Here is a 72089-nt window from a genome sequence, read left to right on the forward strand (position 1 = left end):
GTTGTGTACGTTGTAGTTATTTATAAGACATCCTACAAAATTTTTAAAACTTCAAAATAATTTACAATATACAAAGTAATATTCAAAAAATTTATAAAGTCTACTTTAGATGTTTGTCCTTACTCTTATATTTCTAATAAATAATAAAACTTATATTTGTAATTTGCGCACTACAATTAAAATGTAAAAATTAAATTATATAAATTTTTATCACAATAATTTATGAAATAAAAATTAAGCAAACAAAAATATAAATAAAATAAAATAAGGCACGTGCTAATCTCACCTAGTATAAATAAATAAATCTATATTATTATAATTAATATTAATATAAAATCAATTAATTATTCTTATCATAAGAACCATTCTTCTTTGATATGCACACCTAAAACACAATAATTTTAGATCTACTTTCTTATCCTTTTTGTAGTTTCCGGGTCTCAATAATTCACATTAGTTTATATATATAAATATATATATATATATATATATAAATTATAAACAAATGTACATGTGAATATCACTCTGAATAGATTTGTTAATAATTCACATTTAAACAAATGTAAATGTGAATATCACTTTGAATAGATTTCTCAATAATTCACATTTATATAATATATATATATATATATTATAAACAAATGTACATGTGATATATATATTATAAACAAATGTACATGTGAATATCACTTTGAATAGATTTGTCAATAATTCACATTTGTTTATATTTAATTTTGTTTTGCTCAAAATGTTTATACGTACGTTAGGAGTGATAATAGATATTTGTTTATATTATAAACAAATGTTTATATTTAATTAATAGACAAGTTTTGTGATTGGGTGGGACTGATAATAGATAGATAGATATTTGTTTGGAGTGTTTTTATTAAAAATGCCTATTTGGGTGATATTGTAATTAGTTGAAGATTATTTTTTATTTAAGAATCGTTAGTGGATGTTTAAAATATGATTATGATCAAGCACAATTATTTATGGGGATAATGGTACAATTATTTGTTTTGATAATTTGTTTTTTATTCAGTTGAGCTGGAATTGTTTGAAGTTTGGGTAGTAATAATTGTTGGGTTTTCATTTTTATTTATTTATTTATTTCTACTTCTTATTAATTTATGGTAGGTGCCCTATAATTCTGTACAAAACCTAAAATACCCTTTCTTTTTCTTTTCTCTTTTCCTTTTTAATATATAGATTAATTAGTAGTAGTAGTAGTGTTATTATAAATAGAATGCTTGTAGAACTCATCAGACACATATAATAGTTTACACAATAAGTTAGTGAGATTATATATACGAATATGGCACAGATGAAGATGAGTAGCATAATAAGCTTTATTGTTGTTGTTGCTATTGTGTTTAATCTTTCATCTACTACTTTTGCAATTTCAGGTGGAAGAGCTTTGAATAACTTCATTCAACTTCACTCATCTGATCAATCACAATCTGAAATCTATAGTCAAGATGGAAAGATAGTGACTATTATCAAACCTGCTTCTCTACAAGAAGTGTTGTTCGAAAGTTTGTCACAGAAAAATCAATGCTGGGGTAAATTTTGCGCACCTTGGAGTCCTTGCCAACCTGGATGTCTCTGTGTTGGACCAGTTGGTACTGGAGCTTGCGTTGGCCTTTCAAAATAAAACTACGTAATTTAATTATCTATTGATTGACATTTATATATATATTTATAAATATATATGAAGTATTATCAATAAAGTCGATCGTATAAGTAAGTGTAATGAATAATAATAATAATGATAATGTTATAAGTGTGCATGACATGATATGTATGCATGTCTACATTATGTTTAATTTAACTCTAAATTTGATTTGTTTCTTGTGTAATTTAACTTTAAAGTTCAGATTAATACTAATAAATTTATTAATTTATATTCATTAAAATAAACTATATTTAGTGATAACTTTTTAGTCACAATATAAATTTTTGTGACTAAATGTGACTTTTAGTCACAATAAAAAGTTACTTATGACTAAAACATGTGTTCATTGGATTATATTCAGTGTTTTTAGGCCTATCTAATTCCAATCCAATTAATATTAGATATTAAATTTTACCATCCGACGATCCAATCCAATTAATTTCAGTCATCCTATCGATCCAATATCCATTGAATGTTGAATTGGATCATCACTTTTATCCATTAGATGTATTTCAAATATATTTATTGGTTTAATTTGGGCTTCTCTCATATTTTAGAACTAGTATTTTTTTGATTTGATCAGATCCATCTAATATTTTAGGTTCAGTATGTAATAGATTAGATTGGATTTATCCAATCCATGAAAAAAATAGTAAAATTTTAATGTTAATTTTCATATGTATATATATGTTACGTATAACAATATATAAAATCTAATTACTCATCCAAACTAAATGAACATACTAATTAGTTCAATTGGATGTTAGATGTATTGGATTTTTAGATACCCCATCCAACATCCGATCTAATCAAATTAGATATTTATAAATAACATCCAATCTGGTCTGATCATAATTGCATATCCATTGTTTGGCAGTTAGTTGTAATTAGATCAGCCGGTTATCATTGTATTGGATCAATTTATGCACACCACTAATAATATTTAGATACAAGCTGTCACTAATTTAGGTTTAGTCACAGCAAGTGTTGTGACTAAAAATACATTTAGTCACAACAAATTGTGATTTTAGTGACTAATATCTTTAGCAACAGACTTTTTAGTCACAACATACACTACAAGAAATGTCACTTTTACCAGCACAGTTTGCTTTTGCGCTGGTAAAAGTAATTTTTACCAGCGCATTTCGCAAACTGCGCTGGCAAAGAGATTAAAGTTTTACTAGCGTACATTTACAATGGCTAAAATCTAACAGTACGTCCACTTTCAAAATTAGGGTAATGAACTATGAGCTGATTCAACTAGAAAAGATCACCAACCAAATATACTCACTAGATGATTGGTAGTTGCAGAAGCAAATAGATTTATTGATAGTAAAAAAAATGATGGATTTATAGAAAGGAAGTGGAAGAAGATAAAAGAGTATACCTAATATCTAAATGAGGAGAGATTTAGGGTTGAAGACCAGAAAGTATAACTCTACTTTATGTTAAGCAACAGTAATCTCACCACTAATACACAATTACCTCACTAATGCACACTTACCTTTGTAAAAGGGTGTGGTCCCCTGCCTATAATAAAATTTTGTAAGGGCTTATCCCAATATATATGGAATACCCTCAGCCTCACTATTCTTGAGCTGAGTTTTGCAATTTTTCTTTATTTTGAAAAGTCCCTTTCTCATCTTGGTATCAAAGCAAACCTGCTCATGCTTTAATGTTGTCCGGTACCAGACAAACATGACAAGGCACTCAGGACAATGCTGATATTTGTTAGCACCCTGGAATAGATGCTCAGTAGCAGAAAACACAAAGGGTACAAAACCCTTATCAAACCAGCTCCTCTCTAAGTAAAAATTGATGCTCACAATTTGGTCTTCAGCCTTGACAATGAGGTATCGCTCACACTCTCTTTGGTAATACTCTATCACAACCATTTGCATTCAACCTAGATCACAACAATTATACACTCTGGAAGACAATATTAGATGGCTATGATAATGGACTGAAATAAGCTCCACAAGAGTGTGTACCTGTGGAGTTCCATCAGGTCATAGACTACCAGAATTGGGGTTCGTGCGCGTATGAGTAATGGATTATTTGTGACCAACTTCTTATGGGGCTCTATGGATCTATGATAAAATCCATATCAACAAAGGTTATGGGATGCAATTTAGCTAGAGGTTGATGACTTGTCTTGGAGAGTTTGTTTGGAGCTCACTCAAAAGCTAGAATTGATGAGCTCAGAGAATCTTCAAATTATTCAAAAAGGGAGCACATCAATGGAAAATTACCTTCAATTGAAGAGATCTTGGGTAGACATGCTTATCTTGAACATCGCTTGGTAGCTAATGTTGTACGAGGTCTAGTTCTGGAATATCGACCCGTAACATGTATTCTTGAAGCTAGGGAATCAATCAACGAGGAGGAGCTTTAAGTGTTTTTATTTAGTTTTATTTTATGCTTTCGTTTGCTTGTATTTTTAGGTTTAGTGAATGAGGAAGAAAATGAATGAGTTGAGAAAAATGGTTACAAAATAGAGAAAGAAATGTATTTTCATTGTTGGCATGCCAAAATTTGAGTCTTTGGGAAGTTTTGTGAAGTTTTGGCAAAGGTCGAATCGTTAAAACCAAAGAATTAAGAAAGTTGGATTAGGGCCATGACATAGAAATTCAATGCCAAGGCGCTCTCGCTGAAAAATTTGGCCAAAAAGTTTGTGTTTTGGATGCTATACAGAGGCCATGGCATTGGCGATGCAATTCTGTGGCTTTGCATTCCTTTTGGCCAAAAGTTTTAGGCGCTCCATGGCATGGGTTTTGCGATGTCATGGCATGGTTAATTTTGTTTGCCAATAAATTTTAGGTGCACCATGTACCTACTCCAAATTGCACCAAGGAGCCTCTAATCAAAGAAATGGGCCACTGCATGCGCATACCATGTCGCCACCCACATAGGGTTTTGATTTTTTTTATTTCTATCCTGTGAAGGATTTAGCAACAAAGAAAATGGTGATTCAGGAAAAGCTTAAAGATATTCTGTATCAGCTTGTGAAGTCTTCTTTTCACTCTACACAGTCCACTCCATCAACCTTTTCTGTCTTAACAAAATTTTCACAGTCAAGTCAAGATTCTCCAAGTTCCAATCAAGTTTTGAGTCATTTTTCTGCTATAGCCATCCTACCACTTAAGTATTGGGTTAATTCATTCCAAACGACAGTCTATTTCATTAATAGACTACCAACGCTTGTCATAAAAATGCCCTTTGAAATTGTTCATTCCAAAAATCCAAATTTCAAGTTTCTCAAGGTCTTTAGGGTAGCTTGCTTTCCCTATCTTAGGCCATATCAGAACCATTCAGTACAAGAAATGTCACTTTTACCAGCACAGTTCGCTACTCCGCTAGTAAAAGTAACTTTTCCCAGCGCATTTCGCAAACTGCGCAGGTAAAGAGGTCAAAGTTTTACCAGCGTACATTTGCAATGACTAAAATCTAACTTTTACCAGCGCATTTACGCGCTGGGAAAAGTCCTTTTTGCCAGCGCTTTTTATTTTATGCTGGTAAAAGTTTTAATACAACCATTGATTTGCCAACCCCATTTTGCCAACACATCACAAGTTAATTCTATTTTACCAGCGCAATACTAACTTTTGCCAGCACAAAAATGTGCTGGCAAAAGTGACATTTCTTGTAGTGATTGGTTCCAATTTCACTCCACAAAGTGTGTAAAACCTAGGGTATATTGAATCTCACAAAGGCTATAAGTGTCTAAGCTCCAAAGGTAGGCTATATATAACAAATAATGTAGTGTTCAATGAGGAAGAATTGCCCTGCAGAACTGGCTTCTTAAATACTCACCAAAAAGAGTCAACTATATTGAAGTTCAAACTCCACACTCCGGGACATATCTTCTTATTTTCCAACCAAAAAATGACTGACCAACCAACACAAACACTACCTCCCATAGTCAAAAAGTCTTTTCAGCCCGAAACTCACTCTTAATATGATGCAAATCATGCAACAAATGAACTTGTAACATTACCATACATTGTTACAGGCATAGATTATAGGTTGATCTCACACCAAATCTCTTTGTTAGTCTTGATTTCACTGACCATGATACCTCTAATCTGATACAATCAGAGTCAAAAGATTTATCTACATCATCACCAGTTGCATCTGCAAGCCAAAACAAAGAACAGTCAACAGCTCAGGTTGGTCATCCTATGATAACCAAGTCCAAAGCTGGAGTTTTCAAGCCAAATGTATATATTGGTCAAGCACAAAGGAATCTCAATGATGAAGAACCTACATCTGTTCTTGAAGTACTTCAACACAGAGGCAAGAAAAAAAGCAACGACTGAGGAATTTTATGCTCTTTCGAGAAACAAGACATGGGTTCTTATCCCACCTTCACCAGACTACAATGTAGTTGGAAGCAAGTGGCATTTAAGGATCATTTTAGAGGTGTAAAGCAAGGCTTGTTGCTAAGGGATCCATCTAAGACAATGCCTGGAAAATATTTGAGGGAGGCATAGACCCAGTGGTGGCTGAAGAGTGGATGAGTTGCATAGAAAATATTTTGCAAATGCTAAGGGTCGATGGGAATGACCGAGTGAAGTGTGCATCATACATGTTGAGGAAAGATGCTCGTATCTGGACGGAGGTGGTGGATCAAACAAAGGATGTAAATACCATGAACTGAGATGATTTCAAAAGGGTCTTTAATGAGAAATATTATAACTCAGCAGTGTTAGCAGTAAAGGTTGATGAATTTACTAGATTAGCCCAAGGGAGCCTTACTGTTACAGAGTATGCACAAAAATTTGATAGACTGGCAAAATTTGCTCCAGATTTGGTACCTACTGATAGAGTGCGAGCACATCGATTTGTGGAAGGCCTGAAACCAATGATTGCTCGGGATGTAGAGATTGTGTCAAGGGGTCAATTCAGTTATGCTCAAGTTGTCGAAATGGCTACGGCTAAGCGAAGTGAAAACAAAATTTGGAAGGAAAATGCTACTAGGAGGGAATCAAAGAAAGGTGCAGCCAATTCTAATGACGACAAGAAAAGGGGACAAGATCAGCCCGGACAGTCAAGTCAAGACAAGAGGTACAAAACTGATAACGACCACTGATTTAATGGAAACAATGGACACAATGTTCCAGAATGTCCTAAATGTACCAAACGTCATCTTGGAGAGTGTCGGGCAAATGCATGTTACAAATGCGGAAAGGAAGGTCACATTAAACGTAATTGTCCATTGTGGGGACAAACTGAGAACAAAGAAGATCCAAAGGAAGACGATAAATATGTTCCAACGAGGGTCTTCGCTATAAAAGAAGCTATACAGAGTGATGACAAGTGCTGAGGTATAAGACATTGAGTCTTTGCATTCTAGAAAAAAAAAAGTCGAGTAGAATTTCGGGACGAAATTTCTTTTAGGAGGGGATAACTGTAATATCCGCTTTCTTGGGTAATTAATTTTTTTTATACTTTTAGTTTATTTTGTTTGTCGATGGGGATAATTTATTATTTTGAATATTTATGAGTTTAGTGGAGTATGTAATTTATTTATTTTTTTTAGTGACAATAAAATTTATTATTATTTTATTTTGAGGGTATGTATAATGCTAGATAAATAATTAAATTATTGGAGATAATTTAATATTTAATCATTTGTGAATTATTATAGGCATATTAATAATAATATAGGTAAATATATTATAGCATATTCCTTAGTTTACTATTGTTATTAATATTTATTATTATTATTATCTACGTAGGTATGTATATATATTATTTTTTTTTTGTTTTTAAATTTTTAAATTGTTAATCTAGGGATATATTAGGGTTAGGACTTTATATAAGATGTTTATATGATTGTTTAGGGTTTAGAGGGTATAGAAACGGGGTGAGAGGCAGAGAGAGAGTACGGTGTATACGATATACCGAAATTTTTTTCGTTTTTCAAGTGGAGTGCAACCTGGGTGAAAGTGGGGGTTTGAGATCACTTATGTACGACCTAAGGAAGCTTTTTAACGTGGTATAAGGGTCGGAGGTCCCTGTTTTGAGTTTCGCCATTGTTGAAGCTTCGAACATACTGTTCTTGAAACGAGCCTAGATTTGAACGTGTTTAAGTTGTTTCGGAGATCAAAGGAGATTGTGTTTAAGTTTATGGGACCCCAAAGATCGAAGCTTTAAGGCCTGAAACGAAATTTTCCATTTTCACTTTATTAACAACGGTACACCGGAGTTGGAGAAGACGACTCTGATCTGACGCATGGGGGTTGTTATCTTGGGTAGTTCTTGATCGTTTTGAGGTCCTAAGCACTCTGGGAAGCTTTCCCAATCGAAAGGACACGTCAAGAGCAATCGGGGACAAAGTCACATCTTGCTGGCGCCGGAACCGACGTGAACGCCGGCGGTCGCGTTCTGGGCATATCTAAGGTCTTTTTTATTTTTTAGATTTAGATTCTACATATTATTCTAGGGTGTTTGGTGAAGTTTCATAATTTTCTTGCAATTATTTTATTTATTATGAATTATTTGGTTTATTTATTAAATTAATTAAGAAAAATACTTAGGTTGCTCAAAAAAAGCTATGTTTATTTTCTATGATTGGTTATGTATTATAAACTGTTAAAAAATTGATAGATTAGATTTTTGGTCGATTTTGTATTTTTCATGAATTATTTGTGTTATTTCTAAAATTAATTATGAAAAATACCTAGACTATTCAGAAAATTGAAAGTTAATTATTTAGGGCTTAGTACATAAAATAAACTGTGTTAGAATTGATAGATTTAGTTTTTCAATCATTTTTGTATTTTTCATGAATTTATTTAGTTAATACATAAAATAATTCTGAAAAATAGTTAAGTGATGCTAAAACAGTAAAGTATATTATTGTAATGCTATTTACTATCTATGATACGAAACAAAAAGGTTTTTATAATTTATTGGTTGCTCTAGGTATTTATTATAATTATTTGTGACTAATTAACTATTTAATTGGATTTTAAATAGAATAAATAGAGAAAAAATTGTGTTTACTGTTGGGGAACCTTTAATATAATGCTAAGATATAATTATAGTGTCTGGAATTAATTTGAGACTATGTTTAGATATTTTGCTATTTTTGGTTAATGATTTAGGATTTTATTCATTTTTAACAATAAATTTATACATACTAATGGATAGTATTTCACACATATTCCTAAGCAGATTGAATATGTTTTATGATTTGTATAAATGGTTAAGAAATATGCTAGCTTTTGATTTTGATAAATAAGTACATAATTGTATATTTTGTTGATAAAAAGTATTTTAGTAAAATTTCACGTAAAAAGTATTTGTATGGGTTCAAGTTTTACGTTAAAAATATTCATATGGGTACATGCAATATGTTGGTGTGAATTATAGTGACAAATAATTGTGTTTGGTGTGTCATGCAAGTGAAATTAATTTATGTGTTACGTATTGTTACGTAAGTTTCTGTATGAGTACAAATATTCATATTTGAATGTGTTTTGAGTGTATTGTTGTGTTAATGAAAATTTAGGATCTTGTCCTCAACAAGGAAATTCATTGAGGTGCTTGGAGTAGCAAGAAGGTGTTCTTAACAACTGAGGTAAGAAGAGTGGACATCTGTGTACAGGGTGTATGTTGAAACATACGACTTTATTGTGGGTTTGATGTTCATGTGTTTATGAGATTTTGTACGATGTATTGTTGTTTATGTTAGTATTGTTAGTATGTGATAGTAATAAGACTTTTGACTGTTTGTGTGAGAATAACACTTATAGGATAGGTTTTCTGCTGCTGGCGTGAGCATAGCACTGCAGGATATATTTTTGGCTGCTTGTATGGGTTTACTTGCAGGTTATCCTATCATGGGTGAGTACAACTTGTGATAAGGGAGGGCAAGTTACATTTCATGTCTGATCAACATGAGTGGGAGTAGATTATCATATGTGAGGACAATGTGCGATAAGATACTATCTGTTATGTGTGTGAGTATAACATGCATTAAGATTACACTGTGATATGATGTTATATTGTATGTGAGAATAATATGTGGTATGACATGTTGTTATATGTATGCAAGCATGGTATGGATTGATTTGATGTTGTGATATTGTTATACTTATGACTATGTTATCTAGTTGGGGGTTGACCCAGCTGGAAGTGTGGTCGACGAGGACATCGGACCCCATAAGGGGGGGTGATTGTGACAGTCAGTAGTCCCGTGATCCGTAAGGGGAAATATCGGGTAAGTTGTGCAATATCCCACACCGCCTGGGGAAGGTCAAGTGTGATGATTCTGAGACTGTGTAGGTATGGAACTACACAGTTGAAGAAAGCTTAAATGGATTGATTGGTACTAATTATATCAACAAGGTGCATCTTGTTTTTAGGTAGCCCATCACGAAAGAACTCCACAGTTAAGCGTGCTTGACCTAGAGCAATTTTAGGATGGGTGACCTCATGGGAAGTTTTCCCAGGAAGCGTGCGAGTCTATTTTAATTTATCAACTAGTTAAAAATTTGAAGAAAAAAAAACTAGTTTCGTAAAACAACTAAGATAAAAACTCACACACAAAAACCAGTTAAATAAAAAAAATCAATAAAAAACTGGTTCCTTGGATTAACTAAATAAGAAATGAGTTGCCGAAATAACTAAATTAAAAACTAGTTTCTAAAGTAAATAATTCAAGAATTAATTTTTGAATTTATTAAATAAAAAATCAGATGAGATAAATTAAAATAGACTCGGTTCCACAACAAAATGACTAAAAATAAATAACACACAATAACGCAGAAACCGGTTATAATTTAAAAATAATAGGGAATCAGTTTAAAAATAAAACATATAGATATAAAATAAAATAGAACCGGTTCCACAACAAAACGAGTAAAAATAAATAACACACAATAACTCAAAAAGCGCAGGTGCGCCGTTGAAGATACCTTTAGTTTTGGCCTCCAATTCAAAAGTGTGGGAAAGAATACCGCCACTGTATTAACGGAATTCAAAAGTAAACAAAAATAAGGCTATGCTATGCTAATTTGATGTTGGAAATGTAAACCGAAAAAACTGTGGCTAATAGGCACTCACGCATCAAGCTTTTCCCATGACTTGGAGATGTTCACTGCTGACAATGTCAAATAAATGAAGAATAAGCACAGAATAATTCTAGCATATATTATGTTGACCCAGTGACCCCCTTGCTCCTAATTTCTTATGCATCATATCTCAATAAGGAAGTGCTAAAACATTTGTTAGGGCCAGAGAAATGAAAACAGATAAAACCAGCTCCAAACATCAAAAAAAAAAAAAAAAAAAAAAAAAAAAAAAAAAAGATTAGAACAAACTATGTGATCTTATCAACTAAAGAAAAATTAAATTCTAATTCAAAACCAAAAAAACACATAATGAAACAAGATCGATTCATCAATCGATTGAGCTTGCATGCAGAAGAAGACTAAATTCAATTAAATCTAAAACTATTTCCATTCTGTTATGTTAGTTATATAACAGCTTTTGACAGTTGTTCTGTATTTATTTTGCTTTACTGATCTTGTATATAAACAGAGCTTTTGCTCATTCTGTATTCAATGAGAAATCTATTCAATTCTCTCTTTCCCTTTCGTTCTCTTCTTTCCAACATGGTATCAGAGTGAGTTTTTTTTTAGCTTCCGCATTGCTTCTCTGCAACTTTCTCGTTCTTCAAGCTTCGTTAATGGCTGCCACATTTACTCCAGTTGTGTTTTCTCACAAAGTCTCTGTTAAACTTGACGATAACAATTTTCTTCTATGGCGTCCTCAGATTCTCTCTACAATCCGTGGCCATCGTCTTCAAGATTACATTTCTGATTCGTTCCAACCTCCTCTTAAGTACCTGAATCAAGAAGATGAAGTTCTGGTCAAATCAATCTCAAATACACTGAATGGGAGGTTCAAGATCAACTTCTCTACTCTTGGCTTCTCTCTTCCATGTCCGATGGGATACTCACACGTATCGTTGGTGCTGAAACATCCACTTAGACATGGAAAACCTTGGAGTTATATTTCGTGACTCAAACTTCTGCTAAGATTGATATTTACACTACTCAGTTGCAAAATCAAAAGAAAGGTTCCTTGTCTGTAAATGAATATCTGCTGCGTATTAAAACTATCGTTGATCAATTATTATCTGGTGGCCATCTTGTCACTGTAAAAGAGCATGTTGCTGCTATATTCAAAGGTTTGCCTCCTGCTTATGACACCTTTGTTATTAGTGTCAACTCAAGAAATTCTCCCTACTCTGTGGCTGAAATTGAAACTTTACTTTTGTCTCAAGAACATCGTATGGAGAATCAGAGTAGAGAACTTGATTCTGTGAATTTAGCTACTAATCGTGGTTCTCGTTTCAAACCACAATATTCCCCCAATCTCTCTAACAATGCAGATTCAAGATCTCAAAATCCTCCCAACACAAACACCAATCAGGGACATGGTGTTTGGAATCCGTATGCTATTTCCACAAGAAATACCACATCTGGCCAATCTTTCTCAAATCCTGCTGCAGGTCGTGGATTTACCAATTTATCTGCTGTTTCCAACTCTCAAGCTCCTTCAGGGTCTAAACTTGTATGTCAATTATGTTCGAGAACTGGTCATGTTGCTTCTCACTGCTATCAACGGTTCAATATGGATTTTCCTGGAGTTGGAGCTACAAATGTTCAGCACCATTCAGCAAACATTACCACTGCAGAGACTGTTTCAGATGATGCTTGGTACCCAGATTCTGGTGCTACCACACATTGTACTCCCAATGTCTCCAATTTCACACAAAAGCAGCCTTATCTTGGTTCAGATCAGGTTCAAATGGGTGATGGTGCTGGTCTTCCCATACAGAATATTGGTAATACTATTCTTCATACCTCTAAGACTCATAAACCTCTTGTTCTTAATCGTATGTGTAAAGACCGCTTAGAAGAGGAGCATGAGATACATCTACCGGTTGGGGAAAATTTGAGAACCCTAGTTCTTCCCATTTTTGTGTTATTTAGGGTATTTCCATGTTATTTATCGATAGGAAAACTTCTAGTTTCGAGTTTAAGTCCCCGGGAAGTGATTTAGCATGTCACTTATCGATGTTGTGATTATTATGATTTAGGAGCCTGTAATTCGCCAAGCAGATCGTTCCACTCAGGTTGACCAGCACACCTGAATTCGAATCGAGTTAAGATTAGTATAATGTTATGTATATGCTTACACATGTTTAGCGTACATGTCAGTTGCCATCAGATTAACATAACAAGATTGGCCTCACTTGGGATTCCTAAGCACTATATCCACCTCATTAGGGATTCTTAAGCACTATATCCTCAGTCTTGACAACCTGCAACGATCGACTTCTATTAGCATCAACATTTAAGCATTGAAAACTATTAAAGATACTCTTAAAACATATTTAATAAGCAACATCTGTTAGATTTTGTGCCATAAATAAAACCCATTACAATCTGATTAGTTATCCATTTAGAATTTTGAAGTGATTTATGATTACATGTATGTTACATGTTTATCGTTTAATATACATATTTGATATATGCACAAAATCAGTTAAATCCAGAACATATAGTTATTCACAATTACAGTATTGTCAATACAGTGGAATGTGATTGTGATTATATGATTCAAAAGACTTAGTCCCTGTTCATCAGTGTTTTGGATTTACACTGATGTGATAATCAGCGATAAAGTATACTTACACTTGGAGTAAGTGTTATGTTCTTTCCAGAACATTGGTAAAGTATACTAGTTTCGAATGCATAGAGTATACATTGGACTGGACCGATATTGAACTTAGACAAGATATTATAAACTTACCGTTGTATCTTTCCAAGTCAATATCAGAAGTTGATCTTAGATTAAAAGAATCTAAATCCTGATATGCTTAGGCTCAATCTCAGGCGTGCTATCCATGTTCTTTGATTTATTAGTTAAGCCTACTTTTGGGTCAGGGTGATACGTATATTTTGGGAACATGATAGCATAACTGAGTGGGAGTGCTGAACATAAATATGGAATCTATAGCTTCTATTGGTGTATAGAAGTCAAGTGATGATTCCCTTCGAGCTTAGTTAAATAGAAGTAAATGGATGAGCTCTTGTTTCAGTGACTACATACATCATTTACAGGTAACTAAGTGTTTTAAGGGGCAAAATACATTGAGGGGTGTAAACGGTAAATTTGTCCCATCTCGATGTAAATCATCTATATAGAGGATCTTTTAATCACATTAAGATTATAACAATGGTTAAATGAGATAGCATATGGATATCGTGAAACATATAATATGCTCTATATAAGTCTGAGAGTGTCATTCCAAGTTCTAAGAGTGGATTCAACAAGGAATTAATAAGTTAGGGATTTACTTGGTAAATCGGTTCAACTTATTGGAAGCTCAACAATATAGATCCATGGTCCCCATTCTAGTTGAGACTATATTGTTTGTAAGACTCTATAATTGATTCATGCTTAATCAATTATAATTCTAAAAGTTAGACTATGTCTAATTTGTGAATTCTCACAGTTTAAGGATGAAATTATAAATAAACGGTTTCTAGGTTTAATTATTAATTAAGAGACTTTGCATGTCTAATTAATAATTATTTTAAATGACAATATTATTTAATAATCTATTTTAGTTATTAAATAATTAGTTTTGGCATTTAAATGGTTAGAATTAGAAAAATGGCATTTTTGGAGAAATAGAAATAAAATTCAGGAAACCGCAAAATCCAAGTGAGGTCCATAACACACCATGGCCGGCCACTCCCTTTAATGTTTCCCAATTATTATTTCAATTTTAATTGCCATGTAATTGCTAATCAAAGCCTAGCAATAATAGGAAAGTAGTGGAACACACTAAATAAGGCACTTAATCAATTACGCAGTAAAAGAGGAAACTGCTTATTTGGAAAGTTGAGCTCTCCCTTTTCCCTATATATAGCAGCCCTTGCTCTCTTCTCTTGCATATATAATAACCCATAAATTCAAGAGAGAAAAATAGAGAGAATTTCGAAATTCCTTTGTGAGAGAGAAGTGCCCACACACATCACTCAATACCTCAATCATAGTTTGGAAGACTGTGAAGGATCACATCCAACTGAAGGACATTCGGGCTCAGATCTTGATTATACTATGCTATAGACAGGATTCAAGGGTTAGAGATCTGAGTGGAAGGAGACACTTAATTCCGCTGCCATCACTGTAAGTTAATCTTAACTTTTATGTGTTTTGTTTATTGTTTTAGAAGTTCATATTTAGGTTGTTAAATCAACATACTTGTGAGTAGATCTAAGATCCTGGTAAAATTATTTCCAACAACATCGTAACCTGCCTTTATATATATTATTATATTATAGTCCATGAGCTTAAGCATATGTATCTCTGTATTTTTATTTTCCATGAGCTTTGTTTAACTTATGTATTGAAATTGTTGAACTTGGCAGGAAAAAAGGCAACGAAATAGACAATAGAATGACCACAAAATTTTTATGGCCTACCCTAATTCAGTATATCTGAATCCTGATCCCTGCGGGTGATAAATAAAAGACTTGCTTGGTAAAAGGAAAAAAAAATAAAAACATTGATTAGGTTCGTGATCTTCTAAAATGTTAAAGAAAACATCCACTTTGCAAAGAAAAAAAAAATGAAAGAATGAACTTACCAAGCAAATCCTAATAATGCCTGCAAAATACGTATTTATGATTGAAGGCCATGTAATTCAACTTCTGTATCAAAAACAGAATCTTCTAATAAAGTTACTTACCGATACCTAGCCATCAGGATGTTTAATAGAATAAAATTTAAAAGTAATATTAATTTATTTAAAAATTAATAAAAAACTGTTATTTTTTAATAGAAAACTTAAAAAAAAAGGTCACCGAATAATTTCTCATAAACCAAGAATTCTGTTATATAGCCACATTTTATATAGAATAGATACATAGAGAGTATTATTATGGGGCATTATCTAGCACAAATTACGGTTATTAGTGGTTTATAATCTTTATATAACAAGTAAAATATGCAGGATTTAATATTGAATTACACAATTAACGATATTACACATCACAAGGGTGCTACGCCTTTTATCATTTCACATATATATATATATATAATATGTGGATTTTCATACCTATGGATCCCTAATAATAAGAGTATTGTTATTAGATACTAGTGGCTTTAACACATTCTAAACGTGTACGTCTTGTGATTGATTAGTCATATAACATAAAAGTTATTATATAAAATTATATGAGACCTGAAACTTACTTGTACTGATAACGATATTTACACGTAATAAAGTATTAGACACTAATACTGATAACTCTAAGAATTAGAGTTATTTTTATATCTTTAAGCTTGAATTGTGGAGCAATTAGTGTCTATATTATGTAATTGTGTTTAGTTTGTTGTGTCTTTGTAATAAAGGGAAATGTGTGTATTAGTAAGTGTTAAATAGACTTATGTTATTATTTTTATGTGTTTTAAGCAGAAAAAAATACAAGAATAGGTATTTGGAAATATTTGGGACAAGGAGAAAAAGGAGTAGAAAAATGCTTATTGCTGACTGGCATTGCTATAGCAATCATCGCATAGCAATTTGTCAGCCCAATAAGTTTATTTTGGTAGATAGTCCAGCTGGCTTTAATGAAGAAACAAAGGAGCTGAGGTGGCGAAATTTGGCTAATGACTCAACAAACATGTGGAAAATGAAGGACAAGGGAGCAATGACTTGGATTTCCAATTAGGGTAAACTTTGGTACCCTAATTGGGGGGCAAAAGAAAAAAGGAGGACATTAGAAGAAGGGTGGCTGCATTTTGAATAGGGCGGGTACGAAAAAAAAAACACAGCAAAAAAATATCTAAGTACAAAAAGAAAGAAAGAAGAAGAGAGTACAAAGAGAGAGAAGAAGACTAAGAAGAAGGAGAAGAAGGCAACCTCCAAAGAAGGGATTTGAGCTAAAAACTCATTTCTCTTGCTCTCCTCTTCATTTTGTATCATTTTCTACTCTCTAGTTTTCTCTTTAACTCCATGAACATTTTATTTTCTGGTTTGTTGTTTTTAATTTCAGTTATGAACTAAACTCTTTGAGATTTGGGTGGTTATGAACCCTTGTATGGACTAGTGTTTTGATTTTGTAATGATTAAGTAATCTTGTCTTGGTTCAATTAATTGTGATGAAATGTTAAATGAATGTTAATTTTTTGGCCATTTTTGACATTTATCAAGCTAGATCTTACTTGGAAAAGCAAGACCTAGTTGAACCCCTCTAATTGATGCATGATTTTTACCTTTTCTTTTAGGTATTAATTAGTAGTGAAATAAGAATATTTTGCTACCATGCATAACTAAAGATTTGATGCTTTATTGGGCTATTTGTGATCTAAACTGATGTAGGAATGCATTGTGAGATTATGAATGGTTTATTGCAAGTTTTGGAAAAAGCTTGCTGGTTTTTTTTTTTTTGAAATTTGTTAACTCTGCCAGGATTGCTGAGTCATTGCTGGGTCATTGCTGTATCAACTGGGACATACAAGTGGAAATTAATCACCCAAGTCTATTTTCCAAATCTGAAATTACCACCACTTTAACCAATTTTAGCTTCTTATTTTTAGTTTATTTAGCTTAAAAAATTAGTTCTCAAGTTTAGAATCAAGGCTATAAATTTTTCTCGTGAATTAATGTGTGACTTTATTTTATTTTTATTTGAAATTCTTGGAATTGCTCTTAGTTGATTTAGCATTATTTAGTGAAAAGTCCCTGTGGAGACGAACTTTGATTTACTTATCATTGTATTACTTGTTTGTGGTTGTGTACACTTGCGCAATTATAAAGCAATATAATTTTCACAACAAGTTTTTGGCGCCGTTGCCGGGGACTTTAAGTTCTAAATTTTGTTTTATCAACTAATTGACATTCCAATAATTTCTGTGCTTTTAATCTTGCTGGTTTGTGTTTTGAAATCTCAGGTATCTATAGTGTATGAACCAACAAGAGGACTTTGAACTTGCTCCTATTGACCCCGAGATTGAACGCACATTCCGAAGAAGAAGAAGAGTTCAAAAGGCTAAGGGCAGAGACATCATGGCTGAGAATCTTGATGAAGATGGGATTGGCCAACAAAACGTTAATCCCATCATATTGGTAGATGATCGAGCAAGGGCTATACGAAAGTATGCAGCTCCCATGTTTAATGAGCTCAATCCAGGCATTGTGAGGCCTGAAATACAAGCACCGCAGTTTGAGCTCAAGCCAGTGATGTTTCAAATGCTCCAAACCGTGGGGCAATTCAGCGGGATGCCAACTGAAGATCCTCACCTCCATCTCCGTTCATTCTTGGAGGTGAGTGATTCTTTCAAGATCCAAGGAGTGAGTGAAGAGGTGTTAAGGTTGAAGTTATTCCCATTCTCAAAAAGGGAAAGTGAGCGACGAGACTGTGAGTGACATGATGCCGGAGCTTGCCAAGCCAGGGTCAGAATGGGATTTCGATAACGATATTTACACGTAATAGTATTAGACACTAATACCTTTTCACATTTCTCTAACACTAACGATAACACAATAGATATAAGATATGATAAGATAAGATGATCTTTTTATAATAAATATTATTCTCTTGTTTAGATAAAACAGACAAAATAAATTCACCACCCATCACCTCATTTATTATGAGTATATACCTAATTAAATTGTAACTAAAATCCGTATAACAACGCACATAAAAATTACTGGAGCAACCTATGTAAATTTTTTTTAAAAAAAAAATAATATATGAAGTAATTTTCTATTAGTATAAATTAATTATTAAAAAAAAAAATAACTAAATGGAAGAATGGCACGTGAAAAATTAAAAGTGTATTCAAACACGGCTTTCGAGTTCCACTAACACTAATACACATATTTGTATTATTATGGAGACTTTTACGGTCAGTAAAGAAAGCAGAGTTTGGATTGATAATTTAGTAGTAGGTAAAACTAGGACAAGGCACTATATATAAATAAATAAATCTATATTATTATAATTAATATTAATATAAAATTTATTAATTAATTATTCTTATCATAAGAACCATTCTTCTTTGATATGCACACCCAAAACACAATAATTTTAGATCTAAGAAATAAACTACTTTCTTATCCTTTTTGTAGTTTTCGGGTCTCAATAATTCACATTTGTTTATAATATATATATTTATATATATATATATTACATAAATAAATGTACATGTGAATATCATTTTGAATAGATTTGTCAATAATTTACATTTGTTTATAATATATATATAGTTAATTTTGTTTTGATCGTACGTTAGAGTAATTAATGTTAAATTAATAGACAAGTTTTGTGATTGGGTGGGACTGGTAGATAGATAGATATTTGTTTGGAGTGTTGTGATTAATGGAGCAATCGATTTAATTAAAAATGCATATTGTTAGTTGAAGAGTTTTTATTTAAGAATTGTTAGTGGAAGTTTAAAATATGATTATGATCAAGTACAATTATTTATGGGGATAATGGTATTTTTATCTTTTTAATTCAATTTTTACTTTGTGTTTATTCGGTGCTTTGTTTTGATAATTTGAATAATCATAACAACGTCATAGGGATGCCATTTTCTAAAATGTGCTTTGTTATTTATTCAGTTGAGCTAGAATTTGACAAAAGTCCTTAAATTCAATAATTTCAATAGTTCAGGGGGCATTTTTAACGATCTTAAAAGTTCAATGGACATAATTTGATACATGTCAAAGTTCAGAGGGCAAAAATTCTAATTAGCCTTATTAACTTAATTAGCTACTAGATAGCTTAATTTCTCCTACAAATATACTACTATATACACACTTGTCTATATACATATAACATCAAGAAAAAAACAGAAAACACATATATACTATTAGATGTAGTTACATAATTGTGCTCTGTAGCTATAGAATATATGTTTTATTATCAATATTATTATTCCATATTTAATTTATTAATTAGATAAACAAATAAATTGGTAATTATATAACAAAAAATTTCATTTTAATTTTTATTATTTATTTTGTGCCGTCCATAAGAGATAAGAGAAAAGGGAAAGAGTGAGGGGGAAAGCAACAAAGGCAATATTAATTCATTTATTGTAGATAGGTGTCTCCAAAATAATTGAGGTGATCGGCCTATAAATACCACTATATATCATCATGAAAAAAAAACATAGAAACACATAATAAATATATATACATATCTAGAAAATGATGATGATGAAGAGGTTAATGGTAGTATTTGTGGTGGTGATGATAACAATGGTTAATAATATGGGGTGGTGCCATGGGACTAGAGTACCTAGTGTTGTTGGACCATCTTGGGCAAAGCCTAAATGTTGTGAAGGGCTTATCTGCAGTCCGAGTGAGAGATGTGTGAGAGATGAAAGTATGGCTATTACTATCGACGGTCAAGATGGAAAGATGGTGACTATTATGGACCGTGATACTCTTTTAGAGGTACTTTTGAAGGAAAAGTTGTCACAAGATCAATGCTCGGGTAGAGCTTGCGCCCCATGGAGTCCTTGCCAACCTGGATGTCAATGTATTGGAGCCGGTGGTATTGGATTTTGCATTGCAAAATGACTTTGTCTCTCTTTATCTATCAATTGACACCTATCCTTATATATATATATTCATATGAAATGTATATGTTAATAATGTCAATTGTAATGTAATGAATAATAATAATGCATAGCGTGCATTATATGTGTTGCTTTTATGTTTATTTACGTACTAAATATATAGTTATATCCATTTACATACATGGGTGTAATTAGATCAGCCGGTTATCATTGTATTAGATCAATTTATGCACACCACTAATAATATTTAGATACAAGTTGTCACTAATTTAGGTTTAGTCACAGCAAGTGTTGTGACTAAAAACACATTTGGTCACAACAAATTGTGATTTTAGTGACTAATATCTTTAGTCACGGACTTTTAGTCACAATATAAGAATGATGATTTATAATTAATTACAAATTTTTTACTTTTAGTCACAACAATTTTATTGTGATTAAAAGTAAAATTTTTTATAGTGATTAGTCAGCTCTAAAAGTTAACTTTGTCACCAACAACTGACTAGTCCCACAACAATTCTTCCTAGTAAGATATTTAGAATAACTTTGATGTAATGAGGTTTAGTTAGCTAGTACACTAAGCTTATTCAAAAGAAAAAAAATAATAATAACTAAAAAATAGGAGAAAAACATTCTTTAAAACTTTGTCATGTTATTAACATTATAAGAGCCTATCTTTTGTGGGTAACCTTTCGCTAAGAACAATCCAAGCAATAATTTTATGCTTAGGAATGTTAGATAAATTAACAATTAACCCAAGATCTATTTGTATATAACATAGAACACAATAGTAGTATATGATAATTGAGTATGTGTACCTGATTGATCCATAGCAATTATCTCTGATTGATCCACAGCAGTTACTCCAATTTGATAGTGCAATACTATCAACTAAGTCTTCCTCCCTAGATCTCTAAATCAGAAGCAGTTTATTTTCTCTGATTATCAAAAGGTATACAATTGTGATGAGACAATATGTATTTATAGAGTTAGGGAGGGGACTTAGCTACAAAACCCTAGTTGGCCGGGCCTCGCTCATCAAAGGCTTCAGTCAACTAGAAAAGCCCACACTTCTGCTTCACCTAGACTTTACTCACAGATGCTAAGCCCATTAACAATTGATCACCAACAACATGGGCTAACACAGCAAAGAACTATCCAATCAACCCAAGTTTTAATAAAACCAATAAAATTTAATGTAAGCCCAAATAAAAGTCTAACATTCTCCCACTTGGGCTACATTGATTTTAATACATATATATTATATATCAAAATAATTTTGTTTGAAAACGACTCATGGGTTGAACAACAGAAAAACATTTGTGGCCACTTTAAAAAATGATAGTTCTCTGATAGCATCTCAACATACCGGTCCAATTTAACCTTTGATAATGAACTATGACAGTCATATTGTTTTTAGCTCAACAAAAGACATTCATAATCACAAATACCAAAGTATTAAATCGACATGGTCAATAAGTCTAGTAGTGTGGTAAGGAATTATGTTCAACATGTGATCAATTTAAAATAACATAATATCCTTATCAGTCCTCAATTTCACTGATACCGTGATGCTTAATAAATAAGCCGTTGAAATTAAACATACACCACTTAAAATAAGTAAGTTGTCACTAAACTTGCTTAAAGAATTAAGCCAACAACATATCATTGTCAATAAGCAAATAAATTTAAAAGACAATGATCACAACAATATGAACCACATGCTTTCAATTCAATCATTCTCGAGAATATAACAAAACATAATTGAAAACATATCCATTCAATAATAAAATATTGAAACATAAAATGTAGTTCATAACTTTATTCGTAAAAATTATAAATAATAATTTCTAAAAACAAACAAAAATAAAACTCCCACTAACCCAAAAGATCAAAAGATTCTAAAATGCCCATATTAACAACATGTTTATTAAACAAAGACGGCACTTAACCCTTTGGTTAGAGGATCGGCTAACATCGACTCGGCCTTGCAATTTTCAATAACAATGTCTCCTTTCTTGACCAAGTCTCTAACAAAGGAGATACTTTATTTCCATATGTTTAGAAGCACTACTAATCTTGTTATTCTTTGAAAAGAAAACAACAACATCATTATCACAATAGATTAGCATAGGTGTGGAAATAGACTCAACCACTCGTATCTCCGCAATAAAATTCTTCAGCCACAAAGCTTGCAACGATGCCCCATAACATGCAACAAACTCAAGATACATAGTAGATGACGTGATCAAAGTCTCGTTTGACACTCTTCCAAGAAATAGCAAGACTCGCCAAGGTGAAAATATAGCCGAAGTTGACTTTAAATCATCTACACAACCACCAAAATCCGAATCCGAATAACCAACAACTCGAAGATTGTCAACCTCGCTTATACACAAGCATAAAACTCTTCGTTCTTTGCAAATATCTCAAAACTTTCTTGGCCGCAACCCAATGATCAAGGCCAGGATCGATAAATATCTCCCAAGAACATTGACTACGAAAGCTATGTCGTGTCGAGTGCAAACCCGAGCATACATCAAACTCCCTACTACACTTGCATAAGGGATGTTCTTCATTGCTCCTCTTTCCAAGTCGTTCTTAGGACATTGCCGCTTAGTGAACTTGTCCCCTTTCGTAATAGGAACAACCAGCCTTTACATAAATCCATGTTGAACCTTTTGAGCACACGATTAATGTAAGCTTCTTGAGATAAGCCAAGAACTTTTCGATTCCTGTCACGATGGATCTCAATCCCCAAAACATATGATGCCTCTCCAAGATCTTTCATATCAAAATTGGAAGACAGAAAATTTTTGGTCTCATTTAGTAGTGACAAATCACTGCTGGCAAGTAAAATGTCATCTACATAAAGAACAAGAAAAATATAACGACTCCCACTGATCTTCATATAAATACACTGATCAAACTTGTTCTCTACGAAACCAAACGATGTCATAACCTGGTCAACCTTCAAGTACCACTGGCGAGATGCCTGTTTGAGACCATAAATGGATCGTTTCAACTTGCAAACCAAGTGTTCTTTTCCATTCTCCTTGTAGCCTTCAGGTTGAGACATATAGACTTCCTCATTCAATTCTCCATTCAGAAAAGCAGTTTTAACATCCATTTGATGCAACTCTAAATCAAAATGCGCAACTAAGGCCATAATAATTCTGAATGAATCTTTAGTGGAAACAGGTGAGAAAGTTTCAGTGTAATCAATACCTTCTCTTTGAGTAAAGCCTTTAGCCACTAAACGCGCTTTAAACCTTTCAATCTGTCCCTTTTTATCCCTTTTAGCCTTTAAAATCCACTTACAACCTATTGGTTTAAAACCATCAGGTAATAACACTAGCTCCCATACACCATTTTTCTTCATGGAGTCGATCTCATCATCCGTAGCTGCTAACCATTTTGAAGATTGTGGACTATTAAGTGCTTCACTAAAAGTGACAGGATCCACAAAATGATCAATATCATATTCTCCTTCTCCAAGATAGACAAAATTATCATGACACTTTGTTGACTTCTTTTGTCTCTGAGATCTTCTTAGAGGAGGTACTTCTGGAATAACTTCTCTTTGTTGATCATGGTTTTGAATAACATCTTCCACAACTGGAATTTCTTCAATAACAGGATTCTCATTAACAATAGGAGCTTCATCATTAATAGGCCCTTCATCAATAATAGGACCTTCATCATTAATAGGCCCTTCATCAATAATAGGACCTTCATCATCTTCGATATCGGGAGCAATATATTCATCAACAATGGGAGCATTACCAACTGGAGTAGAATTGAGACTACTATTATCATCTCTTGAAAATGACATAGGAATACAAATTCCTTTAGATGACTCCCCCATTTCAAGAGATGTTGAAGGAATTTTCTCAAAGAACATCAAATTCCGTAAATTTAGCAAATTCGAGATTCAACAATTCGCGTACCACGAGTGGGACAGTAAAAGCGATAGCCTTTTGAGCGCATTGGATAACCAATGAAATAACAGCGATTTGTTCTCGGATCTAACTTTTTCAAATTAGGATCATAAATCTTTACTTCAGCTGGACAACCCCATACTCGAAGATGATTCAGACTAGGCTTCCGCCTACCCACAACTCAAAAGGGGTCTTGGGAACAGATTTACTGGGAACACGATTTAAAATATAAGTTGCAGTCATAAGTGCTTCACCCCATAAAAACTCTGGAAGATTTGTTCTACTCATCATACTTCTAACCATATCCATGAGAGTGCGATTTCTCCTTTCAGCAACGCCATTTTGCTCGGTGAACTGTGCATAGTGTATTGAGCAACTATACCATTTTCTTGTAAGTACTCTGCAAAAAGCCCCATGTGTTGTCCAGATTCTGTATAACGACCATAATATTCTCCTCCACGATCAGAATGAACAACTTTGATGACTCTTCCTAATTGTTTCTCAACCTCATTTCGAAAAATTTTGAGTTTATCAAGGGCGTCAGATTTTTCTTTAATTAAATAGGTGAATCCATAACGAGAAAAATCATCGATAAAAGTGATAAAATACTTATTTACGCACAACGTGGTGGAATAAGGACCACCGATGTCCGTGTGTGGATAATTTCCAATAAAGATTGACTGCGATTTGCGCCTTCTTTCTTGTTTTAGTCAATTTTCCACGGGTACAATCAACACAAGTATCCCAATCAGAAGCATCAAGAGGAGGAAGTATTTCGGATTTAATTAAACGATCAACCCTTTCTCTGGAAATATGACCCAATCTTTTGTGCCATAACAATAAGGATGTTTCCTTAATATGAGGTCTTTTACCCACAGTATTCACAACATTAAAAGAGGAATCTAAAGGAGCCAATGACAACTTGTAAAGACCATCACAATAAAAGCAATTTCCAATAATTCGAGAGTCAAGCATAATGTCAACATTATCATTTGCAAAATGAAAAGAATATCCTTGTTTAACCAAAAGCGGAAGCGAAACTAAATTCCTTTTAAAAGTAGGAACATAAAAAGTATTGTTCAGAATAATCTTATCACGAGACTGTAATTCAAGAATAAATGTTCCAACATAGATAACGTCAACTCCAATATTATTGCCCACTTTAAGCTTGGACTCCCTCTCACTTGGCTTCCCGAGATCCCTTAGCCCCCGTAAGGAAGCGTAAACATGAACAAGAGCACCACCGTCTAACCACCAAGAATCAATAGGAACATCAACTAGATTAGATTCAAAACAAACACATGCCAATGGATTACCTGATTGTGCTTGCTTCTTTTCTAACCAAGTCTTAAATTTGTGACAGTCCGTTCTCCGATGCCCCAATTTTTCACAAAAGTAACACTTCACATTAGAGTATTTGGACTTTCCATTGTTATTCTTCTGTTTATTCTTATGCTCCTTACCATTACCATTCTGTTTAGTAGCACCATCATTTTTATTCTTGAATTTTCCTTTTCCTTTGTTGGGCTTGAGGTGAGAAACATAGTTAGCAGATTCATTCTTCTCCCTTTTAAGCTTGCTTTCTTCGCCTACACACCGAGAAATTAGGTCGCCGATAGTCCATGTTTGATTGTAAGTGTTGTAGGCCGTCTTGATTAGCCGAAAGAGGTGAAGAGCATGAAGAGCTCGATGAATAATGAAAGAGTCAGGAAGAGGAATATTATGATCTTTTAACTTGGACTGAACATTCACCAATTTCAGAATAAAATCTCGCACTCCTTTTAATTCATCATACTTAATGGTTGTCATTTCATCCATAAGATGTCCAAATTTCGCCGTTTTCTCCAAAGGTCGTATAATTTTTCTACAGCATTGAAAAACTCTTTGGCATTTGTAGTGTCTGGCAAACCACTCAATAGATGTTCAGGAATGGATCTTTTCATAGTAAGAAGACTGAGACGACTTGACTTTTCCCATTGTGCATGATGAGTTCTCTCGGCAGCTGTACTGGAGTCAGTAAGATCAGCAGGTTTTTCTTCTCGAAGGCATAAGTCCAAATCTATTATGCCTAAAGTAATTTTCACATCTCGTTTCCATGTCTTAAAGTTGGAAGCATTCAGAATTCAGATAAAAACGTTATTGTTGTTCGCAGAAAGGAGACCGAAAAATCCAAAAAATTAAAACTTGAATAAGCAATATGAGCAATGTATTAGAAAATATTGTAGAGTCAACTGGTCATTATAAACTCCCATTTGGGGTGAGAATATAACACACACATGATCTACCTTCATGAAGTTAACAACAAAGAAAAAAATACATATCATTTAAGAATTTTATTACCTTTGGGCAAATAAATTTCTTAAAAATATGTATTAATTCAAGCAAAAAACTAATAATAAATTTATATATTTAAATTATTACCTTTGGGCAAATAATTAAAATATATACATTTAATATTAACTCACTTCATGGAATGTGAACTAATATATATAACTACTACCTTTGGGCAAGTAATTACACATATAGCCAACCAAAATAAATATTTTCTATAACATATGAAATTTGGTGATAAAATAATCATTAAAAATTTAATAATTTTCAACCAAATTTCTAAAAAGTTATATATAAATTGCTTGTAATATATTGATAATAAAAAAATAAAGTGTCCACCATAACACATTATTTTTACATCAAACAATCAAGTTTTAAAATTTTAGAACAACAAATAATCAAAAGATGTGAATATAAGAAAATTGGTGGAGACTACATAGTCAAAATAAATTAAATAAGAGAGTGACTATGTCATATGGAACGAGAAGAAATTCAAAAAAATTTCTATGATTTACGGATTTTGAAAAATCATCAAAAATTATTTTTAATAATTTTTTAACTGCATAATTATCATTAAAATAATAATAATTATTAAATTGCGTCAAAAAATTAATTAAAAATAACCAAAAAATCAGAAATCAAATTCTAATAATGCTGGAAAAAAGAATCGTCGAAAACGGAGTCACGAAACTACCTCACTCTCTCTCACTCTCCGGCAGCCGCGAGTGGGCTTCGTCCCAGCGGGTTGTCTTCAACCTCCAGCAGCTTCCATGGCTGCAACATGGATCTTGTGCGACCCGGTTCAAACCCGGTCGGGTCGGGATGAAATTCCGGCCATAAAAGTGACGAAACGGAGGGGAAAAAGAGGGATTTTGATTGGTTTACAATTTCTAATAGATCTATGTCTCTAATTTCGGCTATTAATTGCTAAAAAAAATAGATCTAAAGAAAAGCTATCCAAAAAATAAAGAACATAAAAAAAAAATTATTTGGATATCAATCTTGATCAAAATTCAAAATTAATCATTGAAGAACATTCATAAACAATTAAGAATGAGATATCTATAATCAATTTTAAATTAAAAACAATAAAATCAAAAAACACAAATTATAATTTCATATTATAATTATATAAACCCTAAAACTTTAAAGTTAAAATTCTCTTAATATACACAATGATTTCATGCATGTAATATATCAATAGAACGAGAATTTGATGATAAACAAAACCCCTAAAGTTTTAAGATTTAAGAACAAAAAATTCAACATAAAATAATAACGAAATTAATATGTAATTGAAGAAAATTAACATATACATATTAATGGTTATACAAATTATAGGTTCTAAATCATATACAATAGGCAATCTGATACCACATGTTAGATAAATTAACAATTAACCCAAGATCTATTTGTATATAACATAGAACACAATAGTAGTATATGATAATTGAGTATGTGTACCTGATTGATCCATAGCAATTATCTCTGATTGATCCACAGCAGTTACTCCAATTTGATAGTGCAATACTATCAACTAAGTCTTCCTCCCTAGATCTCTAAATCAGAAGCAGTTTATTTTCTCTGATTATCAAAAGGTATACAATTGTGATGAGACAATATGTATTTATAGAGTTAGGGAGGGGACTTAGCTACAAAACCCTAGTTGCCGGGCTCGCTCATCAAAGGCTTCAGTCAACTAGAAAAGCCCACACTTCTGCTTCACCTAGACTTTACTCACAGATGCTAAGCCCATTAACAATTGATCACCAACAACATGGGCTAACACAGCAAAGAACTATCCAATCAACCCAAGTTTTAATAAAACCAATAAAATTTAATGTAAGCCCAAATAAAAGTCTAACAAGGAATACTCATCTTCTAACATTTTTGTGAGATGTAATATCGCTATTGGTGCAATTGCAAATTGAGGCTCACTCATTTTACTTTAATAACATAGAAAATTGCTAACTAATTATAGGGTATGACCTCGTAGTGGTTCTAGGCACTACTTCCTTAGAGCATCTCAAATGTGGGTGCTCGTTCGAGTTGTGTTGCCACATATACAATTTGGTCCAATTTTCAAGACCAATTTCATATGAAGTGTTGCCCAATATAAATAATAGTCACATGTTAATTTTTTTAATAAGAAAAAAGTAATTTTTTACTTAGAAATTCATTAATTCAATGTGATGTGGGACTATGGTTATAATTTTTAGTATTGTCAACTATTAGACTATTTTTTTTTTAAAAAAAAAGATAACAAATCTTATGTGTGAGAGAAAAATAAAAAAAATAATATTTTAAAATGATATATGTATTTTTGTAACTTTAAGTGTTATCTCACATTGGCCACATGCTCCCATAAATCAACATTTTTTATGTAAACCGAGAACACCCATTAACTACAAAAATCTTACTTTTAGTCACAACAAAATTTGTGACCAAAGATAAAAAAGTTGTGGCTAACTATAAATTATCATTATTGTGTTATGACTAAAAGATCCGTGGCTAAAAGTATTAGTCACAAAAATTACAATTTGTTGTGACTAAATGTATTTTTAATCACAACAAGTGTTGTGACTAAACCTAAATTAGTGATAATTTGTAACTAAATACTATGTTTTAGTCACACGTAATATGTTGTTGTGACTAAAAGTCACATTTAGCCAAAAAAAAATTATGTTGTGACTAAAAAGTAGTAGTAGCAGTTATTTCAAAATCTCGACTATTTATTTCTAACCATGGGTGACTATTCAATGGTTACATTTTTATTGTAACCATATGATTACATTTTTCTTTAACCTGTAATAGTAGGTTATTAATAGGTAGACTTTCCTTTTTTAGATTTAATTAATTATAATTAACTATTTTCTTAAAATAATTAATTAAATAAACATTCCTTTTTTAGAATTATTTAATTATAATTAACGATTTTCTTAAAATAATTAATTAAATATTTAACAAGACCTCTTTTAGCAATTAATATTTATATATAAATCCTTACTTGAATTATTTTAATAATTAAGCCATTTAATTATAATATTTACAATAAAATTTATTTTTTTTACAAAAATTAAACTTCTTTTGACACAAATTAAAATTCTCTTCTTATAATAAATTTTCAAATAATTAATTATTTTTAAATGATATTTAATTATTTTGTTACAATTTTATGAACTAAGTATGAGGTCTCAAGCTAATCAATCGATAACAAGTGCAGTCATTTTTTTTTCTAAAAAATCCTTCAACTTATTTCATTTTTTAATTTTTAAATATTCAAATAAAAAAAATTAAATAATTAAGTGTAATAATTTAAAATTAAGATTACATGTATAATAAAATTTAAATTATGAAATTGTATGTGCATAATTTTAAATTATAAAAAGTTTTGCTATAAAATTTTAAATTATTTAAGTATAAAAAAATAAATTGCTAAAAGATCCTTATATAGTAATAAATTGAATTATAATATAATAAAATAATAAAGGTGATCCTATAATAAATTACATCTAATAATATATACACATCCTATAAATACCTCACTACAAGAAATCCCCTCATTAGCGGCGGTCCGCCGCTAATAATGGGGGTATTAGCGGCGGAGGCCCTCTGTGGCCGCTATTGGTGGGCTGATTTATTTTTTTAAAAAAAAAATTAATAGCGGCAGGGCCTCAGCCGCTAATACCCGCCGCTAATAGTAATAGCGGCGGGGTCCGCCGCTAATACCCCGCCGCTAATGAGTGGGCGGGAAAATTCCCGCCCGTTAGGTTTGAATATATTAGCGGCGGGGTATTAGCGGCGGACCCCGCCGCTAATAGTTTATTAAAAAAAAATTAAAAATAAAATAATTACTATTAGCGGCGGGGTCCGCCGACCCCGCCGCTAATACCCCGCCGCTAGTAGGCCTATATAAACCCATTCAGCCCCAACTTTCCCATTTTCCCTCTCTTCTTAAAAAATTCTAACCCTAATCCCCATTTCATTCCCACTCCGAACTCAGCCTCCCTAACCGCCCAACCCACTCCGATCACCCATCAGGCTCCCCAACCCCCTCCGCCTCGACCGACTGTTCCGCCTCCGCCTCGCCCACCGTTTCCGCCTCCAACACAGGTAATAATCAAAACTTTCTATTTTTTTTTTGTGTTTGAAATTTTTTTTTTGGGTTGTTTGTTATTTATTTTCATTTAAACTGAGAAATGTGTAAGATATATATATATATATTGTTTATTGTGGTATATATAATCAGTGTATATATGTATATTTAGATTGATTTTTTTTTATTTTGTGTTAGAACAGTATATATATAGTTGATTTTAGTATATATATAATATAATGTATATTTATAGATATATACTTTATTCGAGTTTATATATATTATTTTGTGTATATATATAAATTTTAGGAATTATATAATATAATTTTTGTATATATATATTTGATATGAGTATTTATTAATTTATTTGTGTATATATGTTTACTGTTTACATATATATATATTTGATTTGAGTATTTATTGATTTATTTAGGTATATATGTTCACTGTGTATATATATATATTTGATTTAGGTATTTATTGTTTTATTTGGGTGTTTTTAGTTCACTGTATATATACATATATATATAATTTCGATATTTATTATTTTATTTTAGTTTGTATATTAACTGTTCATATATATAGTGTATATTATAAATATAATAATGTTATTTGGTTATATTTTTAAAGTATAGTGTATTGTTTGTATATTATATATATAATAATGTTATTTTTGTTTATATAAGTGTATATTATATATATATTATTTTGGTAATGTTATATATGCTAAAAGATTATATTTTGTATGATTTATATAAATATTTTATTGCTGTATTTTATTTTACTTTTTTAATTTATTTTGTGGAATTGATATTATTTATTTTGGTTATTTTCAGATTAAGTGAAAGGATTAATAAAGTTGACACACAATTTCTTTTGTGAACTGTATGTATTTATTATTGTTTATTTGTTGTTATATATTATAATTTTTATTTGATGTAATTAATTTTGTTTGGTATGTTAAATATGTAATATTATCATAGTATAGTGAGAATAGTGAAAAAATTATTAAATATAATTTTAGGTTATTTTTTAAATAAAGAAAAATAAAAACAATATAAAAAAACAAAAAAAGTATAATATAACATAATAATTTAAATATTAAAAATTAAAAAGTTAAATAAAATGAATTTTTTAATTTTAATATAAATTGTAATTAAATTAGTAAACTTTTATGTTTTTTTTTTAAAAAAAAAAACTTGTTAATAGAATTTTATGTTGTGATAATTTTATTATTATAAAAAATTGAGATTAATAAACTATAATAAAAATGAATTTTTTAATTTTAATATAAATTGTAATTAAATTAATAAACTTTTATGTTTGGTATTAAGAGAAAACATGTTAATAGAATTTTATTTTGTGATAATTTTATTATTTTAAAAAATTAAGATTAATAATGGAATTAAAAAATTATAATTTAATATAAATTTATTTTATAAAAAAAAGTTTTAATTTTATAAATTAAATACTTCCCAAAAAAAAAAATTTAAAAATTCAATAAAAAATTGAACTTCTAATTTTATAAATTAAATAAAAAAATTAGTTTAAATTATAATATATTATATAAATTTTGAACTAATATATTTTTTTTAAAATAAATAATTCTTAAAAAAGAGATTAATTATTTTTTAAATTTAAAGTTATTGATAATTAAATGAATAAAGTTTTTTAAATAAATTAGTTTAAACTATAATAAGTTATTACTTTTTTTTTATATAAATTAATAAATAACATAAAAATCAAAATATTTTTAAAGAGTAATTTGTTCATTTTTTTAATTTAAGTTGTAAATATTAATGAATAAAATTTTTATTTAAATGTGTAATTCATAAAATATGTAAATCATAAAATATTCTTAAAATTTTATTAATGTGTAATTCATAAAATATGTAATTCATAAAATATTCATAAAATTTTTATTTAAATGTGTAATTCATAAAATATTCATAAAATTTTTATTTAAATGTGTAATTCATAAAATATTTCATAACACTTTACAAATTATTCAAATTTGTAACATTTTATTTGTCGCCTAAATTGTAGATGGCGACAATTGATAAGTCTTGGACCAAAATCAGAAATCGTGGTTGCCATGAATTTTGGAATGGTTTACAAGCCTTTTTAGCAATGGCATCAGAACATAAGGATTGTGATGGAAGAATTCGATGTCCTTGTGTGAGATGTATAAATAGTAGGTTTGAAAAAATAGATAGGGTTAGAGCACACGTATTTGATCGAGGTTTCATGCAAGGATATGATAAGTGGATTTATCACGGCGAGCCTGAGGATGTTGTCGATGATGTAGCAGTTGCCGATATTGAATCAGAGGATGAAATGATACCTATTCTAGAAGACTTCTTTCCCCCAACAACAGAGGATGTACAAGGAGAAGATGAACAACCAACCACAAACCCTCAGTTTGATGACTTATTTGAGGAAATTGAAGCTGAATTGTATCCCGGTTGTGATTGGATTTCGTCTCTAAACTTTTTAGCAAAGCTATTGCATTTAAAAGTTAGGGGAAAAATTCCTAATAACATCTTTGAAGAATTATTGAAGCTTTTAAAGTTTGCGTTTCCGAAGGAAAATAATATTCCATCAACTTACTACGAGGCAAAAAAGAGATTGAAGAAATTAGGCTTGGGTTATGATAATATCGATGTCTGTTTGTATAATTGTTGCTTATTTTATAAGGAGAATGCATCCAAGGAGGCTTGTCCAGTTTGCGGAACTAGTCGTTGGGTTACTTCCGAGAACGGGAAAGGAAAAAGAGTTCCTTGCAAAGTCATGCGATACTTTCCGTTGACACCTCGACTTAAAAGATTATATAGTTCGAGGATTACAGCGAAAAGCATGATATGGCATCATACTGGAAAATCAAAAGATGATGGGGTGTTGCGACACCCGGTCGATGGTTTAGCTTGGAAAGACTTTGATGCAAAACATCCCGAGTTTGCAAGGGACCCAAGAAATGTTCGACTTGGGTTAGCTGCTGATGGATTTAATCCATTTGGCAACATGAGTCTTGCATACAGCATGTGGCCAGTGGTGGTAGCTAACTATAATCTACCACCTTGGTTATGTATGAAAGATAATTATTTTTTGCTATCTACCCTAATTCCTGGTGAAAAAATCGTCTGGAAATTTCGTTAATGAATTAGCTGCAAAAGATTATGTAAGTGATTAAAATTATTTATTATTAAAATTTATATTTTATATTAATTACATATTCTAATAATTTTGATTTAAATAGGAGGAACTGATCAAGGAGCTTGATAGGAAGCGACTTGAACGACAATCCCAGAGCGATACTGGGACTGAATCTGAATCTGATACTGGTTATCAGTTTGACGTAATGGAAACAGTTCTAGGCCAAAGATCTGACTATCAAAGAGGCGTGGGTAAAAGGCTCAAGGGCAAAGGAAAGAAACCAATCCCTCAAACTCAATCAACGGTGCCTCCCCAACCAACTACTGAAATGATGAGCACCGTGGCAGATATATTCTCAGCTATGCGTGCCACTTGGGGGGGTAATTTGACGCCTGAACAACGTGCCCAAATATTTAACCCACGCTTTGACAATTTCGTTCAAACGTATAGTCAATCGCAGTCGCCTGGTGGTTCGTCTTCTCAGAGTCATGCCGCTCCTCCGGAACAGCAACAACAACCTCCTACGCAACCACAATTTCAGCCTTCCTCGCAACAACAATTCCAAAATTTGTCACAGTAGCAATTTGAAATTTTTTTGCAGCAGCAACCCCAATCTTTTCCTCAGCAATTTCCTCAGCAGCAACAACAGTCTGCTCCGCCAATGGGAAATCAGTTCTTATACCGAACACCGTCAGAGTCTCCTCCGCTCGGCTCAAACTTTGCTGATTTTGGATTATTTGGGAGTTCATCGCAGGAGAACCAATTTTTTTCAACTCCCATTTTCAACCAAGCTGAGCTCGGTAATTTGACGCTGGGTTTATCATCAGACCAAGCGTATGTGCCTTCTCCGCCACGGGCTTCGGGGACTCGTACCGAAAATAATCCAGATCAAGACTTCATAATTAGAGACTTGAATGAAGATGTTAATGAATAATTTATTTATGTTTTGTAATAATTTAGTTTAATTTTGAGACAATATTTTATTAGGATTAATATGTTAAAGTTAATTACTTTGGAGACAATTTTAAATTATTAATAAATTTTATTAAATTGTTTTAATTATATTAATTAGATTTATTTATTAAATATTTAATTAAATTGTTTTAATTATATTAATTAGATTTATTTATTAAATATTTAATTATTTATTTATTTATATATAATATAAATAAATTTTTAAAAATAATTAATATTTTTTTTTATTATTGGGTGTTGTAGCGGCGGAGCAATAGCGGCGGGACCCCGCCGCTATTGCCCTGTGTCAGTCTCGAAACACGAAACTGACACAGAGCAATAGCGGCGGGGTCCCGCCGCTATTGCTCCGCCGCTATTAACAGTATTAGCGGCGGAACCAGTTTTTGGCCGCTAATACTATTAGTAGCGGCCAAGCAATAGCGGCGGACCAATAGCGGCCGAGGTCCGCCGCTATTGCCCTTTAGCGGCCAAAAACTGGAGCAATAGCGGCCGAGGGGCCCGCCGCTATTGCTCCTGAATGTTGTAGTGCCTCTACATCTCATCAAGAAAAAATATAGAAATATAAATGTATATATATAGAAAAATGATGATGATGAAGAGATCTCTCACATTAACCAAACATGACTTGTATGTTGAGTATTTCAAAAGCTATTTTTATTCTTATTTTTAAAAACAAAAAATAAAAAAAATCAAACATGCTTTTATATTCTCATTTTTAGTCCTTGTGCTTAATTGATTTGGATTAAGGGTCAGTTTGGCATAATTTTAAAAAAGTTAAAAGTTGCTTTTTTCACAGTTTCTGCAGTGGCTGTTTTTTCTCACAACACAGCTATAATTGTTTTTTCCCATAACACAACTGTGCCAAACTGATCTAAAAGGAATAGAGCCTTTGGTCACATGATCAGACGGAAACTATCGTAATAAATATTATTAGAAGGCTAATTGGGATTTTTGCCCCCTGAACTTTGACATATACCAAATCATCCCCCTTGAACTTTTAAGATCGTTAAAAAATGCTCCATGAACTATTGAGATTGTTGAATTTAAGGACTTTTGCACAATTCTAAAAGTCTTAACTGGCCTTGTACCACACCTAAGCGAGCTCTTTCCTCGTAAAAATGTTCATCGAGTAGCAGCCCATTACGTATAAAGTCTTCTGGTAACTTAATAAAGAAGCAAATCCCAAGCCTATTATGCTTCCAATATGGGTTGACACCTAACACTCTTATTCCTCTCATCCAATGTACACTTCCCAACTTGGTCGAGGACATGCCTTGAAACTGCTGAATGTATCCATGAGTTAGTGCGAGGGATGAGGGTTTCACTGTTCGAGGAAGGTAAGAATTTTTTTCACTCCACACATTTGTCTCCGAACAAAATATTGTAATATCAAATACATCATGAACGGGATCAAAAGGTTTGACGTCCATTAATACAACCCTAAAATTATTATTATCACTTTGATTGCGTACTAATCCACTTCTTATGACCGATCAAAAGAGGATCGTAAATGTAGAATTGTTTTGGATTGAATTTGAGCGATATATAATTTGGCTGGACGTATGGGGGTACTGGAGTATGGGTTAGACCCAAACTTAAAGATGCACATATAAATTAAAAGTAATACTAATATTTAGAATTTGAATCAACCTTCCACCTGCTCTAAATCATTTTTTTAAAAACTACTCTAATATAATCACTCGGATAAGATGTGCCAACCAACTTAAAAAGATAATGCTTAAAGTTTTTGTTGGTTCCAAACTTTGATGAGATAAGAGTAAACATTTTCTTTTTGGAAATTAATATGAGAGTAAGCCTAGCCACTCAATTTTTATTATTATTTTTTTTTCTATATAAAACTTGTACTAGTCGATCTTTTATTTTTATTTTTATTTATTTTTTTTTGTGGAAACTACCTTAATTATTTGAAGTGTTGAGCTGGTCTTTCTCAATAGAAAATTCAAAAACCAATAGAATCGTACTAGAGAGAGATCGGGACACACCACCCTCTAACATTGTCGTTTGTAACCCATTTTAATTCGACTGAGAACAAAGCTTAATCATAAGGATAAGATAAGAAAACACCCATCAATATATTTCATCTTGAATTTCAATTATATCACTGTTTCTTTATGAAAAATTATCATTATTTATAAAATGTGAAAAAAAAAATTAATAATAAAAAACATAAATATTAATTATTAAGAAAATAACGATGTTATTAAAATAATATTAATAATAATAAATAAATAAAATAATTTTAGGAGCGACAAAAGTCGTCCCTAAAAATTTAAAAAGTACCCCTAATAACAATTATTTTCACAAAATATTTTTATATAATTATTTTACATAAAATATTTATTGTCCAATTATTAGGGGCGATAAGTTGCCCCTAAAAACATTTAACATTGCCCTTAGTAAATTTTTAAATTGAAATAAAAAATAAGAACAATAATTTAGGGGCGACTAATGAATATCGTCCCTAATAGGTTATTAGAGGCAATTATTTGTGACCCCTAATACTATGTTTTGTTGTAGTGATATGCACACCCAAAACACAATAATTTAGGTTATTAGTTATTATTATTATTAAACTACTTTCTTATCCTTTTTGTAGTTTTCGGGTCTCAATAATTCACATTTGTTTATAATATATATATATATTATATAAACAAATGTACATGTGAATATCACTTTGAATAGATTTGTCAATAATTCACATTTGTTTATAATATATATATATTATAAACAAATGTACATGTGAATATCATTTTGAATAGATTTGTCGATTTAATTAAAAATGCCTATTTGGGTGATATTTTTAGTTGAAGATTATTTTTTATTTAAGAATTGTTAGTGGAAGTTTAAAAAATCATTCACACATCAGGACAGAATAATTAATATGATTGGCATATTCAAATTGGAGTAGTTGTAGTATATTCCTATAAATATAGAATGTTAATATGTAGAAATGATATACAAATATATAGTGAGATCAATCGAGCTAGAAATCAAACAATAATCCAATATATTTTATGAATATGGAGAAGAGTGGTGTGAAGATGATGATGATCTGCATAGTAGTTATTGGTCTTGTGTTTGTTCCATCTACTACTTTTGCAATCTCTAGTGAGAGAGCTCTGATCAGAAACGATCAAGTGATCAACAGTCTAGATGGAAAGATGGTGACTATTATGGATCGTGATACCCTTTTCGAGGTACTATTGAAGGAAAGATTGTCACAAAATAATCAATGCTTGGGTAAAGGTTGTGCCCCTTGGAGTCCTTGCCAACCTGGATGTCAATGTGTTGGAGCCGTTGGTCTTGGAGTATGCATTTAAAATTATGAATATCTTTATCTATCAATTGACACCTATCCCTACATACATATATTTATCATATAAATATATGTATTAATAATGTCAATTGTACTTTAATGAATAATAATATAATGCATGCATACATGCATTATATGTGTTGCTTTTATGTTTACGTACCTACTAAATAGTTTTATCCAACTTATCACATATTTGTATGGATGTAACTACTTTTATCATGTAATTATCAATATTACGTAAATGGTACTGTTTTCTTACAAGGGATATTACCATTGATAATTACTACAAAAAGATATATATTAATGTTAATTTTAAAAATATTAAACTATTAGATTTTGATCTAACGTCCAATAATAATTAAAAATAAATTTCTATCCTTAATTCAGCTACTTAATTAAAAATATTGTTTTATACTGTACTAAAACTATGTTTACATCAAAAATATCTAATCAAAATTAAATTATATATAAACTTCAAAACATATAATGTAAAAATGAAAGATTTTTTCCTTTAATTAGATAGCAAAAATAAGTATAAAAACTCAAATTTTTCTAATAGTATCCATCCACAGGTAATGCCTATTAAATTTTTCTAACATGTAATTACAAGCTATCTATCTAATGAAATATATATTTATATACATATATATGTCGTGCATTGTTGTATTAACCTCAAATTAGTGTGCATTATAGTATTTCTTTGGAGAAGAAGCCCACTCCATATATACAATATGGAGTCTCCTGAAAATTGGCTTTAGTATAATATCGTTATTGATATAATTTAATATCGAAACTTAATTATTTTAATTTAAAAAATTTATAGAGAATCGCAAATCAATTATAAGACGTGGTGTCATAGAAGCTCTAAATACTTTAATGTCTCATAGCAATGCTCTCATTTTAATGATGACTCTCTTTAAAATTATGAAATAAATTTAATATTATCTAAATATTTAATATTTTATATACTCTTGTATAAATCACTTTGGATAATTTTATTTCTAAAACTACTTTAATACTAATCATTATTCAAGGTTGTCATTATTTCAATTATATCAAATTAATCTAATTCAATCTAATTAAAAAATTATATATTCAAATTATAAGTTGATAAGTTGCATGCGTAATTATTTTGCTTATACACGTGGTGAGCAATTATTTTTTTTAACCAGTGGTAGGCACAATTGTTTAAACCTTATTTTTCTGCATTGTAAACCATTCAAAATTTTTTAAAAATTTATAGGTGGTGCTAAATAACTACAACATATTCACGATCATGATAAAAAAAATTGGACTCAAAAACTCGCTTTGATGTTGAAATAGATAAGTTTTTCTTTTTATTGTTGTACTACATATTTTCTCTAAAACTACTTTAATACTAATCATTCTTCAAGGTTGTCATTATTTCAATTATATCAAATTAATCTAATTCAATCTAATTAAAAAATTATATATTCAAATTATAAGTTGATAAGTTGCATGCGCAATTACTTTGCTTATACACGTGGTGAGCAATTATTTTTTTTAACCAGTGGTAAGCAAAATTGTTTAAACCTTATTTTTCTGCATTGTAAACCATTCAAAAAATTTAAAAATTTATAGGTGACGCTAAATAACTACAACATATTCATGATCATGATAAAAAAAATTGGACTCAAAAACTCGCTTTGATGTTGAAATAGATAAGTTTTTCTTTTTATTGTTGTACTGCATATTTTCTCTAAGTTTTTCTTTTTATTATATTTGAAATGATTATTGGTTGAAAATTTTATAGTAGAATTAAGAAGCTTTTATGGTGCACCCCGTACTATTTTTAATGATTATTTGTAATATACACTTTAATTAAGAATTTTTTTATGAAATAAAACTTAACCTAAAAAAATATAAATAAAATGGAACAAGAAAAGCATGTACATTGCACATGCTAGCCTCAACTATTATATAATATATATATAAAAATATATATATATACATGCATGTAATATTTTATTTTTACTATCTGATAAAAGTTGAATATTATTATTAGTGTATTTTAAAATGTATAGGTCAGGTGATCAAATCATAATTAAGTATATTATTACACAAAGAAAATATTTTCACTTTTAATAACTTACATATAATGGATTTCTACACAAATATATATATAAAGATATATAGAGAGTACTATTATGGGTCATTATCTAGCACAAATAACTGTTATTAGTGGTTTTATAATCTTTATATAACAAGTAAAATATACGGAATTTTATATTGAATTACACAATTAATGATATTACACATCACAAGGGTGCTAAGCCCTTTATCATTTCACATATATATAATATGTGGATTTTCATACCTATGGATCCCTAATAATAAGAGTATTGTTATTGGATACTAGTGGGTTTAACACCTTCTAAACGTGTACGTCTTGTGATTGATTAGCGATATAACATAAAAGTTATTATATAAAATTATATGCAACCTGAAACTTACTTATACTAATAACGATATTTACACGTAATAAAGTATTAGACACTAATACCTTTTAACATTTCTCTAACACTAACGATAACAGAATAGATATAAGACATGATTGTTGGATTTTGTGCCCTAAATAAAACCCTTTACAATCTGATTAGTTATCAATATAAGAAATTTGAAGTGATTTATGATTGCATGAATTTTACATGCTAATGGTTTAATATGTTTATTACATTTACACTCAAAATCTGTTAAGTCCAGATCATATATTTATTCACAATTACAGTATCGTCAACACAGTGAAATGTGATTGTGATTATATGAATCAAAAGAATAAGTCCTTGTTTCATCAGTGTTTTGGATTTACACTGATGTGATAATCAACGATGATGTGTACTTACACTTGGAGTAAGTGTTATGTTCTTTTCAACCCATTAATAAGGTATACTAGTTTCGAATGTATGGAGTATACATTGGACTGGACCGATATTGCAACTTAGTTAAGATATTATAAACTTATCGTTATATCTTTCCAAGTCAATATCAGTAGTTGATCTTAAGATTAAAAGAATCTAAATCCTGATATATATGCTTAGGCTCAACTCAGGAGTACTATTCATGTTCTTTGATTTATTAGTTAAGCCTACTTTTGGGTCAGGGTGATACGTATATTTTGGGAACATGATAGTATGATTGAGTGGGAGTGCTGAACATAAATATGGAATCTATAGCTTCTACTGGTGTATAGAAGTCAAGTGATGATTCCTTTCGAGCTTAGCTAAATAGAAGTAAATGGATGAGCTCTTGTTTAAGTGACTAATTCTTAGATCACTAAACATCATTTATGGGTAGCTAAGTGTTTTAAGGGGCAAAATACGTTGAGGGGTGAGAACGGTAAAATTATCCCATCTCGATGTAAATCATCTATATAGAGGATCTTTGATCACAATAAGATTATAACAATGGTTAAATGAGATAGCATATCTATATCGTGGAACATATAATATGCTCTATATAAGTCTGAGAGTGCAATTCTAAGTTCTAAGAGTGGATTCAACGAGGAATTAATAAGTAGGGATTTACTTAGTAAATTCGGTTCACTTATTGGAAGCTTAGCATATAGATCCATGGTCCCCATTCTAGTTAGAACTATACTGCTTGTAAGACTCAATAATTGATTTGTGATTAATCAATTATAATTCTAAAGTTAGACTATGTCTGATTTGTGAATTTTCACTAAGCAGGGGTGAAATTGTAAAGAAAAGAGATTCTAGGTTTATTTATTAATTAATAGACTTTATATGTCTAATTAATAATTAAATTAAATGACAATATTATTTAATAATCTATTTTAGTTATTAATAATTAGTTTTGGCATTTAAAAGGTTAGAATTGGAAAATTGGCGTATTTGAGAAAATAAAAATAAAAATTGTGAAAACTGCAAAATCCAAGTAAAGCCCATTAACACCTATGGCCGGCCACTTGGATAACTTTTTCCAATTGATATTTTCATTATTTTAATGCCAAATAATTACTAACCTAAACCTAGTAGTTGCCTATAAATAGAAAGTGATGGCTCAGTCAAATAACAAGTTTTCAACCAGCTTTCTGTCAGAAAATTACTTTTTCAGAAAACTGAGCCTTCCCTCTCTCTCTATAGCCGAACTTAACCCTCTCTCTCCTTTTCTCTTCTAAATTTCGAAACCCTCAGTGATAGAGTAGTGCCCACACATAGCAAGTGGTACCTCAATCATAGATTGGAAGACTGTGAAGGATCACACACAAAGAGAAGGACATTCGGGCTCAGATCTTGATAATACTCTGCGACAGAAAGGATACAAGGGTTAGAGATCTTAGTGGAATGAGACATTATTCCGCTTCAACCAATGTAAGGTTTTCTTAACTTTATATGTGTTTATTTATCGTTTTAGAAAGTTCATATTTAGGGTGTTAAACAACATACTTGTGAGTAGATCTAAGATCCTGGTAAAATAAATTCCAACAATGATAAGATAAGATGATCTTTTTATAATAAATATTATTGTCTTGTTTAGACAAACCAGACAAAATAAATTCACCACCCATCACCTCATTTATTACGAGTATATATATACCTAATTAAATTGCAACTAAAATCCGTATAACAACACACATAGAAATTATTGGAGCAACCCATGTAAATTTTTTTAAAAAATATATGAAGTAATTTTCAAGTAGTACAAATTAATTATTAAAAAAAATAACTAAATTGAAAAATAGCACATGAAAAATTAAAAGTGTATTAATTCAAACATGAAAATCTATTAATTAAATAAATAAATAAATCTATATTATTATAATTAATATTAATACAAAATCTATTAATTAATAATTCTTATCATAAGAACCATTCTTCTTATCCTTTTTGTAGTTTTCTGGTCTCAATAATTCACATTTGTTTATAATATATATATATTATATAAACAAATGTACATGTGAATAATAGATTGATAGATATTTGTTTGGAGTGTTGTGATTAATGGGGCAATCGATTTAATTAAAAATGCATATTGTTAGTTGAAGAGTAACAATATGTATTAAAAATAATGCATATATGTATTAATAATGTCAATTTCACTTTGATGAATAATAATATAATGCATGCATGCATTATATGTGTTGCTTTTATGTTTACGTACCTACTAAATAGTTATATCTAATTTATCACATATTTGTATGCATGTAACTACTTTTATCTTAAAAAAATAATGGAATAGTATTCAGTTGAGCTGGAATTGTTTGAAGTTTGGGTAGTAATAATTGTTGGGTTTTCGTTTTTATTTATTTATTTATTTATTTCTACTTCTTATTAATTTATGGTAGGTGCCCTAGTACAAAACCCAAAATTAATACCCTTCTTTTTTCTTTTCTCTTTTCTTTTTTAATATATAGATTAATTAGTATTTTTAATATATAGATTAATTAGTAGTAGTAGTGTTATTATAAATAGAATGCTTGTAGAACTCATCATACACATATAATAGTTTACACAATAAGTTAGTGAGATTATATATACGAATATGACACAAATGAAGATGAGTAGCATAATAAGCTTTGTTGTAGTTGTTGCTATTGTGTTTAATCTTTCATCTACTACTTTTGCAATTTCAGGTGGAAGAGCTTTGAATAAAGTCATTCAACTTCACTCATCTGATCAGTCACAATCTGAAATCAACAGCCAAGATGGAAAGATAGTGACTATTATCGAACCTGCTTCTCTAGAAGAAGTATTGTTCGAAAGTTTGTCACAGAAAAATCAATGCTGGGGTAAATTTTGCGCACCTTGGAGTCCTTGCCAATCTGGATGTACCTGTGTTGGAGCAGTTGGTACTGGAGCTTGCATTGGCCCTTCAAAATAAAACTATGTAATTTAATTATCTATTGATTGACATTTATATATATTTATAAATATATATGAAATATTATTAATAAAGTCAATCATATAAGTAAGTGTAATGAATAATAATAATGATAATGTTATAAGTGTGCATGACATGATATGTATGCATGTCTACATTATGTTTCATTTATTTTTAATGAAATGGTATTTTATTTTAGCCCCTATTTTCTCAATGATATACTATCACAATCAGTTTACTAATTTTTTTTAGCAAATTGGAATGCCCAAATACCGAAAAGGAATTTCTTTTTGTCTTTTTCAATCCAACTACACTTAGAAACTTAAAGTCTAAATTTGATGTGTTTCTTGTGTAATTTAACTTTAAAGTTCAGATTAATACTAATAAATTTATTAATATATTCATTAAAATAAACTATTTTTAGTGATAACTTTTTAGTCACAATATAAATTTTTGTGACTAAATATGACTTTTAGTCACAATAAAAAGTTATTTATGACTAAAACATAATATTTAAGAGTGTTCATTTGATTATATTCAGTGTTTTTAGGCCTATCTAAATCCAATCCAATTAATATTAGATATTAAATTTTACCATCCGACGATCCAATCCAATTAATTTCAGTCACCCTATCGATCCAATATCCATTAAATGTTGAATTGAATCATCACTTTTATCCATTAGATGTATTTCAAATATATTTATTGGTTTAATTTGGGCTTCTCTCATATTTTAGAACTAGTATTTTTTTGATCTGATCAGATCCATCTAATATTTGAGGTTCATTATGTAATGGATTTTTACTTTTAGTCACAACACTTTTATTGTGATCAAAAGTAAGATTTTTTTATAGTGATTAGTCAGCTCTAAAAGTTAACTTTGTCACCAACAACTGACTAGTCCCACAACAATTCTTCCTAGTGAGATATTTAGTACAACTCAACTAAATAACTAAAATATCAAGGATTGTTAATCAATGTTCATACTAAGTAAACCATTTTGGACACTAACAGTGCGTCCACTTTCGAAATTAGGGTAATGAACTATGAGCTGATTCAACTAGAAAAGATCACCAACCAAATATAATCACTAGATGATTGCTAGTTGCAGAAGCAAATAGATTTATTGATAGTAAAAAAAATGATGGATTTATAGAAAGGAAGTGGAAGAAGATAAAAGAGTATACTTAATATCTAAATGAGGAGAGATTTAGGGTTGAAGACCAAAAAGAATAACTCTACTTTATGTTAAGAAACAGTAACCTCACCACTAATACACAATTACCTCACTAATGCACACTTACCTCAGTAAAACATTGTCTACTGTATAGCTGTGCTAAAGGAACATTGTGTTCGTTCTATTATCGCCTTTTCGTTTTCATTTGTGTAAAAGGGTGTGGTCCCCTGCCTATAATAAAATTTTGTAAGGGCTTATCCCAAAATATATGGAATACCCTCAGCCTCTCTATTCTTGAGCTGAGTTTTGCAATTTTTCTTTATTTTGAAAAGTCCCTTTCTCATCTTGGTATCAAAGCAAACCTGCTCATGCTTTAATGTTGTCCGGTACCAGACAAACATGACAAGGCACTTAGGACAATGCCGATATTTGTCAGCACCCAGGAATTGATGCTCTGTAGCAAAAAACACAAAGGGTACAAAACCCTTATCAAACCAGCTCCTCTCTAGGTAAAAATTCATGCTCTCTTTGGTCTTCAGCCTTGACAATGAGGTATCGCTCATACTCTCTTTGGTAATACTCTATCACAACCATTTGCATTCAACCTAGATCACAACAATTATACACTCTGGAAGACAATATTAGATGGCTATGATAATGGACTGAAACAAGCTCCACAAGAGTGTGTACCTGTGGAGTTCCATCAGGTTATAGACTACCAGAATTGGGGTTCGTGAGCGTATGAGTAATGGATTATTTGTGACCAACTTCTTATGGGGCTCTATGGATCTATTATAAAATCCATATATCAACAAAGGTTATGGCATGCAATTTAGCTAGAGGTTGAAGACTTGTCTTGGAGAGTTTTTTTGGAGCTCACTCAAAAGCTAGAATTGATGAGCTCAGAGAATCTTCAAATTATTCAAAAAGGGAGCACATCAATGGAAAATTACCTTCAATTGAAGAGATCTTGGGTAGACATGCTTTCCTTAGTAGGATATCCTTATCTTGAACATTGCTTGGTAGGTAATGTTCTACGAGGTCTAGTTCTGGAATATCGACCCATAACATGTATTCTTGAAGCTAGGGAATCAATCAATGGGGAGGAGCTTTAAGTGTTTTTATTTAGTTTTATTTTATGCTTTCGTTTCACTACTACAAAAATTGCATGAGAGGTCGGTTAAAAACCGACCTACAATCGTTCATAAGTCGGTTGGGAACCGACATCCCATGCAGTGACTTGTCATGTAAAACATGAGAAGTCGGTTGACATCTAACTGACTTCTAGTGTGCAATAATAGAATCTGGTGTAAAACATGAGAGGTCGGTTGTACAACCGACCTCTAATGTACAACATAGAAGGTCGGTTGTAAAACCCACCTATGGTGTGTAACGAGAGAGGTTGGCTATTTAACTGAATTTGTGGCTTTGTATCGAAATTCAGTTTCCATGCAACAAATTTACGATTTTTTTTTCTTCATAAAAGCCTATAGTTTGCCAAAAAAAATCATGCTTTTAATACAAATAATCGAAAACATAACAAATATTAATCTAAATACTAAAATTTTATTTAATTATCTAAAAACGTTTATATTAACTCATATCAAATGAATCTAATTTTATAAACATTGTAACTATATACATATACTTTTGAGAAACAAAAAATAAGAGAAAATATATTGTCTATTTATTTATCAAAAGTGAATAGACCTATGTAGATTTCATCAACTCAGTGATGTATTGTGCCCATTCATCTCGTACTTCATTAATCTCATCCTTTGTGTAAGAGGTCTTTCCACCACACTAAAACAAAAATAAATATTGCACAAATTAATTACACTACATAATATTAGAACTTAAATAATAAATATTATATGGACTTACATTAGAAGTTAACCATCGCATTGAAGCTTCATTCATGACGAAGTCTTTCATCATCCTCAAAACATAGAATCCACATTGTAATGATCCTAATGGTTGACGAGGACACTTAATAGTTTTCCACATGACCTCCTTAGCTTTTGTATTACTGGTGCGCAAATATCGAAAGACACTACGCAATAAAAATACAAATAGTAAGACATTTTTAACTTTAAATTATTTAAGAGTATATATAATAAATAAATTAAATTACCGAGAAATGAGGGATTTAATAGCATCTGGTGGAAGATTGGCAAGAGAATCCAAATAATAGCATATTTGATGATCAAAATCAATAATTATAAGCATCCAGTGTTCACTAACATAAACACAAAAATTTAGTTATTAAGATGATATATACTCCCAACTTAATTAGAGAAATATAAAACTTACTCCAAATGGTATGGTAGTAACCATAGTTGACCTGGATTTGAATCAACCATTCGATGTGATACCCATTCAACTCGTTCCTCTTCAGTGGATCCCACATTTGACAACCAAATTGGCTCAACAAAACGAAAAAAATGGTCAAGCTCTCTTTGCACCAATTGAAAGTACAGAAACCTACATAAAAAAAAGTATTAACTCTATTAACTTCAAGAAATGAGTTCTTACAAACTTTTAATTACTTTATATCCTTTATATCTAATCTTTTTAAATTTGAACATTTTTTACAGGGACAATGCACTTTGCTAGGATCGGTTGTATTTTGTAAGGCTGAGTTAATAAAACTCTCAACTCCCTCATCATACTCTTTTGAAAGTCTATCCTTTGTTATCCAACTCTTATCCATTTTCTAGGAAAAATTTGATGAATAACTATATTAGTAACCTAAACATGTTAAAGTCAATATAATCAAACTATATACCCACGCACAACACAATGTATAAATTTCAAAATACAAATACAAAATTCTAGATAAAATTATACAATATTTCCTCTATGATAATGACCAAATAATCTGTTAATAACAAGCCAAATAATTCAAACAACACATAATACGTTTCTTCCTTATATCTCCACAGCACACAAATAAATTTCTCAGAACCTACTTCACTAAAACACACAAGTTCTCAACCTTCTGTTATCACCAACATACAATTATAATTTCAAAACCTACTTCACTATGGATGAATATTTAAGATATTCAAACTCCTCTAATATTTATAAAATTACATTAAATTATACATAAGATAGCTTACATACCTCTTCTAATTAGCAGAACAATTGAGATCAAGACCAGAAATCAAATAAACCACTGAAGATACCTGAGAACACTATTTCTCTGTTGTTGTCTTGTCTCTCTTGATGCTCTATACTTTAATCGCTTCTACCTGGAGGTAAAATAAGAATTATTTACAATTAGTGCCAAACAATATAAAAGAAAATATTTATTCTAGTCAAATCATAATAAGACCAATTAATTAATAGTGTCATAATAATTACATTCTCATATCTTAACTTTGTTAAGACCATGTGAAGATTTCATTCAATTATAAAAATAAGACTAAAGAGTATAAAGCAGGCACGAAACGAAACACTATGAGTTCGTTTGTAACGCCGTATTAGGTCGTATTGTATTGTATTGTATTATATTGAATTGGATTATATATCATATTTTTATATAATACTATGTTAAAATTTAATTTATAATAAAATATTATATATTTAGGTGTCCATAAAAGTTAATACCACATATAGTTTTACATAAAAATATTGCATAAAATATAATTCAATATAATACAATACAATACAATACGACCTAATACGACGTTCCAAACGAGCCCTATAAGTATTGGTTATGCAACAAATATTTTTATTTATACTTTATGTGATGGAGTGCCTCTTTGAGCAGTGGACTTTTCATTACATTAATAGTATATATGCTCTTAAGAACACAAATTGAAACACAATTAATAAGAATATTGGCTAATAAATATTTTTTGAAAATCTGCAAGATACAGAGAAATAACATATAGCAATATAAAACTCTACTTACAAAATACAATGCGATTCGTAATCAAACTGTTATTGGTTTTGATAAAAACTTGTACAAAAAAGTATTCTCATCCTCAAAAGTTATGAGTTGTTGCCTTCACACCTTATTTAAAGTCCTATATAACTTATGCTTCCTAAAAAATAGAAAATAATTGTACTAAAGAGAAGTTATGAGGAACTAACTTAATGACTTATTCCACTAGCTTTAAACTTACAGTAGCTTAATTATTTTATTTCTTGAGAGCATAGAGCAAAGAAATAGTCCACCCAAGTCCCTTAAGAATTTTAAAAACAAATTCTGATTTATAATAAGTTTCTTAAATTTTTTTATACAAATGGACCTCTTTATCTTAAATGTTAAAAAAGAAAATTATTGAAGTAAGCAAGCTAACAACCATTTGCAAATTAAAATTCAAAATAAAAAATAAAATGGACAATTTCTAACACTTAAATAAAATTAAGACTTAACCTTTCAAGAGACCATGATTATATAATTTGACCTTGTTGCTCATATAATATATGCAAGTATTTGCTCAGTGATATCCTAATATATAGATCACACAGCACAATTCATAAATTGTTAATCTAATTTTAATCAAGTGGTCCTTTTGCATGTGTTCGATATTTTAATCCATTATCATCAGTAGAGAAAATAACTTTCATGTTGACCTCAATCTTGTCACTAGTGGCTTAAGAGCTGAATTTAAACAAGTGAAAAAGATTGATGTATGCCTATTGAAATCAAGAAGTCAGCAAACAACACTAGTTTTAAAAATATTACTACTCAAACTACAATAAACTAGGAGGGTGAAAATAGTTGCGCAATTGAAAAAGTGGGTTACTATTGTTGTGTTACCCATTTCTTTCCCATTTATCATCGTTGTATACACTGTTACTAAACTCTTTGTTTTATTACTCAAGAGAGAGAAAGGAAAAAGTCTTGTTCGATTAGTCAAAACTAGATTGTAATTTGGTAAAATACATAAATTTTGTGAGGCATAATGATCAATTCAATGAAAAATAAACATTCTACTACTGTTGAAATAGTCTAAAAATAACATAAGAGTATCCTCAAACTACAATATCAACTATTTCTAACTACATATTTCTTTTAGACATTTTATTAAATAGATTTGTTGCAATGTAAAATCAACAATTATTTATTATAATTGTGTAGCTTTTTTTTTCGATAACAATTGTAATTGTGTAGCTTGATACAAAAGAATAAAGATTAGTGGATTAATCTCTTTAGTCTCATATAAACACTGTAATTTTAAGTACACTTGGGAATCACTAACCTGAAGCTTAGTAATTAGGCTTTGTATTTTGCTAATGAAGGAACGCCAAAAAAAAAATGGTAAACGATGATCAATGCTGCCCAGAAAGAAGGGAGGAACCGAACACTGATAACTAGAGCCGCCTTGGATGAAGATGAGAAACAAAAATCAACGGGACGTGTCGACGAGAAACGGGCAAGTTTGGGTTGAGCGAAAACTGAATTTCTCTTACTGGGTTGCTGGAAGCTTGAATTTACAAACTGAGAAGAGGTGAGGACCTATAAATTCGGACAAATGGTTGTATCTAACCCAACTGAGTTTCTAATTTGATTATTAAATGAATTAATATTTTTCTTTCCTATTTGAAATGCTAATATTCTATAAGCGAAAAGAAGAAGAAAAATAAATTAATTAATATTTATATCTATATACAAAAAGTTTTTTTAGTAATACAAAAAGACTTTCTAATTAATAACAAAATTTTATTGCAAGAAAAAGACTTTCTATTAAATTAAATATAATAATTTTTTTTCAAAGAAAGATATATAGTTATTTTTTAAAATTATAAATAATTTATTTACTTATTTATATAAAATAATATGGTAAGTCGGTTAAGTAGGAAATGACTTAACATATCACGTGAAAAGTCATTTCCTATGCAACTGACCTTTCATGAAACATGATATGTCATTTTCCACACAACTGACCTCACATGTCATTTATAGAAATCATAAAAATAATACTTAAATTTTTTATTAACAATAATTATTTATTTATTTATTGTTTTTTATAAATTATAATACATATAATATTAATAATTATATATTTTTAATTATTTTATAAATAGAGTAATAATATATCAAATTAAAATAGTATTTTTTTTATTTATTTAAATTTTAAAACCCGAAACATATATAATTAATTACTTTTTTAAATGATTAATAATTAATTTATTTATATACATTAAATAACATGGGAGGTCAGTTACCTGGGAGACGACCTACCATGTCACATGAGAAGACATTTTTCAAGCAACCGACATCCCATGTTTCCTAAATATATAAGAGGTCGGTTTTGTGTATACCGACCTCCCATGTATACATGAGAGGTCAATTTTTGTGTAACCGACCTCCCATGCTTACTATTGACATACATGAGAGGTCGGTTTTGTGTAAACCGACTTATGAGCGTGTGTTATGTCAGTTTAAACAAAACCGACCTCTCATGACCGACTTCTCATGTTAAAATTGTAGTAGTGCTTGCTTGTATTTTTAGGTTTAGTGAATGAGGAAGAAAATGAATGAGTTGAGAAAAATGGTTGCAAAATAGAGAAAGAAATGTATTTTCATTGTTGGCATGCCAAAATTTGAGTCTTTGGGAAGTTTTGTGAAGTTTTGGCAAAGGTCGAATCGTTAAAACCAAAGAATTAAAAAAGTTGGATTAGGGCCATGACATAGAAATTCAATGCCAAGGCACTCTCGCTGAAAAATTTGGCAGAAAGTTTGTGTTTTGGATGCTATACAGAGGCCATGGCATTGGCGATACAATTCCGTGGCATTGCATTCCTTTTGGCCAAAAATTCTAGGTGCTCCATGGCATGGGTTTTGCAATGTCATGGCATGGTTAATTTTGTTTGCCAATAAATTTTAGGTGCACCATCTACCTACTCCAAATTGCACCAAGGAGCCTCTAATCAAAGAAATGGGCCACTGCATGTGCATACCATGTCGCCACCCACATAGGGTTTTGATTTTTTTTTTTATTTCTACCTTGTGAAGGATTTAGCAACAAAGAAAGTGGTGATTCAGGAAAAGCTTAAAGATAGTTTGTATCAGCTTGTGAAGTCTTCTTTCCACTCTACACAGTCCACTCCATCAACCTTTTCTGTCTCAACAAAATTTTCACAGTCAAGTCAAGATTCTCCAAGTTCCAATCAAGTTTTGAGTCCTTTTTCTGCTATAGCCACCATACCACTTAAGTATTGGGTTAATTCATTCCAAACGACAGTCTATCTCATTAATAGACTACCAACTCTTGTCATAAAAATGCCCTTTGAAATTGTTCATTCCAAAAATCCAAATTTCAAGTTTCTCAAAGTCTTTAGGGTAGCTTGCTTTCCCTATCTTAGGCCATATCAGAACCATTCAGTACAATAAATGTCACTTTTACCAGCACAGTTCGCTACTCTGCTGGTAAAAGTAACTTTTACCAGCGCATTTCACAAACTGCGCTGGCAAAGAGGTCAAAGTTTTACCAGCGTACATTTGTAGTGGCTAAAATCTAACTTTTACCAGCGCATTTACGCAATGGGAAAAGTCCTTTTTGCCAGCGCTTTTTATTTTATGTTGGTAAAAGTTTTAATACAACCATTGATTTGCCAACACATCACAAGTAAATTCTATTTTACCAGCGCAATACTAACTTTTGCCAGCACATTTTAGTGACATTTCTTGTAGTGATTGGTTCCAATTTCACTCCACAAAGTGTGTAAAACCTAGGCTATATTGAATCTCACAAAGGCTATAAGTGTCTAAGCTCCAAATGTAGGCTATATATAGCAAATAATGTAGTGTTCAATGAGGAAGAATTGCCTTGCAGAACTGGCTTCTTAAATACTCACCAAAAAGAGTCAACTCTATTGAAGTTCAAACTCCACACTCCGAGACATATCTTCTTATTTTCCAACCAAAAAATGACTGACCAACCAACACAAACACTACCTCACATAGTCAAAAAGTCTTTTCAGCCCGAAACTCACTCTTAATAAGATGCAAATCATGCAACAAATGAACTTGTAACATTACCATACATTGTTACAGGCATAGATTAGGTTGATCTCACACCAAATCTCTTTGTTAGTCTTGATTTCACTGACCATGATACCTCTAATCTGATACAATCAGAGTCAAAAGATTTATCTACATCATCACCAGTTGCATCTGCAAGCCAAAACAAAGAACAGTCAACAACTCAGGTTGGTCATCCTATGATAACCAAGTCCAAAGCTGGAGTTTTCAAGCCAAATGTATATATTGGTCAAGCACAAAGGAATCTCAATGATGAAGAACCTACATCTGTTCTTGAAGTACTTACACACAGAGGCAAGAAAAAAAGCAACGACTGAGGAATTTTATGCTCTTCCGAGAAACAAGACATGGGTTCTTATCCCACCTTCACCAGACTATGATGTAGTTGGAAGCAAGTGGCGTTTAAGGATCATTTTAGAGGTGTAAAGCAAGGCTTGTTGCTAAGGGATCCATCAAAGAAAATGCCTAGAAAATATTTGAGGGAGGCATAGACCCAGTGGTGGCTGAAGAGTGGATGAGTCGCATAGAAAATATTTTGCAGATGCTAAGGATCGATGGGAATGACCGAGTGAAGCGTGCATCATACATGTTGAGGAAAGATGCTCGTATCTGGTGGGAGGTGGTGGAACAAACAAAGGATGTAAATACCATGAACTGAGATGATTTCCAAAGGGTCTTTAATGAGAAATATTATAACTCAGCAGTGTTAGCAGCAAAGGTTGATGAATTTACTAGATTAGCCCAACGGAGCCTTTCTGTTACAGAGTATGCACAAAAATTTGATAGACTGGCAAAATTTGCTCCAGATTTGGTACCTACTGATAGAGTGCGAGCACATCGATTTGTGGAAGGCCTGAAACCAATGATTGCTCAGGATGTAGAGATTGTGTCAAGGGGTCAATTCAGTTATGCTCAAGTTGTCGAATGGCTCTTACGGCTAAGCGAAGTGAAAAAAAAATTTGGAAGGAAAATGCTACTAGGAGGGAATCTAAGAAAGGTGCAGCCAATTCTAATGACCACAAGAAAAGGGGACAAAATCAGCCCGAACAGTCAAGTCAAGACAAGAGGTACAAAACTGATAACGACCACCGATTTAATGGAAACAATGGACGCAATGTTCCAGAATGTCCTAAATGTACCAAACGTCATCTTGGAGAGTGTCGGGCAAATGCATATTACAAATGCGGAAAGGAATGTCACATTAAACGTAATTGTCCATTGTGGGGACAAACTGAGAACAAAGAAGATTCAAAGGAAGACGATAAATATGTTCCAACGAGGGTCTTCGCTATAAAAGAAGCTATACAGAGTGATGACAAGCGCTGAGGTATAAGACATTGAGTGTTTGCTTTCTAGAAAAAAAAGTCGAGTAGAATTTCGGGACGAAATTTCTTTTAGGTGGGGATAACTGTAATATCCGCTTTCTTGGGTAATTAATTTTTTTTATACTTTTAGTTTATTTTGTTTATCGATGGGGATAATTTAATATTTTGAATATTTATGAGTTTAGTGGAGTATGCAATTTATTTATTTTTTTTAGTGACAATAAAATTTATTATTAGGGTATGTATAATGCTAGATAAATAATTAAATTATTGGAGATAATTTAATATTTAATTATTTCTGAATTATTATAGGCATATTAATATGAATATAGGTAAATATACTATAGCATATTGCTTAGTTTACTATTGCTATTATTTATTATTATTATTATTAATACTATTATTATTATTATTTATTATTATTATTAATACTATTATTATTATTATTATTTATTATTATTGTTGTTGTTATTATTATTATCTACGTAGGTATGTATACATATATTATTTTTTTTTTTGTTTTTAAATTTTTAAATTGTTAATCTATGGCTATATTAGGGTTAGGACTTTATATAAGATGTTTATATGATTGTTTAGGATTTAGAGGGTATAAAAACGGGGTGAGAGGCAGAGAGAGAGTACGGTGTATACGATATACCGAAATTTTTTCGTTTTTCAAGTGGAGTGCAACCTGGGTGAAAGTGGGGGTTAATTTGAGATCACTTATGTACGACCTAAGGAAGCTTTTTAACGTGGTATAAGGGTCGGAGGTCCCTATTTTGAGTTTCACCATTGTTGAAGCTTCGAACATACGGTTCTTGAAACGGACCCAGATTTGAACGTGTTAAAGTTGTTTCGGAGATCAAAGGAGGTTGTGTTTAAGTTTATGGGACCCCAAAGATCAGTTTTAACTTGAAGAATCGAAGCTTTAAGGTCTGAAACGAAATTTTCCGTTTTCACTTTATTAACAACGGTACACCGGAGTTGGAGAAGACGACTCCAATCCGACGCATGGGGGTTGTTGTCTTGGGTAGTTCTTGATCGTTTTGAGGTCCTAAGCACTCTGGGAAGCTTTCCCAATCGAAAGGACACATCAAGAGCAATCGGGGACAAAGTCACATCTTGCAGACGACGGAACCGACGTGAACGCCGGTGGTCGCGTTCTGGGCATATCTGAGGTCTTTTTCCCATTTTATTTTGTAGATTTAGATTCTACATATTATTCTAGGGTGTTTGGTGAAGTTTCATAATTTTCTTGCAATTATTTTATTTATTATGAATTATTTAGTTTATTTATTAAATTAATTAAAAAAATACTTAGGTTGCTCAGAAAAATCTATGTTTATTTTCTATGATTAGTTATGGATTATAAACTGTTAAAAAATTGATAGATTAAATTTTGGGTCGATTTTGTATTTTTTATGAATTATTTGTGTTATTTCTAAAATTAATTATGAAAAATACCTAGACTATTCAGAAAATTGAAAGTTAATTATTTAGGGGTTAGTACATAATGTAAACTGTGTTAGAATTGATAGATTTAGTTTTCGATCATTTTTGTATTTTTCATGAATTTATTTAATTAATACTTAAAATAATTATGAAAAATAGTTAAGTGATGCTAAAACAGTAAAGTATATTTTTGTAATGCTATTTACTATCTATGATACGAAACAAAAAGGTTTTCATAATTTATTGGTTGCTCTAGGTATTTATTATAATTATTTGTGACTAATTAACTATTTAATTGGATTTTAAATAGAATAAATAGAGAAAAAATTGTGTTTACTGTTGGGGAACCTTTAATATAATGCTAAGATATAATTATAGTGTCTGGAATTAATTTGAGACTATGTTGAGATATTTTGCTATTTTTGGTTAATGATTTAGGATTTTATTCATTTTTACCAATAAATTTATACATACTCATGGATAGTATTTCACACATATTCCTTAGCAGATTGAATATGTTTTATGATCTGTATAAATGGTTAAGAAATATGCTAGCTTCTGATTTTGATAAATAAGTACATAATTGTATATTTTGTTGATAAATAGTATTTTAGTAAAATTTCACGTAAAAAGTGTTTGTATGAGTTCAAGTTTTACGTTAAAAATATTCATATGGGTACATGCAATATGTTGGTGTGAATTATAGTGACAAATAATTGTGTTTGGTGTGTCATGCGAGTGAAATTAATTTATGTGTTACGTATTTTTACGTAAGTTTCTGTATGAGTACAAATATTCATACTTGAATGTGTTTTGAGTGTATTGTTGTGTTAATGAAAATTTAGGATCTTGTTCTCAACAAGAAAATTCATTGAGGTGCTTGGAGTAGCAAGAAGGTGTTCTTAACAACTGAGGTAAGAAGAGTGGACATCTGTGCACAGGGTGTATGTTGAAACATACGACTTTATTGTGGGTTTGATGTTCATGTGTTTATGAGATTTTGTACGATGTATTGTTGTTTATGTTAGTATTGTTAGTATGTGATAGTGATAAGACTTTTGACTGTTTTTGTGAGAATAACACTTATAGGATAGGTTTTCTGCTGCTGGTGTGCGCATAGCACTGCAGGATATATTTTTGGCTGCTTGTATGGGTTTACTTGCAGGTTATCCTATCATGGATGAGTACAACTTGTGATAAGGGAGGGCAAGTTACACTTCATGTCTAATCAACATGAGTGGGAGTAGATTATCGTATGTGAGGACAATGTGCGATAAGATACTATGCGTTATGTGTGTGAGTATAGCATGCATTAAGATTACACTGTGATATGATGTTATATTGTATGTGAGAATAATATGTGGTATGACATGTTGTTATATGTATGCAAGCATGGTATGAATTGATTTGATGTTGTGATATTGTTATACTTATGACTATGTTATCTAGTTGGGGGTTGACCAAGCCGGAAGTGTGGTCGACGAGGACATCGGACCCCGTAAGGGGGGGTGATTGTGACAGTCAGTAGTCCCGTGATCCGTAAGGGGAAATATCGGGTAAGCTGTGCAATCCTACACCGATTGGGAAGGTCAAGTGTGATGATTCTTAGACTGTGTAGGTATGAGACTACACAGTTGAAGAAAGCTTCAATGGATTGATTGGTACTACTTATATCAACAAGGTGATCTTCTTTTTCGGTAGCCCATCACGAAAGAACTCCACAGTTAAGCGTGCTTGACCTGGAGCAATTTTAGGATGGGTGACCTCATGGGAAGTTTTCCCAGGAAGCGTGCGAGTGAGGACAAAGCACGCTGGAAACACTTGCGTTGGTCTGTAGGGTCAGTCATCAGTCCATGAAGCAGCCAGAGTGACGTACTCGTGTATAAGAGCCATTCATTCCGTGGGTGTAAGGACCCAATAGAGGCTTGAAGTGGGGACGTTACAGGTTATAATTAAAAAATATCCAGTTTTGTAACATAATGAATAAAAACAAGTAACACAAAATAACTCAAACGAATTATAATTAAAATAGAACTGGTTCTATAACAGTATTATAGTGAATAAAAATCAATAACACGAAATAACTTAAAACCGATTATAGCTAAAATATAACCAGTTATATAGCATAATGAATACAAACAAGTAACACACAATAATTTAAACCAATTACAATTAAAAAAAATAAAGGGAAAATCAGTTCCTAAAACACTGAAACATAAATTAAAAATAAAACTAGTTCTACAATAAAAAACCTCTTAACATATGATACCTCATAAAACCGATTATAATTTTTTTAAAAGGTGAGGATCAAATTGAAAAAATACTGAGGTATAAATATGAAAAGAACCAGCTCCATAACAAAATAAATAACACAAATAATAACACACAATAATTAAAAATATAATATAAAAAAAACCAATTATATTTATCAACTAGTTAAAAATTTGAGGAAAAAAAACTAGTTTCGTAAAACAACTAAGATAAAAACTCACACACAAAAACCAGTTAAATAAAACAAATCAATAAAAAAACTGGTTCCTTGGATTAACTAAATAAGAAATCAGTTCCCGAAATAACTAAATTAAAAACTAGTTTCTAAAGTAAATAATTCAAGAATTAATTTTTGAATTGATTAAATAAAAAAGTAGATGATGAGATAAATTAAAATAGACTCGGTTCCACAACAAAATGATTAAAAACAAATAACACACAATAACTCAAAAACCGGTTATAATTTAAAAATAATAGGGAATCAGTTTAAAAATAAAAACATATGGATATAAAATAAAATAGAACCGGTTCCATAACAAAACGAGTAAAAATAAATAACACACAATAACTTAGAAAGCAGGTGCGCCGTTGAAGATACCTTTAATTTTGGCCTCCAATTCAAAAGTGTGGGAAAGAATACCGCCACTGTATTAACGGAATTCAAAAGTAAACAAAGATAAGGCTATGCTAATTTGATGTTGGAAATGTAAACTGAAAAAACTGTGGCTAATAGGCACTCACGCATCAAGCTTTTCCCATGACTTGGAGATGTTATACCGCTGACAATGTCAAATAAATTCTTTGGCACAATATCAACGGTTCAATATGGATTTTCCTGGAGTTGGAGCTACAAATGTTCAGCACCATTCAACAAACATTACCATTGCAGAGATTGTTTCAGATGATGCTTGGTACCCAGATTCTGGTGCTACCACACATTGTACTCCCAATGTCTCCAATTTCACACAAAAGCAGCCTTATCTTGGTTCAGATCAGGTTTAAATGGGTGATGGTGCTGGTCTTCCCATACAGAATATTGATAATACTATTCTTCATACCTCTAAGACTCATAAACCTCTTGTTCTTAATCGTATGCTTCATGTTCCTACTATTACCAAAAATTTAATTTTTGTCTCTAAATTCACACATCATAACAATGCATTCTTTGAATTTCATCCTAACCATTGTGCTGTCAAAGATCAGGTTTCGAAGGAAACTCTTCTTGAAGGACATCTTAAGCACGGTCTTTATGTTCTTGACTCCTCACAGTTTCATATGCCCTCTTCCAGTCTTGGACACACTCTTGCATCTTCATCTAGTCCACATACTGTTAATGTACACTCTTTAAATACCACTTCTTGTAATAATTTTTCCTTGTGGCACAAGAAATTAGCTCATCCCTCTGCCACAATTGTAAAAGCCATAATGGCTAAATGTAATATTTAAGACAGAAATAAAAGTGCTTCAGATTTTTGTGATGCTTGTTGTTTAGGAAAAAATCATAAGTTTCCTTTTCCAAACTCACAAACTACCTATACTATATGCCTTTACAACTAATTCACATTGATATATGGGGTCCCTCTCCCATGCTCTCATCCTCGGGATATAGATATTACATGCACTTCATTGATGCTTTTTCAAGATACACTTGGGTTTTTCTTTTGAAAGCCAAATCTGAAGCCTTACCTACCTTTATCAACTTCAAAACCCAAGTTGAAAAAGAATTTGGCCATGATATTATATCTGTTCAATCAAATTGGGGGGAGAGTTTCAAGCCCTTGAACCTTATCTCATTCAAAATGGCATTTCAATTCTCATCGTGTTTCCTGTCCAACAACTCACCAACAAAATGGGGTTGCTGAAAGGAAACATAGGCATCTTATAGAATCTGCCCTCACACTTTTAGCTCAAGCCTCTATGCCTTTAGCTTATTGGGATGAAGTTGTTCGAACCTCATGTTACATCATAAACAGACTTCCCACTCCCGTTCTTGCAAATGGTACTCCCCTACACAAACCTTTTCACAAAGAACCAGACTATTCCACTTTAAAAATATTTGGTTGTGCATGCTTTCCTAATACCCGACCATACTATAGATACAAATTAGAATTCAGATCAGAAAAATGCACCTTTCTTGGCTATAGTTTAAAGCACAAAGGCTATAAGTGTCTATCCTCTACTGGTAGAATTTTTATATCAAGGGATGTGTTATTTGATGAATATACTTTTCCCTTTGCTAAAATATCTACTAACCATTCTTTGTCTTCTGGTTTTAAATCTGCTGGACCATCATCTGTTATTCCTCGATCTGACCAAGCATCAACACAACACCATCAGCAACCTGCTGCTACAGATGAAAATACTACAGCTACTGATATTGCTTCAGATATTCCCTTGTCTGCTCCCAGCAGTACCTCTGCTCCTGAAATTGTTCCAGCTGCTGCTACTGATAGACTAAGTGATGTCTCAAGCAATCCCTCTTCATCTCACTCATTGCAGCCCCAATCTACTTCGGTTTCAGTTCCCCCAACCACCATAGTTACTCCTACTGTTCCTGTCAACAACCATCCAATGGTTACAAAAGCTAAAGTAGGCACCTACAAACCAAAAGTACTCTTACTCTCCAAGGAACCTCTCACCTTAGCTGCTGCCTTGAAGTCAAAAGAATGGAATAATGCTATGGGAACTGAAATAATAGCCTTAAAAAGAAATAAAACTTGGATTGTTGTTCCTTTTCCTCCTGGAAGAAAGGCTATAGGTTGCAAATGGTTCTATCGAGCCAAAGAAGGGAAAGATGGCTCTGTTGTGCAATTCAAAGCTCGGCTAGTTGCAAAAGGATTTTTGCAACAGTATGGTTATGATTTTATAGAGACATTAAGCCCTGTGGTAAATCCAACCACAATTAGAGCCATCTTAACAATTGCCTTATCTTATGGTTGGGACATAAGGCAATTGGATGTTAACAATGCTTTCTTAAATGGTGATCTAACTGAAGAGGTTTACATGACTCAACCTCCTGGTTTTGAGGACAAAGATCCCCTACCTATGTGTGAAAACTCAACAAAACATTGTATGGACTAAAACAGGCTCCAAGAGCCTGGTTTGACAAACTAAGGACTGCTCTAAAAGGTTTTGGTTTTGCCTCGACAAAGGCTGACCAATCTTTGTTCCTTCAAATAAATTCCTCTCACACAACCTTTGTATTGGTTTATGTTGATGATATCATTCTTACAGGCAGTTCCACTTCAGGAATCACTACTCTCATTTCAGATCTCAATGCTACTTTTGCATTGAAGGATCTTGGTCCTCTTGATTACTTCCTTGGCATTCAAATTCAATATCTTGACAGTGGCCTTCACATGTGTCAAAGGAAATACATTACTGACCTTTTATGCAGAAGCAAAATGGAATTTGCCAATTCTTTTCCAACACCAATGACAGGTGGTGAAAAATTATCAGTGTATGGGAGTGACCCTGTTGCTGATCCATATCAGTATAAAAGTATTGTAGGTGCTCTACAATATGCTGTTATAACTAGACCTGAGATAGCATATTCAGTAAACAAAGTCTCTCAATTTATGCATAATCCCTTGGAATCACATTTGAAGGTTGTCAAAAAGATTCTTAGGTATCTCAAAGGGACTTTGGACTACAGTTTGCACATTCAGCCTTGCTCCAATCTCACTCTTACTAGTTTTTGTGATGCGGTTTGGGCATCCAATCCTGATGATTGGCGGTCCACTTCTGGTTTCTGCTTATTTCTTGGTTCTAATCTTGTCTCATGGAGTTCCAAGAAACAGAAAGCTGTCTCCAGATCTAGTACAGAAGCCGAATAAAGGAGCTTAGCAAATGCCACAGCTGAACTCGTATGGCTTCAATCCTTATTAGCTGAAGTTGGTCTCTCTAAGCTCCCAACTCCTACAATATGGTGTGATAACCAAAGTACAGTCTTAATGTCTGCCAATCCCGTACTTCATTCACGAACAAAACAGAGATGAGAGAGAATAGTTTATTAACTATTACTTTATTTTATATTTATATTATTAAAATAATAATATATATCAAAAGCTTTACATATATATTATATACATAAACTAATAATGGTCTAAATGGTATTTTGGTCGGTTTCGGTTTTCTTGGTCGGTTTGGTACTGAAAAAGAAACCGACAGCCCAGTGGCGGTTTTAACCATTGGCGGTTTTTTTCGGTTTTCAGTTTTAGCGGTGTCGGTTTTAGCGGTGTTCGGTAGGTCAGTTTGAATGGTTTTTTCGGTTTTCTGGATTTTATGCTCAGCCCTAGTCAAACACACACCAACTCAAGATCAAATAGCAGACATCCTAACAAAGGCTTTGTCTACACCAAGGTTTACACTGTTGAGAAATAAACTGAGCTTGGCTTCATTACCCCAGCTCAGTTTACGGGGGGTGTTAGTTAGGATGTTAGTTACATTATTTCCATTCTGTTATGTTAGTTATATAACAACTTTTGACAGCTGTTCTGTATTTATTTTGCTTTACTGATCTTGTATATAAACAAAGCTTTTGCTCATTCTGTATTCAATGAGAAATCTATTTAATTCTCTCTTTCCCTTTCGTTCTCTTCTTTCCAACAAAAGGTACATGAATCTGAGTAAAAGAATTGAAATTTAGAAAAAATAACATACAGAGATCCTTGACTGTAGATGTTGATGGAGACGGAGACTTGCTCGGCCTCGAACTTGAGTCTATTAAGAGTAGCCTTCTTATGGGCAACGATGAAGGGTGATTCGGAGGAACCCATTGTCAAGGAGAGACTGAGAGTTAAGACTAGCCATTTTTGATAAAGTTTGGAGCTTGGGGACTGTCATTTCAGGTTGTAAAAGAGAAACTTAAAATATGGGAATACAATCTTTTTTTACACATATATGGCATAAAAAAGTCCATAATAATGTAAACAATTCAAAATATCCATAAGCCCAAAGAGTTATTTAAATATGCCATAAAAAACTAAACACTTGAAAAAATCCCATAATTCATGTAATTTCTTTTATTTGTAATTATTTTCAACTTTTTGCCCTTTTTATTAAGCTTTTTTTCTTTACATCCTTTTAAATTGCACTCTGTTGGTCCAAAGAAATGAATCTTCACCTTAATCACATGATTGATAATATTTGATATATTTTATTATTTGTGCTTTCTCTTCTAATAGGTTGCCTAAGCCTATTTGCTCGTTTTCTTGTCAAGATGTGTTAATCTTCACATATTTTACAATTTATAATGTAAAATAATTATATAATATCCACATTCATTAAGAAAAAATACATTAGAGAATGTAATTTTAAGAGTAATATTAAAAGATTCCAACAAGTACATCAAATTTAGTGTCACACTATTACTAAATTTAGTGTCAAAAATAATTTTCACTCTAACTACAATACTAAAAAAAAAAATCTTATTATTATTTTAATTCTTAATAAAATAAAAAAAATAATATTATATTAATTAACTAAAATCACCACAATTAATATATCTAAATAAAAGAGTCACAAGTGCAATAGACAATTTGAATTTTATTTTTGGCTTGTTAAATTTTTTTAAAATTTTTCAAAATTTTACAAGATGTTTTACATAATTATAATGTACACGACCATGCAAAAAATATACTAAAGAAGTCTCTCGAATGTCGAAACAGGTAAGAGTATATGAGTGTATTACTTTTAAAGAGGTACATTATTTTCGGCGTGTTAAATTTTTTCTAAATTTTTTAAAATTTTGTAGGATATTTTAAATAATTATAATATACATGACTATAAAAAAATTAGACAAAAAAATTATCGGATGTCGAAACAAATAGGAATACTTCAATACAACACTTTAAAAAAATATATTGTCACTACTACAAAAATGGGTTTTCCCGACATTTTTAAATAGTCGTTTAAAGTATTCTCGTCGGTTTCTATAACCGTCGCATATACGACCGTCGTAAAATGGGCATAATAGGCGACGGTTCAAAACAGTCGCTAATATGGGTTTCCCGACGATTTATAACCGTACGTGCCTTATACTATAGGCGACGGTTTAAAACTGTCGCCTATAGTATAGGGTACGGTTTAAAACCGTCGCCTATAACAGGACCGTCGCCTATACCCTGTTATAGGCGACAATAATTTTAAACCGTCGGGAATGTAAAAAAAAAAGAAAAAAAATATAGATTTTTCTGCCATTAATGGCAGAAAAATCTATATTTTTCCCTATTTTTTTCCTCCATTAGCTTTATAATTTTACCGAGCTTGGAGAGAGAGAAAGAGAGAGAGGGAGACGGACGGAAGGTGGTGGTGGTCCGACGTATGAGACGAAGATAAGAGGGACACCGACGGGAGGTGGTGGTGGTCCGACGTATGCGACGAAGAGTAGAATAAAATTTATTTAAAAATTAATAAAAAAACTGTTATTTTTTAATAGAAAACTTAAAAAAAAAAGTCACCCAATAATTTTTCATAAACGAAGAATTCTGTTATATAGCCACATTTTATATAGAATAGATATATAGAGAGTATTATTATGGGACATTATCTATCACAAATAACTGTTATTAGTGGTTTATAATCTTTATATAACAAGTAAAATATGCGGGATTTAATATTGAATTACACAATTAACGATATTACACATCACAAGGGTGCTAAGCCCTGTATCATTTCACATATATATATATAATATGTGGATTTTCATACCTATGGATCCCTAATAATAAAAGTACTGTTATTGGATACTAGTGGGTTTAACACCTTCTAAACGTGTACGTCTTATGATTGATTAGTGATATAACATAAAAGTTATTATATAAAATTATATGAGACCTGAAACTTACTTGTACTAATAACGATATTTACACGTAATAAAGTATTAGACACTAATACCTTTAAACATTTCTCTAACACTAACGATAACACAATAGATATAAGATATGATAAGATAAGATGATCTTTTTATAATAAATATTATTGTCTTGTTTAGATAAAACAGACAAAATAAATTCACCACCCATCACCTCATTTATTACGAGTATATACCTAATTAAATTGCAACTAAAATCCGTATAACAACGCACATAGAAATTAATAGAGCAACCTATGTAAATTTAAAAAAAAAAATAATATATGAAGTAATTTTCTATTAGTACAAATTAATTATTAAAAAAAATAACTAAATAGAAGAATGGCACGTGAAAAATTAAAAGTGTATTCAAAGACGACTTTTGAGTTCCACTAAGACTAATAACACATATTTGTATTAGGGAAATTTGCGGCAAAAGTCCCCAAAAAGGTCACATTGATGCAGATTAGTCATCAAGCTCCAAAAATAGCGGCAATAGTCCTCAAGCTCCAAGTTGTTATTTGTTCGTTAGTCCTTTTTTTAACGATCCATTAGTTGTTCCAAAAAAAGGTCACGTGTTGATATTTTATTGGTTCAAATTAAAATTTCAATTAAAAATAATTAAAAACACTTATTAAAAATTAAAATAAAATCTTTTAATATTTTTAATTATTTTTTATTTGAAAATTTAAAAACATTTTTAAAATTATAAAAAATTATTTAAAAAATAAAAAACCTTTTCAGTTTTTCCTTTTTCGTTCTTTACCTCTCTCTATCTATCTACCTTCTTCTTCCTTCTTTAACCTTTCATCTTCTTCCTCCCATGGCAAATGCTTTCCAAACCCTAGTTCTTCCAAAATTCGAATCTCAAACCCACCTTGCCTATTCCATCTCCGCCTTCCTTCTCAAACCGAGATATTTCGGATTTGAGAGATTCGAACCTCAAACATTAAGATTTTTTGGGGATAATGAGGATTTATCAATCTCGGTTCTCCAATTCTTTGGCATTTTCCAATGAATGATTATCTAAATGAACCCAAGATGTGAGATTCCCGCAGCCCAAAGCCTGAAGGTACCTGTTCATATTTTTTTCTTCTTCTTTTCTTTTTGTTTTTGGTTCTCTCTCTCTCTCTCTCTCTCTCTCTCTCTCTCTCTCTCTCTCTCTCTCTCTCTCTCTCTCTCTCTCTGTAGGGTCACGGATTTGGTCAGGTTTGGATGTGTATGTATATATATATAGATACATGTATAAAGCTAATAGCAATCTTTCTTTCAGAAATTAAACACAACAAAAAGAAAGCACCGACCGACCTTCATTCTTTTTCCTTTCTCTTGGGCTGTGTTTTTCTCTCTCACACAGAATTTTCATTCCCAAATAATTCATCATCATTAACCCTAAAAGAAAGAGAGAGAGAGAGAGAGAGAGAGAGAGAGAGAGAGAGAGAGAGAGAGAAGGGTTTTGAACCCAAAGCCAAGAAAAGAAAGCCCCAATCGGGGATTTTCGTTGTAATCTGGCCAAGATCTGTGAGTTGAAAATAGAGTAAGGGTTTTGGTTTTGATAATGGATTTTGGGTCATCGGGAAGAAAACGAAGAAGAAAAGAAAGAAAAAGAAAAAAAAAATCATTCTTAAATTATTTATTTATTTATTTATTTATTTTCATTAATTAAAGTAATAATTTGGACCAGTAATATTTTGACACGTGGCAATATTAAAAAAGTAAAGGGCTCAGTTAAAGTTAGGACTAACGGACAAACAACAACTTGGAACTTGAGGACTATTGCCGCTATTTTCGGAGCTTGATGACTAATCTGCATCAACGTGATTTTTTTGGGAACTTTTGCCGCAAATTTCCCTTTGTATTATTATGGAGACTTTTACAGGTCAGTGAAGAAAGCAGAGTTCGCGTTGATAATTTAGTAGTAGGTAGAACTAGGACAAGGCACTATACATATAAATAAATAAATCTATATTATTACAATTAATATTAATATAAAACCTATTAATTAATTATTCTTATCATAAGAACCATTCTTCTTTGATATGCACACCCAAAACACAATAATTTTAGATCTAAGAAATAAACTACTTTCTTATCCTTTTTGTAGTTTTCGAGTCTCAATAATTCACATTTGTTTATATATATGTATATATATATTATGTAAACAAATGTACATGTGAGTCACTTTGAATAGATGTGTCAATAATTCACATTTGTTTATAATATATATATAGTTAATTTTGTTTTGCTCGTACGTTAGAGTAATTAATGTTAAATTAATAGACAAGTTTTGTGATTGGGTGGGACTGATAATAGATAGATAGATATTTGTTTGGAGTGTTGTGATTAATGTGGCAATCGATTTAATTAAAAATGCCTATTTGGGTGAAATTATTAGTTGAAGAGTTTTTATTTAAGAATTGTTAGTGGAAGTTTAAAATATGATTAGTACAATTATTTATGGTGATAATGGTATTTTTATCTTTTTAATTTAATTTTTACTTTATGTTTATTCGGTGCTTTGTTTTGATAATTTGAATAATCATAACAACGTCATAGGAATGCCATTTTCTAAGATGTGCTTTGTTTTTTATTCAATTGAGCTAGAATTTGATAAAATTCTTTAAATCTAACAATTTCAATAGTTCAGGTAACATTTTAAACGATTTTAAAAGTTCAGGGGTATAATTTGATACATGTCAAAGTTCAGAGGGCAAAAATTCTAATTAGCCTTATTAGCTTAATTAGCTACTAGATAGCTTAATTTCTCCTACAAATATACTACTATATACACACTTGTCTATATACATATAACATCAAGAAAAAAACAGAAAACACATATATACTATTAGATGTAGTTACATAATTGTGCTCTGTAGCTATAGAATATATGTTTTATTATCAATATTATTATTCCATATTTAATTTATTAATTAGATAAACAAATAAATTGGTAATTATATAACAAAAAATTTCATTTTAATTTTTATTATTTATTTTGTGCCGTCCATAAGAGATAAGAGAAAAGGGAAAGAGTGAGGGGGAAAGCAACAAAGGCAATATTAATTCATTTATTGTAGATAGGTGTCTCCAAAATAATTGAGGTGATCGGCCTATAAATACCACTATATATCATCATGAAAAAAAACATAGAAACACATAATAAATATATATACATATCTAGAAAATGATGATGATGAAGAGGTTAATGGTAGTATTTGTGGTGGTGATGATAACAATGGTTAATAATATGGGGTGGTGCCATGGGACTAGAGTACCTAGTGTTGTTGGACCATCTTGGGCAAAGCCTAAATGTTGTGAAGGGCTTATCTGCAGTCCGAGTGAGAGATGTGTGAGAGATGGAAGTATGGCTATTACTATGGACGGTCAAGATGGAAAGATGGTGACTATTATGGACCGTGATACTCTTTTAGAGTTACTTTTGAAGGAAAAGTTGTCACAAGATCAATGCTCGGGTAGAGCTTGCGCCCCTTGGAGTCCTTGCCAACCTGGATGTCAATGTATTGGAGCCGGTGGTATTGGATTTTGCATTGCAAAATGACTTTATCTCTCTTTATCTATCAATTGACACCTATCCTTACATATATATTCATATGAAATGTATATGTTAATAATGTCAATTGTAATGTAATGAATAATAATAATGCATGCGTGCATTATATGTGTTGCTTTTATGTTTATTTACGTACTAAATATATAGTTATATCCATTTACATATATGGGTGTAATTATATCAGCCGGTTATCATTGTATTGGATCAATTTATGCACACCACTAATAATATTTAGATACAAGTTGTCACTAATTTAGGTTTAGTCACAGCAAGTATTGTGACTAAAAACACATTTGGTCACAACAAATTGTGATTTTAGTGACTAATATCTTTAGCCACGGACTTTTAGTCACAATATAGGAATGATGATTTATAATTAATTACAAATTTTTTACTTTTAGTCACAACAATTTTATTGTGATCAAAAGTAAAAATTTTTATAGTGATTAGTCAGCTCTAAAAGTTAACTTTGTCACCAACAACTGACTAAAGCTAGTACACTAAGCTTATTCAAAAGAAAAAAAAATATTAATAACTAAAAAATAGGAGAAAAACATTCTTTAAAACTTTGTGTGATCATGTTATTAACATTATAAGAGCCTATCTGTTGTGGGTAACCTTTCGCTAAGAACAATCCAAGCAATAATTTTATGCTTAGGAATACTCATCTTCTAACACCTTTGTGAGATGTAATATCGCTATTGGTGCAATTGCAAATTGAGGCTCACTCATTTTACTTTAATAATGACCGTAGAAAATTGCTAACTAATTATACGGTATCACCTCGTAGTGGTTCTAGGCACTACTTCCTTAGAGCATCTCAAATGTGGGTGCTCGTTAGAGTTGTGTTGCCACATATGCAATTTGGTCCAATTTTCAAGACCAATTTCATATGAAGTGTTTCCCAATATAAATAATAGTCACATGTTAATTTTTTTAATAAGAAAAAAGTTATTTTTTACTTAGAAAGTCATTAATTCAATGTGATGTGGGACTATGATGATAATTTTTAGTATTGTCAACTATTAGACTATTTTTTTTTAAAAAAAAAGATAACAAATCTTATGTGTGAGAGAAAAATAAAAAAATAATATTTTAAAATGATATATGTATTTTTGTAACTTTAAGTGTTATCTCACATAGAAGATGCTCTTATGGGGCCACATGCTCCCATAAATCAACATTTTTTATGTAAACCGAGAAACACCCATTAACTATAAAAAATCTTACTTTTAGTCATAATAAAATTTGTGACCAAAGATAAAAAAGTTGTGGCTAACTGTAAATTATCATTATTGTGTTGTGACTAAAAGGTCCGTGGCTAAAAGTATTTAGTCACAAAAATTACAATTTGCTGTGACTAAATGTATTTTTAGTCACAACAAGTGTTGTGACTAAACCTAAATTAGTAATAACTTGTAACTAAATACTATGTTTTAATCACACGTAATATGTTTTTGTGACTAAAAGTCACATTTAGCCACAAAAAAAAATATGTTGTGACTAAAAAGTAATAGTAGCAGTTATTTCAAAATCTCGACTATTTATTCCTAACCATATATAAACCCTACACTTATCATTTTAGTTTAAGGTTCCATTCATAAAATTAATTTTTTCTTGTAAATATCTACTTTATCACCATTTTATTAAACGTGACAATTAATATGGTGGAAATTAATGGAAAGAAAATAAATATAATTGATGATAGTGATAATAATTAATAGGTGGTCTAAAAATAAAATTAATGAAAAAGATTATATTCATTTATAAAAGGAAAATTATAAATGAAGCAATCAAGGTAATTTTTCCTAATTTTAATCTCTTGTTTTAATATTGTTATTTGTCTAGTTTTATTTTCATTGTTCACTTAAATTGGTCTCAAAAAAATTAATATTTTTTTTAAATAAAACTAAAAATTTAATTAATTAATTATTAATTACAATTTTTGTGAGAAGGATCTCACTCACGTGAGTAATTACTTGAAAAATAGTTTGCATATTTCACAACAGCCTAACATTTTCATATATGAATTATAATATAATAAAATAATAAAGGTGATCCTATAATAAATTACATCTAATAATATATACACATCCTATAAATACCACTACATCTCATCAAGAAAAAATATAGAAATATAAATGTATATATATAGAAAAATGATGATGATGAAGAGATCTCTCACGTGACTTGTATGTTGAGAATTTCAAAAAAGCTATTTCTATTCTTATTTTTGAAAACAAAAAATAAAAAAAAATCAAACATGCTTTTATATTCTCATTTTTAGTACTTGTGCTTAATTGATTTGGATTAAGGGTCAGTTTAGCATAATTTTAAAAAAAGTTAAAAGTTACTTTTTTCATAGTTCTGCAGTAGTTGTTTTTTCTCACAGCACAGCTATATATAATTGTTTTTTCCCATAACACAACTGTGCCAAACTGATCTAAAAGGAATAGAGCCTTTGGTCACATGATCAGACGGAAACTATCGTAATAACTATTATTAGAAGGCTAATTGAGATTTTTGCCCCCTGCCTGAACTTTGACATATACCAAATCATGCCCCTTGAACATTTAAGATCGTTAAAAATACCCCCTGAACTATTGAGATTGTTGGATTTAAGGACTTTTGCACAATTCTAAAACCCTTAACTGGCCTTGTACCACACCTAAGCGAGCTCTTTCCTCGTAAAAATGTTCATCGAGTAGCAGCCCATTACATATAAAGTCTTCTGGTAACTTAATAAAGAAGCAAATCCCAGGCCTATTATGCTTCCAATATGGGTTGACACCTAACACTCTTATTCCTCTCATCCAATGTACACTTCCCAACTTGGTCGAGGACATGCCTTGAAACTGCTGAATGTATCCATGAGTTAGTGCGAGGGATGAGGGTTTCACTGTTCGAGGAAGGTGAGAATTTTTTTCACTCCATACATTTGTCTCCAAACAAAATATTGTAATGTCAAATACATCATGAACTGGATCAAAAGGTTTGACGTCCATTAAGACAACCCTAAAATTATTATTATCACTTTGATTGCGTATTAATCCACGCCTTTGCCTGTCTTGTGGGGCCTCGGGGAGGGCAATCCACTTCTTATGACCGATCAAAAGAGGATCGTAAATGTAGAATTGTTTTGGATTGGATTTGAGCGATATATAATTTGGCTGGACGTGGGTACTGGAGTATGGGTTAGACCCAAACTTAAAGATGCACATATAAATTAAAAGTAATACTAATATTTAGAATTTGAATCAACCTTCCACCTGCTCTAAATCATTTTTTTTAAAAACTACTCTAATATAATCACTCGGATAAGATGTGCCAACAAACTTAAAAAGATAATGCTTAAAGTTTTTGTTGGTTCCAAACTTTGAGATAAGATTGTCATGAGAGTAAACATTTTCTTTTTGGAAATTAATATGAGAGTAAGCC

General features: G+C 31.2%; 2 protein-coding genes across 2 annotated transcripts; both read left to right on the top strand.

Moving 5' to 3' along the window:
- Positions 1 to 32719: 32719 nt before the first annotated feature.
- LOC133039809 (uncharacterized) lies at positions 32720 to 33735 on the top strand. The gene is made up of 2 exons (XM_061118766.1): positions 32720 to 33660; positions 33723 to 33735. Exons 1-2 carry the CDS (start codon positions 32720 to 32722, stop codon positions 33733 to 33735), a joined length of 954 nt encoding a protein of 317 aa, XP_060974749.1.
- An 87-nt stretch (positions 33736 to 33822) lies between these two features.
- LOC133039810 (uncharacterized) lies at positions 33823 to 34406 on the top strand. Its single transcript, XM_061118767.1, has 2 exons — positions 33823 to 33851; positions 33930 to 34406. Exon 2 carries the CDS (start codon positions 34032 to 34034, stop codon positions 34404 to 34406), a length of 375 nt encoding a protein of 124 aa, XP_060974750.1. The 5' UTR covers positions 33823 to 33851; positions 33930 to 34031.
- Positions 34407 to 72089: the final 37683 nt, after the last annotated feature.

The sequence above is a fragment of the Cannabis sativa genome, chromosome 7, assembly GCF_029168945.1.
Source record: "Cannabis sativa cultivar Pink pepper isolate KNU-18-1 chromosome 7, ASM2916894v1, whole genome shotgun sequence".
Taxonomy (NCBI): Eukaryota; Viridiplantae; Streptophyta; class Magnoliopsida; order Rosales; family Cannabaceae; genus Cannabis; species Cannabis sativa.

Bases quoted from the DNA above. Each gene is read 5' to 3' on its own strand.
- LOC133039810 (XM_061118767.1), top strand. From the start codon at position 34,032: ATGGAAACAGTTCTAGGCCAAAGATCTGACTATCAAAGAGGCGTGGGT.
- LOC133039809 (XM_061118766.1), top strand. From the start codon at position 32,720: ATGGCGACAATTGATAAGTCTTGGACCAAAATCAGAAATCGTGGTTGC.